The sequence below is a fragment of the Nannobrachium achirus genome (genome assembly GCF_963921795.1).
Source record: "Nannobrachium achirus genome assembly, chromosome: 9".
NCBI lineage: Eukaryota > Metazoa > Chordata > Actinopteri > Myctophiformes > Myctophidae > Nannobrachium > Nannobrachium achirus.
Window position 1 is genome coordinate 33,233,749 of NC_137818.1, and position 71,845 is coordinate 33,305,593.

At 41.7% G+C, this 71,845-nt stretch overlaps 2 protein-coding genes across 4 annotated transcripts; both read right to left on the reverse strand.

Moving 5' to 3' along the window:
* Positions 1 to 1,924: 1,924 nt before the first annotated feature.
* Positions 1,925 to 12,345, reverse strand: znf740b (zinc finger protein 740b). Of its 3 annotated transcripts, XM_080734266.1 has the most exons (7): positions 12,269 to 12,345; positions 10,555 to 10,713; positions 10,164 to 10,391; positions 9,567 to 9,707; positions 9,280 to 9,439; positions 7,200 to 7,318; positions 1,925 to 6,322 (listed from the first exon to the last, which is right to left on the reverse strand). In XM_080734266.1, the coding sequence occupies exons 2-7, from the start codon at positions 10,597 to 10,599 to the stop codon at positions 6,137 to 6,139; spliced, it is 879 nt and encodes a 292-aa protein (XP_080590392.1). In that variant the 5' UTR covers positions 10,600 to 10,713; positions 12,269 to 12,345; the 3' UTR covers positions 1,925 to 6,136. The 3 variants fall into 3 exon arrangements, with proteins under 3 accessions (XP_080590392.1, XP_080590393.1, XP_080590394.1); XM_080734267.1 differs by lacking the exon at positions 10,555 to 10,713 and having other exon boundaries at positions 12,269 to 12,339; XM_080734268.1 differs by lacking the exons at positions 1,925 to 6,322; positions 7,200 to 7,318 and adding an exon at positions 8,005 to 8,243.
* Positions 12,346 to 12,943: 598 nt separating this feature from the next.
* On the reverse strand, positions 12,944 to 30,376 carry csad (cysteine sulfinic acid decarboxylase). The gene is made up of 14 exons (XM_080734259.1): positions 30,000 to 30,376; positions 18,091 to 18,233; positions 17,855 to 17,981; positions 17,145 to 17,235; positions 16,752 to 16,974; positions 16,568 to 16,647; positions 16,428 to 16,482; positions 16,159 to 16,275; positions 16,012 to 16,076; positions 15,572 to 15,653; positions 15,267 to 15,466; positions 14,988 to 15,039; positions 14,556 to 14,645; positions 12,944 to 14,236 (listed from the first exon to the last, which is right to left on the reverse strand). Exons 1-14 carry the CDS (start codon positions 30,022 to 30,024, stop codon positions 14,063 to 14,065), a joined length of 1,524 nt encoding a protein of 507 aa, XP_080590385.1. The 5' UTR covers positions 30,025 to 30,376; the 3' UTR covers positions 12,944 to 14,062.
* Between the last annotated feature and the right edge of the window lie 41,469 nt (positions 30,377 to 71,845).

Genomic DNA, 71,845 nt, shown 5'->3' on the forward strand with positions numbered 1-71,845 from the left:
TCAATTACAGGTGGAATGAGGGTGCAGTGTACTTAGGGATGTGCGTTGTGCGTTCTTCCTTCCCTCAAGGATGTTAAGGGTATCTGTGATTGGAGCGATACAAATACAGCTTTCTACCATATTAACCTGAACAAGACTGGACCTGGCCAGGCATTTGTAGTAGCATTGGGTGTTTGATATCATTCTGTAATTTCACACCAAAATGAACATATATACAAAATGTACAATTTACAAGTTAGGCATTTAGCGGACGCTCTTAATCCAGAGCGCTTAGAATAGCAAGGTATAAATACATCAAATGCATAGAAATAGTAAAATAAGAAAGACATGCAGATCCTTCTCGAAAAATGTGAATATTGTGTAAAAGTAAAATTTCTTGAAACTTTCATACATTTCTTGAAACTTTCATATATTCTAGATACATTGGCTATTCAGTGAATTATTCCAAACCTTTTTTTGTTAACGTTTTGAATTTTTATGGCATACAGCTCATGAATATCAAAAGTCCATATTTCAAAATATTACAATATTACACGAGACCACTCAAAACAAGGATTTATATTAGAGAAATGTCAACCTTCTGAAGTCAGAGTTGCTTGAAGTCCAGTGGGAAGTTTCCGAAGTCGGTTATGATTTGAGGTGCTAGGGCATCTGCAATGCTTTTTCACAAAATATTCTAATTTTTCTAGAAGGATCTGTACAGTAGGTAGACCAAGCACCTATTCAGTAAAAAAAAAAAGAAAAAAAAAAAGATAACTAGAAGCAGTGCTCTTCCGAGCACAGGTCTCCACCAGGCCGTGCGTCCTGGTGGTGCTACTGTATAATAGGCCAATGTAAAAAGGGTGGCATATGTTCTTCACCTTAGATCTTTCATGGCAATCGGACGCTGCATGCATGATTTCAAGCATTGTGTTCCAAAAATGTGTTTTGCTAAAGTCTACCTGCTGGTGGCGCTATAACAGGACAATGTTAAAAAGGTAGCATTTGTTCCTTGACCTAGTGGGAATATGTGTGGCAAATGTCACGGTAATCGCAAGCTGCGTTGATGATTTGAGGCATTTTGTTCAAAAACGGAGCAATCCTGCAAATTTTGGAAGCTAATATTAGCCAATCAGGATGGAATGTGAAATATCAGACGGATCGGACTTGATCACATGACTATAGAGATACTGTGTACCGATTTGCATGATTTTTGGATAAAATCTCAAGGAGTAATCTCCAAAAATGTGTTTTACATAAGTTGGCCCAAAGGTGGCGCTATAAAAGGCTGATGTGGAAAATGCAGGGCAAAGGTTTATCCTTAGCCTCTAGGCCCTAGGGAGTGCGCTTACAAAGTTTGAAACTGATCGGTGGAGTTATAGGTAAAACCACAAATCGGGCTGTTATAGCGCCACCATGAGGCTTATTAAAAAAAATTAAGTGGCATTTCTTCCTCGGCCTAGTGGGAACGTGTGTGCGCGATTTCATGATAATTGCACTTTGCGTTTGTGATTTGAGGCATTTTGTTCAAAACGGCTCAATCCCACAAACTTTGGAAGCCAATCTTAGCCAATCAGGATGGAATATGCAAAATCGGACAGATCCGTGTCGATCACATGACTGTCGAGATATTGCCTACCGATTTGTAGGATTTTTGGACAAAATCTGTAAGAGTAGTGCACAGAAATGTGTTTAGCAAACATCGGCCACTAGTTGGCGCTAGAAAAGGACCATTTGAAAAATTTAGGGCAGAGGTTCTAGATTGGCATCCAGGGAATGTGTGTGCTCACTTTGGCAGCGACCGGGCCAACGGCGACTGAGATTTGGCGCTCACAAACTGCGAGGACGCACGGACGCACGCACGCACGCACGGACGGACGGACGGACGGACACACGGACGGAGGGGAAAACATACTCTCCCTCAGCCTTCGGCTGGTGGAGACAATTACATGTATAGGTATGGTCATTGAGGGTAGGCAAGTGCTACGGTAAGTGCTATGGGCTAAGGTGAAGTCTGAACAAGAGGTGAGTCTTCAGACCACGGTGGAAGCTAGGGAGTCTACTGTTCTAAGTGTTACGGCCGGGGAGTTTATTCCACAGTTTGGGGGCCAGGAGGGTAATGACAATGTGGATCGTTGTCCTGGGGTTTTTAGCCAGGGTTCAATCATCATCCCTGTGTTAGCTGATCTGAGATCTGAGCGGGAGGAGTTGTAGGGTTCGATCAGACTTTGAAGGCTAGCATCAGTGTTTTCTGTTTTGTACACTGTGGGGGCAGCAACTGGGAGCCAGTGGAGGGAACGGAGAAGGCTGGAGACGTGAGAATCTTGTCTGGTTGAAGACCAATCGTGCAGCCGCCTTTTGGATTCATCAAATGGGCACTACATTGTGCCTATATTGGAATAGAAGTAAAAGTGTCCTTTTTTTAAGAAAGAAAAAGAGAAATCATTTTCAGCCTTAGAATCAAGATCTTATCCTTATTGCAGGTTCAATATAATGTGAGCCAGGTCATATAGGGCTAAAGTCCACATTTTCCACTCATCCCAAGTAAAGTCTAAAATCAATAAATGATTCATGAAAAATATGTCTTGTTTATCTCATATGGTGTATTCTGTCTCCGCTATGAAGTACTAACACCCCTCAGGCTTCTGGGGTTTGAAATAAGACAGACCTCTCACGTTAAGTATAATCGGTAAAGTTGTTTTCACCAGGTTTTCACTTCCCTCCTGTGATGCAAGCACTGCTTTTTGTGTGATTATTTTGTGTGAAGCTGATGAGGAAATTAACACATAAGTAAGCTCATGTTATCTTGTATGTGAATTAATAAACAAAAAACTGTATTCTGTGATAACTGTATTCTGCAAAATCAGCAACAAGAAAAACACATTTTAAACTCTGAAACAACACTATGCAACACACATGGTCATGACTGCCATCTGCTGACCCAACCAGTGCATTACAATTTCTAAAAAATGTACTGTCCATCTCTGCAACCCCTTAGAATTTACTTTTATACAATTGACTACACGTGTTAATCAACACAGAGTGCATTTTTAAAAAAAGCTCCTCACATTTAGCTTAATGAATGAGGATCAAATGGAATAACACTTTCCATTGCTTTGACTTGGATTCAGTAACTACAGCTTTCCAAGTCATATACTGTATCTACTATATAAAGTTCAATTTGTTTGTCTGTGGCAGGTGGGTGGACTGAGTGCCCAAACATTTGTTAGGCAACAGTTTCTGTTGTGACTGACAGTGTCCATACAGTAACGGAGATCCCTGCTGTTAGCACACATTGGCATTGTTAAAGGAGTAGTTCACCCAAATAAATTGCTTATTTTCAGAAGTGTTTTATTTTTTAGGTTTGTGTTTAATTGCAGAGTAGTGCTAGTGTTCTTGTTGGGAGTTTTAAATTTATTTTTGAGTCCTGTACACAGTTGTTAGTTTTGAGTGTGAAATTAACTGTTGGGCAAAGCAGCAGAGAACTGTTACGTTTAGAAACATTGCTCTCAGTATTGAGAAATGCTCGTTACCAATTTTATGGGAAATTAAAGCTGTAATAATAGCTGCAATCCAAAAGCAACAGACTCAAGATCCAAAAGGAGATCTTAGAAATAAGCGTTACAAAGAAATAAAAACATGTATATTTTGAAAATATGAGTTCCTGTAACAAGCTTGAAAAAGGAAATGCATCATGCACTTGTTTAAAAAGAGACACATCTTTATTCAAGCTCGAGGCCCTAACTCTTAAATCACTACATCGTGACTTACTGGGTCAAAATGGACTTCCGATAACCTGTGAAATGACACTGACAATAAAGTCGCTTTTACAAAAACTGGAACTGATTTCTTTTTATGAAAAACATTACTTTCTTAAAAAATGAAATGGATACAACATCCCCCAATTATGATCACAAATGCATGCAAAATAAAGAAAAACGAAAGAATAAATTGACTAATTGTGGCTGCTACACTAGAGTTTTACTAGTGGCAGCTATCCCCAATACAGTTTCAAATGTATATATTAACTTCGTAAGCAGTAGAATGGGCTCCAACCTCCAAACAGTCTGATAGAAATTATGTACTGGTCTACAATAAAACTCTAAGCATGTAACAACTGTTAAAACCGACATCTCCTCTACGCTTGAACTAGCTTCTTAAATCCAGTGTTTACAAGTCTATTTATCAATGGCACTGTCAGGGCCTAAATATAGAGTGAGAAGACACTATGGGGCCTTTTCCACCGGCAACCAGTGCCGGTCCAACTTTCTTGGAACCTTGGTTCGTTCTTGCGAACTGGCTTGCGTTTCCACCAGATTGAACCATGATTGAACCAGAGGAACCAAGGATTTTGTGGTTCCCGTTCGGAACCAACTCCGGTTCTCGGTGGAAAAGCTCACCTCTGGTTCATCCCATAGGCGGGAGAAAGAACCAGAACCCATGTCCACGAGTACATTTATCTTCCCTGAAGTGGCTAGATGTTCAATCAGAAATGTAGAAATAAAAATACTCAGTGTACCAGTTAAAATGGGTCTGAATTGAAATATGGTTGAGTGTCTGCTCTTATCCTCTTCAGATGGTCCATTAAAAATCATTCAAATTACATGAGCTTGTCTCTGATTAAAATGAGTTGTAACCACTTGGAATGACCCCAGAACCAGAAGGGGTTTAAAAGGGACCCCCTTTAAACCCTACAGTATATACAGTAGTTAGTGGACCGGGGTCCCCCAGGGCTAGTTCCACTAGTATCTCTCTCTACACCAAATCTCATCACCAAAAATAGTCGATCTACAAGCTCACAACGCGCTGTCCGCCCCCATAATAGGGACACTAGGGTACAAGTGGTTTATGCACTTGATACGTGTGCGTGAAAATGGCCCAAAATAATCTGCATGTTTGGGCTGGAGTCTATAAGCAAATTATTCCAGTCACAGGTAAAAAAGAATTTCATATGCCTTATTGACATTTTGACCCAGGTCTGTGTGTGGAAACATGGCTGATAGCTCATTTATCTTTCCCACACTGGAAACACATTTGACAGGTGGACGTGATACTAAATAGGGGAACCTACTAATACTGAGACAGAAACAAATAAGAGAAACAAGAACAAATGTTGTATAATCAAGGGGTTATTACAGAAGCAACCTGCCAGTAAAATCTCTTCAAAAAACTGCCATGACTAAATGGATCTCTAATCTAAATGTATTTTTTTTTTACAACATTAAAACAAGCCAATATTTCTCGGGGTATTCATCTATTCTAACATCACTGACATCATTTACTGATTTAAAGTGAGGCAGAATAATAGATTTAAGATTACAAAAAAGAAAAAAAGATTGGGTATTTGCCTCAATATTAGCAAAATGCAATTCCTTTCGGACTGGAAAGTTCATTCTGTAATAGTCCCCACTAAACATGTTTACACCAGTGTTATCTAGTAAAAGCATATTTAAAAAAAAATAATCTTAGATATATTAAGCACAAAAGACTTACTATATAAGTGTTGACTGCTGCCCTCGAGGCAGTATAGACCCAAAACCGTATCTGTCCCAGCCATTCAATCACTAACTAAACAGCACTAGCTTGGTACACACTATTAGTGGGCTGAGGAAACCATAATGAGCAGGACTTGAACACTGGAAGGCCATGATGGGTCTGTGCATTCAACAATATCCTTCAGATGAAGTTCTTTTCCATGAGATGCTGGGGGTGTGCAGTTTGCCTCGTGGGTACTGCCGTGTGGTGATCTGCCTCAGAATGCTTGAACGGTAAAAGAAATTAAACAGGACGCATAGTGGACCGAAAACACACTGGGCTGTATGATATGTCCACAGCTTGTAGTAAAAATTAATTCCCTGCAACTTGTCCGGAAAAAGCTAGATGTGTGCGTTGCAATTATTGCCATAGTAACACAATCCGTTGTCACAAGATCCCACCCACCTTGTATTGGTCCCTCCACTTCTTGCCTGTACAATGAATGTAACGAGAAAAACAAATATAAAAAGAAAAAAGAGGAACAGCAAAACTAATGTTTGGTTTGTCTCTGGGCCAGGCTCCACTGACTGCTGCAGTACCGTTGGAACTCCAGTATGTGGCGTTATTGCGCTCAGGACTGTCTGTGGGGTTTCTCTGCAGAGGGCCAGCAGCGGGCGGCGGGTCAGACAGTCAGGCGGTTGTTGGCAGGCTGTAGGGGGCTCCAGGAGGCTGTGTGGGCGGGGGGGTCCTGGGAGTACCCCGACGCTCGACTGTCACAGCACGACTGCTGGTTCTGATTCTCCTCCTTGGCCATGCCGACCGTACACAGCCGACGGTGCCTCAGCAGCCTGTCAGTCCGCGAGAAGTTCTGGAAATGGAAGGAAATTTGCGGTTTGTTTTGGTAGCCATAAAAATGTACGAAATTCTGTAACCCAGGGGTCTTCGTGTGATAGCAACTTTTTTATATTAACCACTTGAACCCTAGCGTCCACATTCTGAGAACTTTGGCTATTTTCGTCAAAGAGCTTTGGTGTAGAGGGGAAAAAGAGCAGACTAAGTACATAGTGAAAGGTCAGGTTTATTAAGTAGCGTCCATATTCTGAGAACTTTGGCTATTACATAGTACATAGTGAAAGGTCAGGTTTATTAAGTATTGACGGTTCAAGTGGTTAAATATCTGAAAACACCAATTTACTTGAATCCAAAATACACTGATGATTGCAGGGGTTAAAGCCAACAAAAAAATCCTAAGACTGACATTTTTTTTCAGACCATGTCCCAATATGTGATTTCTGAAACACGCCGCACACAGTGCACACCAATATGTGGGGTTTATTCCTGAAGTTCTGAACTGCCTTCACTGAATCTGTGTGTGCCAATCCATCATTTTATAGAGGTAATGCCAGGACTGAGAACTTTAACCCCTGTGATTGTGCTGTCAAACAATGAAACTATATGGAATCTATGAAAAGGTTGTGGGGGTCCCTGCTTCATCTCTCTCTCAAAAAAGGGGTCCTTGGTCTGAAAACGTTGCAAACCCCTGCTGTAACCCATTGACCCATAAGTCTGATTGTACAAATGCCTTTTCAAAAATCTTCAAAATCAGCAGAGCTATGTACAAGCTTGTAAGTCTGCTATTTTTGAATAGCCAACGCTAAAATAATCTAAAATGACAGATGCTTTCCCACTTTTAATGGTTTTAAAAGTATGAGGTTTTAGTAAGACAGGCAGAACAGGTGACTCACTTGATGACAGCGATCACACTGGTAGGGTTTCTCTCCGCTATGAACTCTCTTGTGTCTGTCCAGGTGGTAGCGCTGAATAAACCGCATGTCACAGGCGTCACAAGCAAATGGTTTCTCCCCTGGGGACAATCACAATAGAATTATTGATCGTTAAAAAGAAAAGTCATCTGGATTTTTTTAAACACTTGCGATACCTGATGTTCAGAAAGTCACGGTCATAGAAATAACTCCCTAAATAATAAAGCTGCAATCCGTAACTTATTTGTGTGAATAAAATGCCATTTTAACCAATCTGTTTCGTAGAGCAGGGGTTTTCAAAGTGGGTGACGGGGCACTCTGGGGTGCCGTGACAGCAGTCCAGGGGTGCCGCGAGATCATTTGATAATATTTGGAATTTATTTGGACAAAATATTATTTTAGTATCATTTTAAACTTGAAGTACAAAGTTATTTTCAGTAATTTCTAACCAAAATGGCTATTATCTCAACGTTTTCCTCGCAACATAATCACTAAAATAGTCACTGACGGGCAGAAACCTCGTATCTCCAAGTTTCAAATGTGTACGTCTTTTGCCCTGCTTCATCATACAAGACCGTCGCACAAAACTAGTGAAAACAGCCAATCTACAAGCACACGCGAGGCGTTGTGTGCTTGTAGATCTGCTGTTTTCACTAGTTTAGTACATTTTATAGATGATAAATACTTATACAAAACGAATGACATACAAGGTTTCCACCTGACGACGACGATATGCTATAAATATAAGGTGCTGGGAGTGAAAATTATTATGTAGGGGTGCCTCGGATTAAAAAAATATTCATGGGGTGCCGGGAGACAAAAAAGTTTGGGAACCCCTGATATAAATGACACATCTGCAGTGGCTGGATGAGATATCATATTTATAGAGCTAATCTGGTGGAATCAAGTGGAATCCTAGGTCACCCTGGCAAGACTGACCCTGGCTATGAACATTCTTGTGTCTGTCCAGGTGGTAGCGCTGAATAAACCGCATGTCACACGCGTCACAAGCGAATGGTTTCTCCCCTGGGGACAATCACAATAGAATTATTGATCGTTAAAGGTATATTCAATGATTGTATTTCATTCAAATAAAAATATAATTGGTACATTTTCCAATCATTCTCTTCACTAGAATGTGTGCTGACCATCTAAGGACTTCCACCATGGCCCGTGTTGCAAGCATAGCTAGATTCCGTTTTCAGTGGTGGCCAGCCAGTTCTCGACCAATCAGGCTGTAGTTATGTTATGATGTTTAGTTATGATAGTCAAAATAAAAGTTTTGAGAACCACAGTCGCTCTGAATTAAGAACGTCTGCTAAATGCCTAGATTGTAAACCACTGAACTCATAAAATGCCACAGTCTCGTAGTAAATCAGTATCATACATATCCTGGAGACGTAGGCCTACCGATATTCAGTGATTGGGTCTAATGATCAAAACGAGAACATTATAATGGTGTAAAAGAATCTATAAAAAACTAAAAATTTCCACGCTGTAAGGCCAGTAAGAGACAAGATGACCCCCGGCCACTTTTTTATTATCACTGAATACACCTTTAAAAAGAAAAAATCAGCTGGATTTTGTAAATACTTGCGATATCTGATGTTCAGAGAGGCATGGTCATAGAAATAACTCCCTAATAATAAATCTGCAACTCACTAATAATAAAGCAGAATCTGTAACTTATTTGTTGTGAATAAAATGCTATTTTAACCAATCTGTTCCGTAGAGTATTATATAAATAACACATCTGCAGTGTTTGGAGGTGGTATCGTATTTAGATTACAGTACTGCTGTGTGTCTCTTCAAATGTAAAGGTTTACTGGGAAAGGGCTCTTTCAGTGTTATCCTTGTTAGGTAACTGTAGGTTAATGCTTTTCTAATAAACTAAACACTGCTCTTCTACTGAGAAATGTCTACCCTGTATTCAAGTTCAGGAACACTACTGGTTGACAAGTGGTATTGCCTGAAGCTCAATTTCGAATCCTAGGAAGGCCATAAATCTTACGGATTGCAGCTGTGATAAATAGAGTGGTACATTATAATAATATATATATACCTGTATGGGTGAGTATATGTCGCTTGAGGTGATAGCTGCTTCGGAAGGCAACGTAGCAGTGATCGCAGATGAAATTCTTCTGCACTTTCAGTGAGTTGTCATCATCCATGTCCATCTGAGGGTGAGGGTGTGGGTGTGGGTGTGGGTGTGGAATCATCGGCTAAAAAGAATTTAGTGTTAGAACTAAGTTGTATTGTTATTTTCAGTAACCTATTGTGTGACAAAATACAAATTATGCTTTATGCATTGTGCATTTTCCTTTTCATGGCATTACAAACGCTCCTTACCTCGACCTTCTCTTTGACCTTGTTCATATTAGGGATCCCTGATTTCTTGTGCTTTTTCTTAGGTTGCATATTCTGGTTGGCCTGCATGTCCTTTTGATCCATCAGCCTTGAGGAGTGGTAATCGCCATCCTTTCGGATTAGCTGTTGGGTGAAAGAGTAGTGCAGTGTCAGAGAGTTGAGCCTGATTTATACTTGGATGCCAACAGGCGATTCATGTCACAAATAGCTGATTTACAAGCATACAACACATCGTGATTTGTGAAGCATGTAGATCGGCTATTTTAGGTGCACGACACGGCATGTAACCAAGTATTACTCAGTCATTAGTGTTTATATCAATGGGACTGTTGTTTCACGATTCATTTCAAAGCAAAGACAAGCAAGTAACAAAGTCATTCTGTATTCAGTTATGCAAGTTATGCCTAACTTCATGTTAATTTAAGTTAGGCTGCCTTAATTTGTCTATTCTCGTGTTAATGAATACAAAGGAATGTGAAATGACATGTTATTGATTGAGCCGGCAAAATCTCCCACATGCAGAATAAAGAGTCACTTGTGGCATGCATGCAAGTATGGTGCTCTGGGTCTCTCTCTCACCAACGGAGGACAGCTCCCTGCTGGGGGATGGCCCATGTGGCTGTGGTGGGGCTGATGGCTGTGGTGACCTTGGTGACCGTGGCTGTGTTGAGGGTGAGACTGGTGGTTATCAGGGCTGTCCCTCTGCCCCTGGCCCAAAGATGACATCATCTTCTTCTGGCCTGGTATGTTGTTGGCCTGCATCAGTGCCATGCTGGACAGCACTGCTTCACAGCCCAGCAACCCAGCCTAGCGGCACACAAACACAAAAATGGTCAGACCAGGGACAGGGCTGGGGTTGTCATTGGGGTTGCTCTCAGTGAAAAGGAGTCAGGGCAATCTGGCTCAGGACTGAAACCACAAAGACTAAAACTATGAAGGCGATTCTAGAGATGAAGATAGTTCCACTGACCCATTTCATATGGTCTCGAACATTGCTGTTGGAATGGTGGGTCATCGCCGTGGTTTGAATGCGTGTGTGTTTGAGGGGGAACAGAGGGGGCTTCACTCAGGATCAGGGAGTGACACAAGAGACGTCACGACACCCAACCAAATCATCAGGGGCCAAAGCCTGAAAGTAGAGGTATGACAATGTGAAGACTATCATTTTCTACATGTTGGCATCACTTACTGGGATGCCAGAACATTTTGTTTAGTTATAATAAGTCATCAATTGTATTATTTGAATAGAATTGTAAATTTAGGGATTAACACGTGCTACAGTTTATCAGGCTTGTATAGAGCCCCAATGGTTTGGTGCATGCCAACTGTTCCCATAGTTTGACAGAAACCACAAGAGTCAGGAAAGAATGCTAACAAAAAAATTGACAAAATAAAGTAGATGGAGAGGATGAACCATAAACAAGAATGCACACGTTGTGAGTGATTAGTGTTGGGATCCTTTAGGAGTTTTACAATTCCGCTTCCTAATTCCTTAACAGTTCCCTTTAATCATTCCTTTACGAGATTCCAAATGGACCCTTGGAATTGGTTCCATTTTATGGTGGTCCTTGAAATTAAAAAGTTTGAGAACCACTGGTATTGTAATTGTATAGCAGATGTGAAGCCCACATGACCATCTCTGACAGTGTGATAAAAACCAACGTGAACAAGTCTCGCACAACATTTGGTAGTTATAAGTAAGAGACAAAACTAACTTGATAACAAAAAAATGGCATTGTAATAAAATAAAGCTATATTAATGCAACTTCAAAGGCTAAAGGCAGGTTTCATGAGTCTAAAAAGCAGTATGGTAATGGTCTGTAAGATTCTTGGTGGTGGAATCAGGGTGGAGATGAAAATGTCATGAAGAAGCATTATAAACATACAGTTCACATTTCACAATATATGGCCAAGGCAGGCCTACACATGCCTGTGTAGAAATTAGGAAAAGAATAAAAAGCATGTTTACTTTACACTAGATTGTATCAATCAAATACGTTACATATAAAAACACCACTGCGGGTATTTCGAATGTGAGAACAACACTAGGTTTGTGTGAACTGTTTACAACTGAATTCAACACAACTGGTGCGGACCAAAGCAATGAAAGCATATTGTTGTGTTACTGTTATGTTTGAAGAAAATCAACGACACTGATCCGTGCCTCCGATCATCCCAAAACAAGTTCCACCATTGAAGAATTGGAATGATTTGCATCCTAAGCGTCAGCTACTACAGATGACAAACGTGGCTGAATGGTTGTGCCCTGTTGGCACAATTTAGCATCTCTGGCCAAGTTAGCTTTATTGACTAAAACGGAGCCATGTGAGCAGAGCGATTACAATGGCCGTGTATATCGAGCTGTGTACGATAGATATATCGCGATTTGGCTCTTCAGCGGATGGTCTTATTGGGGAAGGAGTCACTGTACTTTGAGTTTGAACATAAAAAGCTAACGGCTAGCTAGCTAGTGGAGCTTGGTAAAGTCTCCTGGGTGTCCTGAACCCCCACCCCCCGCCCCAGACAACACAACAACAGCCATGCAGGGCGTGCGCTTTGAGCGCCGACGACAAAACACCACTACTCCCGTTGCGTTAAAAAGTCTAAACAAACAGTTCTAATCCACACACCGCGTCGCACGAAAAGCGTCACAAGAGGCTGCACTGAAAAAAATGTCCGTTTACCTTTCGATCGTTTGAGTTCCGAAGATTAATATTTCTTGTCGCAGTTCCAATTTTTTCCTCAGTTTACAAACACTGACAGGAAACGCTACCGGAAGTGCTCCCCGGGGAGTGTGTGATTGGTCATTGGCGTGATGCGAGGGCCTTGACTTGCGTTTTCCGCCATGTTGGTGAGGGAGTTTTATTTTTTATGTTTGGGGGGGGGGGGCGTCATGAGAGATGAGAAGAAGAAACATTTTCAAGTCGAGGGGGCGTGTATCTATTCTGCATCTAGCATGAGTCAAGTCCCATGTCAAGGACCCCCAAAATGATATGTATTTGGCCCTTTTTCCAGGGACCCCCAGAAGCAAAGATTTGAGTTAAAAATGTTCACTCCGAATTTGGGTCTTGCCTCATGCAAGATGCAGAATAGATACATGCGTCAAGGGGACCCCCAAATTGACATGTATTTAGCTGAGGAGCAGCTTTAAAATATTAAAAATAAAAAAATAAATAAAAATAAAGATTTTATTTTTTGATAATACCTTTATAATACCTCTCATTTTGTTGGGACCCCCCCCCCCACTCCAGGATTAGCAGCAGCAGCAGCAGCAGCAGAAAAGGAGTACAGAAATCTCCAGTGACTACATAGCCTAAATCTCCAGAATAATACAAAGGAGAAGTTTCATAGTCTATAATATTACAGTTTTATTTTTACACAGTGCATTTACAGGTGGATTTGGCTGAAAATACAATTTAGCCATTTAGCAGATGCTCTTATCCAGAGTGACTTTAGTGCAAGATCAGAGTGATGGCAGGAACCCTAAATCAACAACTACAGGGTAAATACTAGTCAGTGTAGTCACATAAGTAGAGTGCAAAGAAAAACAGTTAAAGGGACTACACCATGAATTTTCATTTTTCCAATTTTTATGTATTTTCTTGGTGTCCCACCAGCAACTTCTATCCTCACAAAGTCCTATTTCTGACCATTGTGTCTTTCTCAGTTTATGGGCAGATCTATGTTAGCATGTCTCAGAACGGTCCTGATTGTGAAATGTCAGATTTGTGATGTCACAAGGCCTGAGAAGGAGGCAGGAGGAGCTGGGAGAGGGTTGGGGAGGGGTGGGCAGGCCTGAGAAGGAGGCAGGAGGAGCTGGGAGAGGGTTGGGGAGGGGTGGGCAGGCCTGCTGAGCAGGAGGTGGGGAGGAGTGTGGGTCCAAAACTGGCTCAATAGCGCAGTCCTCCCACTCAGGACAAGGTGATACTGCAGCTGAAAATGCTCTGAAAGCCAGGCAGAAATGACAGGGGCTCTGTATTCAGGAGTGGTAATTTAGCCTCAAACCTTTTCAAAAACGTTTTTGGGACACAAACAGTGTTATATAAATTATTTTTAAATGCATGGTGTAGGACCTTTAAGTGCTACAACTAGAATACCAGATAAACATCAAAACCTAGCATCTAAATAATATTCTCATTCTTTGAGGTAAAGTAAATGATAGCCTATTATTGATGTAAATCTGAATAACATAACATTATGTGAACAAGTAACCAACTCCATGATCTGGTCAACAAGGTACAACATTATGCTAAAAGTTCCATGTTCATATGCAATTATACAGGTTAATCACATTCACAATTCATCAATTTGCTAATTCTCTAATTCACAAAACATTCACTATTAATGAATATCAATAGATTTTTGCATATCTCTTGGAAAGCAGACTGTAAAGATGTGATATACAGGGCCAATGGTGCTCCAAAAGAAAACAATGACAGAGATAGATGAACAGGATGAAGGCCTGGTAATGTGATTGCTCACAGATCCTTTCCTAGTCTTTCAATTTCATCAAGGAAGAAGTCCATATCTTTTTGTGAAACTAGAGGCGAGAACACCACTAGACGGAAAAAGTTGACTCTGTTTACCAGAGGCTGATAACCAACCATCATGGTGCCTTGCTTCATCATTCTCTCCTTGATGACTGGGGCAACCTTTGAATCAAAAGAACCAAACACATAATTTATACTCTGTAGCATGATGGTGTTGTTGCAAAAAGGAACCAATCTATAAGATAGTGCAATGGTGTATACATTAAGCCTAAAAGGAGTTTAATTTATACTTGCTTGCTTAAGATAACTTTTCAAGATAAAGCAACAGTGCCACATGGTCAAACAATTGACCTTTAAAGGCAAAAATGCTCGGTGCATGTTGCTTTATTAATACAGGCGAAGGGCAGACCAGATTATGTCAAAGTTGAAAGTCAGCTTTGAGTGTGTTCTTGGCTCACTGAAAAATATGATGTAAACTTACTGCTGCCAGTCTGTCCTCGTAATCTGCATTTCCCTCTTTTCCCCTCAGACTGGGTGGAATGAACCAGAAGCATACATTGACAAACTCCGGCTGTTCAATGGGACAAATACAGGCTCCGTAAGTAAAAGTTGAAACGTGATTGGATTCATATCTTTGAGCAGCTGATGTTAATTATGTTAACATGTCGGTGGGAAAGGGTCTATATCGGATGAATGTGGTGTTGTGTATTGTCAAATATGTTTGAGTAAACTTACTCTATTTTGTATTATGTATGAGCGTATTCACAGTATGTACTGTATGTATGCATCTTTCTTTTTGCTCCTTGGTGAAGTTATCAAGTATGTGTCAATTCATAGAGACCATTGGGGACTGTTTATTAATTTCTGCCTGTTATTTTTGTTTATGGTATGTAAAAAAGAAAAAAATACATACCTCTTCCACCAGTCGAAACCCTTCTCTTTTCTTCAACTGTTCAAGCACATATCTGCAGGGAAAATTTTAAACTTCAACATAGTACATAGAAAAGAGAGTAGCTACAGTAGAGATGCATGTTGTGATGCAATGCGTTCTGAACTCTGTAGCCAATATGCAAGCTCGCAACATGTGAGCTTGTAGATCTGCTGTTTTTCCCAGAACTTTCCTACTAATGACATTCCCAGAATAAGGAATGGGATTCATATGCTTGGATATAAAGGAACAGACTTGGTTTACCTTGCATGGACAAAAGCTTTGTCAACACGCTTTGCCAAGCCATCAGAGCCCACAGCTTTCCACATGAGCCATAACTTCAGGCAGTCAACCTTGCGGCTGCACTGCAGTGTCTTGTCCCCTATGTCCAGATTCATGTCGTAGAATTTGTCTTGCTGGAAGAGATATGTTGCACCTGCACTGTGACAGTGCTTCATCATGTTCTGGGGACAAGTGGGGGTACAGTAAGTGATTATCAGCTCAGCATAAGGTCTTAATGTCACGATTTGCTTATATATTTTATGTAGTCACCAAAAGGGACGTCTTACTGTGGTATCCTTAAGCAGAAAGGCAGAACACTGCAACCCAGCCACCAGCATCTTGTGTGGATTCCAAGACAATGAATTTGCTCTAATTGCGCATGTACACACACACGCACGCACGCACGCACGCACGCACGCACGCACGCACGCACGCACGCACGCACGCACGCACGCACGCACGCACGCACGCACGCACGCACGCACGCACGCACGCACGCACACACACACACACACACACACACACACACACACACACACACACACACACACACACACACACACACACACACACACACACACACGTATACACACAATTAACTTATATAGTACGTATATGTATATATCAAATTTGCAATATATATCAACTATCTACATTTTATCCTTCTGCATTCAGAAAATGTAGCTTCTTTACCTACTTGGCATAATACAATAGTTTCAAATGGTACCTGTCAACCCCTTTCATGAGATGTCTATGTTGTTTGGAGAATAGCACACTCCCTCCCCAGCAAGCCTATGCCAAAAACATGAGTTAAAATGTGTATGTTCGTTCATAAAAGTGTATAAAATGATGTAAAACCACAGAGCATACACACATCTATGTGCATCCAGATCTTGTGTTTTTCACAGATATCGGCAATGCGGTCCAATGGGTCAAATGCACCCTGTACAGTGGTCCCAGCCATGCAGTTGACCAGAAGTGGCACACTCCCCTGGGAGAAACACAGAGTTGCTGGAAAGTTAAACTCATAAACCCTAAAGATCTACGTGTATTATTGCATAGCTAAAATAAATGAATCAAATGAGTGATTCCAAAACCATAGAGCCTTATGTCTGAATGTTTCTTATACAACAGTGAACTTGCTTCAGATTTTGCCAGCTGAATCTTTTCCTCCAGGTCCTCTGGAATCATCCGTCCTCTGTAAGACAGTAGATGGTGAAAGATGCAGACAAAGGAAAGAAGCTAATTTGAAAGGTTGTACAACACAAGGAAAAATGCGATACCTGCTGTCCACTTTAACCACAATGACATTGTCCATCCCAATTCCAAGAAATGCTGCCCCCTTTTTCACGGAGTAATGACTCTGTTGAAAGATGAGAAATACTACTTAAAGAGTCATGCTTCAGCTTGTCTTGTGGTATAGTCGAATTCGAACCTAATTTGTGATGCAACCGTTGTCTTCCCTACCTCTTGCGATGTAAAGACAACTAGCTGAGGGACACCTCTCAGTCCCTTGCATTTGACCTCTGGAAAGGCTCGGTAACGTGCCAGGTTCATGCCATACATGTTAGAGAGAGATCCACCCGGGCAGAAGATACCATCTCCCTCTGTCCAGCCAATCAGCAGACGCAGCATTCTCAGGACCTCATTCTCCATCAGCACCATGGCAGGGGCTACCTCATAGGTGAAGCTGAATTTGGCACATACATACATAATGTGTCATCATGAATAAACAAAGAAAAATAAAGCACAGCACTATATGCTATATGCATATTACATAAAAGGTTTATGTTGAACAACGCTGTAGCCGATGCTCAAACTTAAAAAAATTGATTGTCTACGGTTAGTATTGTCACTTACAGGTTGGTATTGAGAGTCTCAGTAAGGAATCGACCTGCCAAGGAATGGTAGTCCACACCACCATATTGCTGATTTAGAAATCGTGGGTGACCTGAAATAAACAGGAAAATGTATTGTCACAGATAATGACCCAAAACAATTGTTTGTCCTCCAATAAAGATACCAAGTACAGGACAGTGACATCACAATAACCGGAAGTGTGAAGCCTGTAGTTTCATGTGACCCTGACATAAACCGCTTAATTTCATACTTTTTCCCCACATCCCAATGTTGCTCAATAAAAACAACATATTCTCAACTTAAAAGTGATGACTCGACTCAGGGTCACGCAAAAAAGTAGCCAATTATTTCTTACCCCCTTGTTCTCCCCAAGTTAGTTGGTATGCCAATTAATTCCTCCCCACACAGATTTCTACGTTGTCACTGCTGTTGTATCCTACTGACTTAAATGCCAGTGAGGAGCCCCCACCGGGAGGACGTAGGGCCTTTACTCTTCCTGCCCAAGACTCCCTGCTTACAGATGCTGCCCCAGCACATACTGTAGGAGTACGTGTAATGACCAATAACCCCCTCCCCGCCCAGCTTCACGCCTGACAAAACCGGATGCACCATGATGGATCCGAACCACCTCCGTGGTGGTGGGCAGGGACCGAGCGTCCAATCCTTGGTATCTTTATTTCAGCCTCTGCCCAGGTCACCGTCAGTCTTACTGGTCTTGACGCTGTACTTGGCTACGTCTCGTACTCTCTGCAATAGCCTGTCCGCAGGTTCCCCCGTGTCTCTCAGCTCCAGGTCCAGAAGAGCAGCTAGCTCCTCTGGCTCCCGCCACTCACACACCTGCAAGAAGAAATGTATGGATCCCAATTGTGTACAGAAACAACGTATTCTGTATGCTGTATGTCACAAGCTTTTTAGTGTGACTTTTAGGTTAGATGGGAGACCCGACCTTCTCTTTGACGTCTGTGCCCTTGCAGAGCAACTCATCCACGATGATTTTAAAAGCTTCAGTCAAGAAGAGCTGTCCCTCTGGATGGTCAATGATTGGCTCGTTCAGGTCACATTCTTGAACTGGTCTGTTCTTCTGTCGACCTGTTGTTTAGAAAGAAAAGCATACTATGTGATTTAATGAAAGTCTTTCAAAGCTAAAACTAAAGATTTTGCTGATTGTCTGTCTGTTGATTGTTGAGAGATCTGAGACTAGCTCTGAAGTATTCCATAGTTTTTAGCTGGTCAGCAGGACCAGCTCTTTAAACAGATTACATTGTCCTGAGACATTCAGGGGACCTAGGGGACCTATTTGCCCATTGGCTGTCCATGTCACATGGTCACCGAGCTCATGATCCATTGGCCAGGCCCTCCAGACCTATACTGCTGTAATGAAATATTTTGTCCAGCAGGGAGCACCATTCCTTCACACTGAGGCGGTGCCTGTGGCCAGCCTGCTTGTGATAAATGAAACAGAAGAAAAGAGAGGTCTATACTTGAGTAAAAGTACAAAAGTATTGGCATCAAAGTACAAAATGTTTGTATGATTGCTTGTAGATCGGCTATCATTCTTTGATTTTCACAAGTCATTGTTGACATCATCATCCATTTAAGCTTTATAATTAGCTTCATACTAACATTAACATTATTTTTCTTCTTTCAATTCTAAACGTAGAGATTAGGTTATGAAAGGAAGGTGATTAGGTGATGAAAACTAGCAAAACTATAGCAGCCATTCACTTTAATCAACGTGATGCATCCAATGTAATTGTGATGAGGATGTCAAACAAACGTTAATCACGTCGTATTTAATTATACTTCATCTGTTACAGATGATTGTCCAAATAAACCGTACGTTATTTAAACTGTGAGCCATTTATAGACAATATGCAGTGTTGCCCTGGGCATCGTTGTAGGCTGTAGTAGGTGATGTGTCACACCATCTGCATACCATCTGCATTAACATATGAACTGAACGAGTATGCAAGTTGTTAATGATTTAACTCTATGACCATGATATGGGCTTTGGTGTGAAGTCATGAAAATATCGTACCCTACACAATTTACAAAAGCAACACAAAGTACATTCATTGATGAGCTGCTTCTTTCTGTCATCTGATCAGTGTCCACACAGTAGATTAATTCGAGTTGCATTTTAATATCAAATGAAACAGAGCGAAAACGATGTAATGAATGAACCAATGCGAGTCTTTGAGAATTACAGTTAGTATCTTCACAAATAATGAGCACATTTCTAGAGACACGGTAACACATTCATTGTACTAAATGACAAGAAAGCATATATTTAGAACGATATGTAGCAGTGAAATACCACAAGATTTTGGAAAATGCCTACAATCAATACACTTATTTGAACACCTTGGTTACATTAAGTTCTGCATAATGCGTACTTTCTGCTTTTGGTACCTTTTAATACAAATACTTTTTATACTTGTACTCAAGTATCCTACATTTTGAATACAAGACTTCCACTGACATTGCAGTATTGCATGATACTTAAGTAAAGAATGCGAGTACTTTTCCCACTACTGCCTAATAAGCATGCTAGTTTTAGTACAATCAGACATCACAGATAGATGTATAGAGTAATAGGCTCTAAGGCAACTTCAAACTTGCTACAGGCGTCTTTTGTCATGTTAAAAAGATGAAAACATGACTGCCGCATGCTAACACGCTAGCTTACTGCAGTTAGCCAAGCAATTGTACACTATCATAACATCCCATATTGATTGAATTAGTCCACTGTTTTGCAACACACCATTACATCCGAGGCTATAAAAACGTCTGGCATCATTGAGCGTTAAGGTGTGTAGTCTTTCTATAGGCAGAGTAATTTGTCATTGTCAGACAACATTAAAAGAACCAAGACGGTGTGTGATGGTCGAGTTCCATCGGAGGTCCGTTCGGCCCGTCATGTCGCAGCAGGACGATTATAACCACTGTCCAATGCTGATGTGCTTGTACCCACGGAAGACGGAGATGGGCGGGCGGTCATATAACAGCAGGACTCCTCACGGTGGTTGTGGCGGACGCGCATCTTCTGTGGCGTTCATGTTTTAGTTAAATGTGATGAAGCAATGTTAATGTAGGACCCCTTACATAAGGGGAAAATGTAAATAATATAAGGAATAGACAGGACATTCACAGGCGTCTACTGCAGATTACATCCCACAATAGTCAGTCAGTTATATGTTCACTTTGTCACGTTCATTCAAAGCATTATGGGAACATTGAGCAGTCATCATCATCGTCATCTCAATATACTTTTCCAAATACAAATGTGTTTAAAAGCATTACGTTAGCGAAAAACATCCGAAAACACCATACATGGCTGGCTTTTGTTGTTGTGAGGGCTGACCGGGGCTGACTATGCGGCCAAATGAGAAACTACGTCAACTGTATAATCACTCAGTCCTAACGTCTTTTGCATTTTATACCGAGGCTATGTATAGCTAGGTGTTTGGTAACATACAGATGTTAACAAGTTGTGATGACAAAGAACCAATACGAAATCATTATGAAACAGACTATTATACGAGACAATGCACAGTGAAAAAAGGGCAAACATGACCACAGATACAATACATTTACGACTCAGCTTTCCAAATGAAGTCCAATTGCCGGAGGAGAAAGATTAATTTTAACCGTGTATCTGCTTTTTTTGTTGTTGTGGCAAACGGTTTAGCCATGTATGGGTGCTAGGTGCTAGCAAAGAACAAACCAACTAAAGCGATCGCCTGGTCTTCCTGGTTGCTGCTTCTTCTTTTCTTTGGGGTTTATTGGTGGTTGGTGTAACCTTAAAGGGGCATTACCGCCACCAACTGGACTGAACAGTACGCCAGCCAGTTAATGTCCAATTTTCTTAATATTAGGGTTGTTTTGTAGGTTTTAAAACATTGAGTTCATTTATTACACTTTTGAAGCAGCCAGAATAAGCTTTCTATACTTAAAGTACCAAAAGTAAAAGTACAGATGCGACACAAAAGTAAAAGTACAGATGCGACACGTTGTGAGCTTAGTATGCACTAGTAGGTTAGCATACATTTAGGGCTTGCAGATTTGTCTCTGGTAATATCTGTATGCCCATGATAAAAATGGACATGCTGGCATAAGTTACGGAAGTATAGATTGTGTAGTTAAGTGCCTGAGTGTCGTAAATAGTAGCCATCATGGACGTTTTCATTGCAAGATCCAGCTATTAGACCAAGCCCAATCGGGCCATCTGTTGCTTGCTTACATGCATAGCTTGTCAAATGCTAACAACAATGCACTTGTGTGATTTCTAATTGCACTTCTGGGACAGTCTAATTCATGCTTTGTATCAAAACGTCGCTTTGTGCCGAAAATAGCAGACCTACAAGCTCAGAGCATGTCGCAGATTCTAGACAGCAAAGTTCGAAAATCATTTACAGTAGCAGAATGTTAAATAATGCACAGCACGTTTTCTAAAAGTGTAGTCCAGACTATACTCTAATGACAATGAAACATGACAGTATGTTCGTAGAAATAAAGAGTAATGCATGAGTTTGAGAAGTTGTGTTTTATTATTATTACAATGTTGAGTCGACAACGCAGCCCATCGATCTGCCAAGTGGACGTGAGGTGGGGAAAGAAGAAACATGCACAGACGTTGGATAAAGTGCTACTATACATATGTATATAGACATATATTTGGCTAAAAGTTGCAATAGTACAGAACACTATGACAGCAGAGAAAACAAACATGAATCACCTTGGCGAAATGACAAGCACAAAACTATTGCGGTCGTAATGAAATGGTTTCTCTGGCTGGAGCGGCTCCGTCTATTTCCTGGTGGCTGAAATAAACGTCCATATAACATTTGCATTCGGTAGTTTACTGGTCCGAGTAGCTGCTGCATGTCAAGTTACTCTTATCAGGCTCGTACAACGACGTAATCCGAAGTCTTGTATTTATTAAACAAATGAGCAGCAACAACACAGCAGTGTAACTCAGCAGTGTGAAGCAACAGGCTAGTCAATACTGCGGTAGAGCACAACCTCCCAGGTCCATCTCCCGCGTCCTGTGTACGTCGTCACATCCGGTTACTACAAAATAAAGGCACTCCTTACATCTCCCTTTCTTTGAGAACAGAGGGTGGACCACATAAATGCAACAAGTTAACTTTAGGGTTTAAACCATATGGCTAACAATCATCAAAGAAAAGGAAACTTTTGTGTCACAAGACAAGATTTTGGAAAATAGCGTACAATCAATACACTTATTTGAACACCTTGGTTGCATTCTGCATAATGCGTACTTTCTGCTTTTGGTACATTTCAATACAAATACTTTTTATACTTGTACTCAAGTAAATTTTGAATACAAGTCTTCCACTTGTATGATACTTAAGTAAAGAATGCGAGTACTTTTCCCACTACTGCCTAATAAGCATGCTAGTTTTAGTAAAATCAGACATCACAGATAGATTTATAGAGTAATAGGCTATATGGCAACTGCAAACTTAGCAGGAGTCCTCCAGGCTATGGGGGAAAGTAGCTGTTGGAAAAAGTACTCAAATGTTTTACACTTGTTTTTTTAAAAGTATCTTAAAAGTATCAATACTGCACTGTAGATGTACTCAGTTATAAGTAAAAGTCACACACACACACACACACACACACACACACACACACACACACACACACACACACACACACACACACACACACACACACACACACATACACGGGGGGGGGGAGTGACAAAATTCATAGATCTAGAACACAGACTTCATAGATATAGAACACAGAATATGTACAGTACAGTACAGTGAGGTACAGTATACAGTACAGTAAAGTACAGTAAGGTAATACGCAGTTATTACTGTTGTTTGAGCACGCCCGAGTTTTTTCAAAACTTTTTTTTTTCTCCAAAAAACATTTTTTTCCAAAACTTTTTTTTTTCAAAAAACATTTTTTTTTTTTTTCAAAAAACATTTTTTTTTTCATCTGACCAGCTTATATATTGACTGTGTCAATTCTTGTTTGCCTATCATTAGTCTCCAAGTGAGGATGCTGCTTTGATGGCTTCATTCATAGATTCGTTTAACATAGTTAGTTTGTTTACACATTATCTTAACTAATTTTGGATTCACATTAACACTTTCCATGCCAAGGGGGTAGATTGACGTAAGTCACTGATTATGCAACCAGGCCACAGACGTAGATTGACGTAGAAAGCACTTAACAGCAGGTACCCCTAGCTGACACTCTTCCGCACCCTGTGACAAATTTTTGTGCTTCTGTGATGAAAATAAAGCAAAAAAAAAAAATCTATGTTCATAGAAAGCCAAAACACACAACACCAAACATGTGATCTAATGAAATGCAGCCAAAAAAACAGGTCAAAATCAGGTCACCAGCCACGTGGCCACAACAAAGCCTCTAAACACGCCTGAGATCAAGAAAAAAAAAAGAAAAAAAAAGGGGACGCCACACTGTGTGTGTGTGTGTGTGTGTGTGTGTGTGTGTGTGTGTGTGTGTGTGTGTGTGTGTGTGTGTGTGGTGGAAATAGCCGGGGGGGATAAAAGGAAAGATCAGAGGAAGCCGAAATCACAACACCAACCATGTGACCATGTTCCCATAACAAAAAATGAGAAACCCGCGAAAATGGTTCAGTGTAATGAGCACATTTGAAGAGAAAGCATCAGAGAGAGAGATTGAATTGAATTGAGAGAGAAAGAAACACATCCATTTAGTATAGGCCTAGTACTAACTAGAAACTAGTGCAACAGTTGGCCTAGCCTACCAGCAAAATGCCTAAATCTGTTCGGAAGACGAAGCATGGGCCAGGCGGCCAGGTGGCTCCCTTACCTGAGGGTGGATCGCGCCAGCTTACAATCCATGACTGCATGCGGTTCAGTAGCCGTGGACCTGTGCTGCCCGGGACCCAGTCTGGAAAGGGTCCTCCTGTTCAGGCCGCCGAGGAGGAGGAGGAGTGTTCCCGACCGAAGCAGTGTCGTAGCGGTGAAACTGTGGGTCCCCCGCCTGCGAGCGAGATGAGGCACGCAAAACAGCTCTCCGCGGCCGAGATAAAGCCCGAAAAGAAGCCACCTACGAGCGAGAAAAGGCCCGTAAAGCAGCTGTCCGCGACCGCGGCAAAGTCAGAAAAAAAGCCGCCTGTGAGCGAGATGAGCCCCGCAAAGAAACTGTCCACGAAGCCTCGAAAGAAGCAGTCTGCGAGCGAGATAAGCCCCGCAAAGAAGCGGTCCGCGACCGCGGTAAAGCCAGCAAAGAAGATGTCCACGAGCAAGCCCGTAAAGAAGCCGCCTGCGAGCGATATGAGGCCCGCAAAGAAGAGTAATCCAGGTTCCCGGTCGACGCGCTCCGGTTCCCCCCGTGATCGCAGTCAGCGCACCGCGACGACATCCGATCACCCCCCGGAGGAGGAGGATGATGACGGCGGCGGCCATGCAGCAGAGAGTTCCCGTGAGCCGGCCATGGAATCGACCATCCAGGACGAGGGTCCCCCTGAGAGGTCTAACCGTGATTCCGAGACTGAATCAGATGTCTCAGATTCTGATGATGAAGTGGGAAACCCTGCTACAATCAATAATCCCGGGACACCAAATGTGCGTCGCAGTAACAGAGTGGCAACTCGTCGACGAAATGTGTTGGATGAGTTGGAAAGTCCCTACAATTCTCAACTATCTCAATCTGAGCCTTCCCAAACCGACCTGGACAGCGAGGAGGAATGGATACCACAACGCGATGGTAAGTGTTTTGTACTTTTAGTCCTGTTTGAAATGTTTTTATGGTTTTGTGGTAAAAAACGTTACCACACAAACAGTGGCGTGCTGTGTGTGTGTGTGTGTGTGTGTGTGTGTGTGTGTGTGTGTGCTCGCGCGCGCGCGCGTGTGTGTGCGTGACTGTTTGATGGTGGAAATGGCCATACAAAAGCTGACGTGAAAATAGCTGATCTACAAGCACACAAGGCGTCGAGTTGCGAGCTTGTGGATAGGCTATTTTCACTGCACACACACACAAAGTGTGGCGCCCCCACTTGTTTGTGAATGTTTAGTGGAAATGGCTGATAACAAGCTGAAGTGAAAATAGCAGATCTACAAGCACACAAGGCGTCGAGTTGCGATCAGCGTGTGGATGGGCACACACACACACACACACACACACACACACACACACACACACACACACACACACACACACACACACACACACACACACACACAGTGTGGCGTCCCCACTTGTGTGTGACAGTTTAGTGGAAATGCCTGATACAAGTGAAATAGCAGATCTAAAAGCTCACAAGGCATCAAATGTTTTGCGCTGTAGTTTTTTCACTGTATTATATTCAATCTATATTCTCTCATTCATGTCATGTATGTATACATAGTAGGCTACTGTACTGTAGTTGTTTTTTCACTGTATTATATTCAATCTATATTCTCTCATTCATGTCATGTATGTATACATAGTAGGCTACTGTACTGTAGTTGTTTTTTCACTGTATTATATTCAATCTATATTCTCTCATTCATGTCATGTATGTATACATAGTAGGCTACTGTACTGTAGTTGTTTTTTCACTGTATTATATTCAATCTATATTCTCTCATTCATGTCATGTATGTATACATAGTAGGCTACTGTACTGTAGTTGTGTGTGACACTGAGTGAGAGTGCACTGAAAGCTGCACTTGAATGCAAACAATACTGAGAAAGTCATTTTTTTGTAGAAGAAAATAGTAGACCTACAAGCACACAAGGCATCGAGTTGCAAGCTTGTGGATCGACTAGTAAACATCACATGAACGAGAGAATATAGAAGTTGAATAATAAGATGTGGCCAATATTTTACTGTCACTCTGGATAAGAATGTCTGCTAAATGCCTCTTTGTTTTCTTTTTTTTTTACACAGAGGATGATGAGGGTGAACAGCCAACATGTGGTCCCACATCTTCATGTGTAAACAGTAACACTGGAGGTAAGATTTTCTCTCTCTAGTTTCACAACAGAAGCTCATGCATTGTATACAGTAAGTCATACAATAAGTCAATGAATGAAGTTCATTTTTATCTTCTCTGTTTGAAACCTGTTCATGTCATGTATGCATACATAGTAGGCTACTGTACTGTAGTTGTTGTTTTGCGCTGTAGTTTCTTCACTGTATTATATTCAATCTATATTCTCTCATTCATGTCATGTATGTATACATAGTAGGCTACTGTACTGTAATTGTGTGTGACACTGAGTGAGAGTGCACTGAAAGCTGCACTTGAATGCTATGCATTGTATACAGTAAGTCATACAAGTCAATGAATGGAGTTCATTTGTATCTTATCTGTTTGAAACCTGTTTGTTCATTGCTTTTATCATTTACAAATCTAAAATCCCACAGGACAACTGTAAAAGTCTTCTCTCAGGTGTCATAAAGTCATGGAGGATGTAAATAATAATTATATATTTTACTGTGATTTCACTTCAGATGCAGAGGCGAGCAACGCAGAGGCGAGCAACACAGAGGCGAGCGACGCATCGGCGAGCGATGCATCTATTCCCAGCCACCAACCTGTTGCTGGGAAAACTCGAGGTGACAATACAAAAGTAGTTTTTTTCTGTACATGACACTTACCAAAGTCAGTCTGTAGTTCTGCCAGGAGGCACAAGTCAGAAGGCTGAATCATAACAACATGGGCTATCAGGCCTAGTGGAGACATTTAGATTGAAACGTGCTTGCTTGGCTGATACATTTCACAATACTTTTTCACAAGGTAGTCTAATACTGGGCTTATTTTGTACATCCTGTCTGTACAGTTGTTTTCCTCACTGTTATCAACCGTGTAGTGCAGAAATCACAGTATAATCAGTCTTCTTGAAATGTAGTGTAGCCACCACCTCATATGTAGACTAGTAAAGCTCCAGTTCTGGCTTTTTTACAATGGAGATAAGAAAATGGAGGCCTAATAACCTTTTTAGTTCGTAGGCTGAGCTCTTTCCATGAAGAAAGTCTGAAAATATAAATATTAGATACAATTAGTCATGTCATTTCTTACTCACCACACAAATAAAAGAAATATGTATTTTATGGTAATCTATTTTTATAATTTACAGGTCAACCACGTAGCAGAGGTGGTGGGTCCAAACCGTCCAGTGGGCCTAGAGGTCAACTTCCAGCTGACCTTGATCCAGATTGGTTCGAGCTAGAGGATTGGGACCCAGAGGAGTTTGACTTTACTGCAGAACCTGGACTTATCGGTGATGCCGCTTTGCTGGACTGTGACCAGCCAGTCGCTTACCTGGAGTTGTATTTGACAGATGACCTGCTTGAAGAGGTAGTTGTACAGACTAACCTTTATGCAAAGAAATCCATCGATGCAGCTGATCTGACTAAAGCACCACAGTCCAGAATGTATGCATGGAAAGAGGTGAACCTAGATGAACTCAAAAAGTTTTTTGGCCTCCTTTTTCTTACATCCATTATAAAAAAGCCAGATTTGTCACTTTACTGGTCTACTGATGAGGTTGTGGCTACACCATATTTCAATAAAACTATGTCACGCAACAGGTTCCAAATTATTCTGCGATTTCTGCACTACAGGGTTGATAATAAAGAGGTAAATGACGGTACAGACAGGATGTTCAAAATTCGCACAGTATTGGACTACCTTGTCAAGAAGTTCAGGGAATTGTACCAGCCAAGTGAGAATATTTCAATTGATGAGGGTACACTTCTGTGGCGGGGAAAGCTCAGCTTCAAAGTGTACAATCCCCAAAAACCAGTGCGCTACGGCATCAAGTCGTACATTCTATGTGACTCACAGACTGGTTACTGCCACAACATGCAGCCATACTGTGGCCAGTACAGTTCCCTGGCAGACACGGTTGTCAATCTGCTTGGGGGCCTTGCAGGGAGTGGGTACAAACTATTTATGGATAATTTTTACATGAGCACCAAGCTCTCTGAACAGCTCCTGAACCTGAAAACACATAGCTGTGGGACCCTCCGTAAAAACAGGGGAGCAGCCCCAGCCGTCAATTATGTGACCAATTCCAACCTACCGAGCGGGGAGAAACTAGTCAGATACAATGGCAGGCTGATGACCCTGGCCTGGAGAGACAAGAATATTGTCCGCATGCTCTCTACGTTCCACTGGGACACGGTTGAAACCGTCTGGGTATGGAAGAGAGGTGAGAAAAAGCAGAACGGTAGGAGAGAGCCAGGCAAGCTAATTGAAATGGAGAAGCCTACCTGTATTGTTGAGTACAACAAATACATGTGTGGCGTTGATAAATTAGACCAACGGCAGAGTTATTATTTCTTTGCGAGGAAAACCACCAAGTGGACAAATAAGTTTGTATTTTATCTTTTTCAGCTCTGCATATTCAATTCATTTGTTTTGTACCAGGCTAAGAATCCCAAGGGAGCATGTCAAACTCACTTGTCATACATTCAAAGCCTTGTGAAGGCATGGACCCGCCCACGGCCTGTACGCCGCCCCAGCAGGCCCTACTATGACCCTCAGACCCGGCTGGTTACCAACATGGCTGCGGGCCATGAGCTTGTTGCACTTGAGAGTACTAAAGCCAAGACCTACCCAGCTAGGCGCTGCACAATATGTGCTGGGAAAAAAATGCGCAAAGAGACGAGGTACGTCTGTAAGGGCTGTAATGTCGCCCTGTGCAAGGGAGAATGTTTTGTGCTTTACCACAAACAGATCAATCTGAGCTAAGAAGTGTCCACATGATAGTGTAGCGTCCTCACTTGTGTGTGTGACTGTTTAGTAGAAATGGCTGAAGTGAAAATAGCAGATCTACAAGCACACAAGGCGTTGAATGTTTTGAGCTGTATTTCCTTTTGTGTATTCAACTTCAATATCGTTACATGTCATGTATATGTATACTGTACATACTGTACATAGTGTACATGTGTACTGTACACACTGTACATGTGTACTGTACACACTGTACACACTGTACATGTGTACTGTACATACTGTACACATAAGTAATGTAACTGTACATACTGTACATGTACTGTACATACTGTACATGTACTGTACATACTGTACATGTACTGTACTGTACATCTACTGTACATACTGTACATCAACTGTACATACTGTATATAGTGTACACATAGTGTAACTCATGTCATGTATATGAATACATAGTACTACATTCAGTGCAACTAAAGGGTGCTACTGAGTTGTGCCATGGAGCACTGGAATCGGGGGAAAAAAATGAATTTTTTTTTTTTTTATCGGGAAAAACAATTGAAAATTTTATTTTTTTTATCGGGAAATTTTTTTTTATTTTTTATTTTTTATTTTTTTTATTTTATTGACAACAAGTACTGTAAACATCTATGATGTCAAAGAACCCAAAAATAAAAGGTTGAAGTGAGATTTATGCTTGAGAGAGTTTCATTCACTAAAACGCATTTTTCTCAGGATTTTGTTCTCAGGGGGCTCTTTTTGGCAAGAGCGAGGTATATTCAGCTATTGATAACTAAATAACCGAACATGATGAATACTCAATTTATTTTTTTGGTGAAAGTAGAAGGGTTGCCCTTTCTTCTAGTGTTGGTTGTGAAATTCTAGTGGTAGCAGATAATTTACAAATATTCATAAGAGATGAGTGAAAATGCTAAAAATGCTGGCATGGGCTAGTGCAGGCCAGTTAAACAGTGGCATTGAAAGTGTTAATGTGTATTTTCAAACATTTAAGTTTTATTATAAGATAAAACTTTGGAAGCACTGTGTAGTACATTGTATAATAGTAACCAGTAACCACACCTATTTCAACAAGACAATATCACGTTTACACCCCATACAAAAGCTTCTGAACAAATAAAAATGCAGCACTCACATGATTCGTTGCCTTGACTGTCCATATTCACTCCTTTAAAGTAATCCAACCACTTTATGAAATGAAAAAAGAAAACGAAAAAAGTAATCCAACCACTTTATCAGTCAATACAAGGAACAGGCTGGCACTGGCAGTGCCACCAAGACGGTTGTGTGGCAAAGGAGTGGCAGGCTGGCAGCTATGTCCCGAGGCAACCTTTGTCCCACCAATCACCAGCCACCAAGTTAATCAACACCTGCTGCCTGTTGCACCCGGTCCTGCCCAGGCCAGCCCAGCTGCAGTACAGTAAGTTCTCACTTGGGTGCAAACTGCAAAGTCTAAACTCTACAATAAATGATACGTTGAACAGTGTCGATGTTTAGCTGCAGCACGGAGTCGTAAGGTTCATTTGAGCTACAGTAGCGTACGTCTGTGAATGGATGTAGGTCAAGTCCGCGTGATTTGTCCACATGAGACTACATGAACCAAAACATTGTCGCGTAAAATGACGTTTTGACGTTGTGTGGCCAATGGGTGAAAAGCACAAAACACAATGAAAACAGTCATGTCATGTGTGTGACATAATCGGCTGTTAAAACTGGAATTAATTCGCCTAGCAGTAGCAGGCTGCTAATCCGGTCTCCGTCTAGAGCGGATACGGAACCAGTGCGTGCATAAATGTGTGCTTCTAAATGACCGGATACAGTAAATGTGCTCTTGACCGGACCACACTGGTTCTTTCTGAATAGAAACCAGGCTTTTCCCATACCCGGCGTTAATTAACCGGCTTTTTACTGTACAGTACAGCTGTGGCGCGCGAGCAGCATTCTTCATTTAAAAACAAAACAAAAAAAACAAAACAATTAAGAGCTGGTTGAATCTGGCTACACATTATTGTTATCGCCTAACAACCAAAAGGTGAGTAAACTATTAAAGTGAAATGCTTAAGTTGACAGCTTTGCTGCTATGTTGAAAAACTTGATATTAGTTTTAGGCCTACTTTGTGTGTCTGAATTTGACCAGGCTTGGCTTAGAGCCTTAGACCTTAGAGTAGACCGAGGGTGAAGACATGTAGTAGCCTACACATGAAGAAACAGTATGTCAAAAATATAAACAAAATACCTAAGAATTACTGGAATAGAAATGTAACAACTTTGCAACCAAAAGATGACAAATATGGCGGGATAATATCCTCCCAATATAAATTGAAATGCAAAATAAGCATAGCACAGGGTGATAGAGATGAGAGGAACAGCAATGAGTTGCAGAAGAGTCAAGAGCAATCAAGACTGTGGACCAAAGCCATGGGGTCCTACTCATCACTCTGGAACAGGACTCTCCCTCACCCTCAGACAGTGACTGACATTTCATATGGGGTTGAGAGAGACTGAGTGGAACAGCAGATGCCCCAGCTGTCTCTCCCACCAGCACCACCCACCACTCATAGAGCAGAACATCTCCAATGCAGAAGCATGTCTGCTTCATCTCCAATGCAGAAGCATGTCTGCTTGAACCAGATGTGTAAACAGTCAGCCTACCTACACACTACACAGTCTCACCATCAGGAAAGGTCCAGCAGCCACCCACCACCATCTAAGCATGCTTAAAAAAATGCCTCCTGCTCAAAGAGAACACACCAAGATGACAACTCTTTACAGCTGAAATTGAGAAGCTCAAACAGGAAACACAAATGTTAACTTGGTGTACATTCTGATTTTTTTCCCAAACTACTTTTAACTTACAGGCTTTATACAGATGTTAACCAACAGCTGGACTGAGTGATTTTGTTTTGTGATTTTTTTCTTAAATAGTTCACTTATATATATTTTTATTGTTCATATAATTCAATGCAGTTTCATTTGTAACAAACCATTAAAAAGCAAGTAAAATTATCTGATGAAGGTCTAACAGACTGAAACATCATTTCCTGAAACCTTTTTATTGCATTTGTAACAAAAGTTCATTTTATTAAAATAGCCCAGATGGCTTGCATTTCTTTTCATTGTCTTCAGTATTAGGCAAAAAGGTCTTATGCACACCTGATATAGGCTTAGAGATTGGTGTGTAGGCAGGGATCAACGTCTATTCAAACATGCACAAGTTGTACATATGACCCGCACACCATCTTACACTTTGCCAAAACAGCTCTTTTTTATTAATGTCTCATTGTCTTCAGTATTGACATGTACATGAGAAGTTTTTTTGTTTGTTTGAGAACAATAAAGTTTGCAGCATTGTGGACTGTACCACATAATTCATATGAAAAAGATTTATACCAAATACAATATATTATGAATTAACCACCTAAGACCTTTTTCAAATGGTGAATTGAGCAGATCTACAAGCTCACAGTGTGTTGTAGATTCACGAGTTGACTCAATCTCAAGTTCTAATGTGTGATTTGTGAAACAGTGTGAAAGTAGCCCCCCACAGCCCCACACTAGCGCTGCGAACCAGAGGAAGAAAACACAGATTGAGGCTTTATTCCGCTTTTATGAAATATCCGAGAACTTTAGGATTTATTGAAGATGCTTATAGTTTGACCACTTCAAATGCTCTAATCTTAAAATAATCACCGGAAATAGCCTCAACGCATTTAGAGCTTGTAGATCGGCTATATCGGCTGCACAACAGGCTTCCATAGAAGTCAGACCTGCTGATCTATTCTGGAACCCAGATGACTGAAGTCGTAGCGACTGAGAACTGTAATCCATGTGAGAGTTAGATTATTTTAATTATTTTGAGGACGTTTAAAAAAATTAAAAAATACCTAAAAACAGGATATTTACTCGCAAGACACAGATCATAAAAAACATTCTGTGACCCAAAATGGGTCACTACCCTGAGCGAGAGCTGTTTCCACCCAAATTGGGGAATGAAGTATATCTGGAAAGCATGTTTTGTCCAAAAGCCATGATATAAATCCTTATCCGACAGAGAGGGCTTCAGACATCCTCCAGTAGGAATTCAATATCATCAGGTACCAGGTCTGCGTCTAACTTCTCTGTAAGTTTGTAGTGTAAGTAGGCAGCAGTGGCATCTTTCCTCTGGCATTTGCTCCAGTGGAGCAGCATATGATAAACTCTCTCCACATGGTCCCGTGGATAGTCCTCCTCAATCTGCTGCAGCCTAACCTCAGTGATATCCAGCGCTATTGTGCCAATCTTCCTCCATGTTTTTCCAATTTTAGTAGCCACTCGCATCAGCTGCCTCTGAGTGACAGTAGAGACTGTGAAAGTGAGGGAGAGTTTCTAGTTAGTTTAGTTTAGTTTATTGACACAATTGTATAATCGAAAATCCATGAATAAAAACTTTAAAAAATCACAATACATTAATGTACATCAAGTCACATCCAAGAGGATTTGACTGTGATAGGAATAATTCATAGTATGAGAACCCACCAGCCTTCTTTTTACATGGGACAATCTCTTCTGACTTGGGAGCTTCTTCTCTTTTTCTTGATGTTGCTTTTCCCAGTGTGAAGAAAAACAAAAAAATCAGTTTAATTTACTGTATATATTATAGACGGATGTGAGAAGAGTGGATGAGAAACAACATACAGGCTTGCTGTTCATAGTATACCTGTAGATGTCGGTGGCAGCTCTTTGAGAAAAGCCAGCCGGGGGAAGGTACTCTGCAGGTTCTCTTCCTTCAGCAGTTCCAGTAGACCCTTTACTTTCTCATCTCCCCCTGCTTTGACAGAGTCCAGGAGAAGTGTCACCTGTTCTCTGCGTGTGTTCTGATCTCCCACATTATCGTAGGCAACATCAGACAGCAGCAAGCGAGAGTACGCGTGTTGCCGTACATAGTCAGCATCGGCAGAAAGGATGTCGATCAGCGTGGCCTGGTGCTTTTTCAGTAGCTGCATAGTGTCTTCTGGTTGTTGGGCCATGGCTAAATGTCAATCACGTCAGAATCTGAAATAACACATGCAGTTATTCCTCTTTATACAATAGTTATAAAACCATATCTATAGTGTGGCATCTTTGAGGGCCCCTGAATATACATTAATGAAATCAATGCAAACAATTTACTGATGCAACGAGTAGCAACAGAAAGAATGCTGAAAATGCTACTGTAGATTACAGATTGCATTCAAAATAACTATTGAATGAACAATTTAAAATGTTCTAAACTTAATCTGACAAATAGTTGAATTGACTATACTGATCTAAAATAGATAGGGTCTAAGTATTATACATTTTCAAGTCTACATCATGTTCAACTTCTCTAAGCTACTGTGTTTATCGAAGACAGCATCCCCTCGACGCGTTCAACTTTAATAGGTGCCATAAAGGTTTCAATGTGTGTTTGCTTCAGATTATGAGCCTCTTTTTAGCCGCTAATGTGTGAAGCTCTCTCAATAAAACTGTCACTGCTTCTTGCCATTACATTTACTTTTCTGCTGTTCAAGACACCTCAGGCTTCAAGGCAACACAAGTACTTTTGATGAGCTCTTGTGTTCCTTGGAAGAACAGAACGGTGATATCAAATACACCTTTATTGATCCCTGGAGGGGAAATCCAGGTGTCATAGCAGCAACATCAGCTATATATTTATTACAATATATTCATAGATGTGGGTTCTGCATGCACCTGCAGCAATGCAATGGAATTCAGTGGTGTGTATAAATGATCAGGGTCAGTAAGTGTAAACATCATTAGGCTGTGTTACAGAATACTGCAGCATAGTGATGGTTGAATGAATTAATTGATTTTATTTTGACAGTGAATTGTGTTTGGTGCCTCTATCTGATTATTGCGAACTGGTTTGGTTTCTACACCATAATACAACTGGACCAAGGACAGACAGACAGACAGACAGACAGACAGACAGACAGACAGACAGACAGAGACACACACACGCACGCACGCACGCACGCACGCACACAAACACACACTTATGCATGTTATAAATGATACATTACCATCTCACTCTGAGACTAATTTGTTTTCATGATAACAAATGAATATGTTTAAAGGAGTATGCATTGTATAAAGGAGTGTGCATAGATTTCCAGGGTTTATCTGTATTAGGCTATATCAAGTACTGTAGGCTACATACAATGTCATTAGTATTCACCCACATAAAGTCTACCAATTCCAATAATGTTTATTATGTTTTGTTTAACAAAATAAACACATTAAACTTGCTTGTAGTAGGATAATAGGATTATTATTATTCTCATTAAATAATAATAATAGTAGCTTAATCGACTTGCATTCTTGAGGGAGCAGAAAGAAACGTTAAAGACATGGATCACGATGATGATGACTCTTGCTTTTTGTTTCATTTCAACAGAATGTTGTATGAGTCTGTATACAAGAAGTTAAACCCCAATCTTGGAGGACGTAGACCTACATCCAGAGAACGTCCGCACGCCACGGCAGTATTACGGGTATGTAAACGATGTCTGCGCCTTGTGTTGTTGTTCCATATCCCGTTGCCATGTCGTTGCCATAGATTGGCAATCTATGGGCTATGCTATGGCCCTCTTTTATGGAGAGAACATCGCTTGTGAGTGAACCCAAGTCACACATATTCATATATATAATCTATTCTAAATAATACCTCAACGAGTATAATGTATATCATTATTGTTTTGAAAAAGTATCTTACCGAAACAAAACCTTGCAGTCAGCAGCAGCGCCCTTTCTCTTGAATACTTTCTCTTTCCCTCCAATTCTGCTGTTTACTTTTCTTGTTTTCCATCCAGTGTATACTGACATCCATCGGGGGGAGGATTTTATTGCACCTCAGACTTCTAAAACATGGGATTAGTGACATCTAGTGGAATACTCTATAAATTGCAATTGTCAAGTCGTGGCAAAGATTCATTTTCCATGACTTTACAGGGTGAAATTATACATTTATAATGTAACCAGAATATTATGTGCACAAGAAACATTGAAAATAGGACTCACCTGTGAGTGGATAGGCTTTATCTATACAAGTATAGAAATGTAACTTTCTACAATCTGCATGTTTCACACTTGTAATAACATCCTAATATGATGTTAGTGCAAGTATGATTCAAATTGTAATGCTTCTTTAAGTCATTTACCACAAAGCAACAGAGAACTGTTCAAATTCCAGAGACTCAATGATCATTTGTCTCAGTTGACTGATGAAATTGTGAATACATGTCTTCCCAAGTGATCAAATGCTTTGAATGTACATTATAAATCCATCCATCTTCAACCGCTTTGTACATTATGAATGGGAATCTATACTTCCCAGTTCCCACTGCTCCTTGTGATGAAAATCTGAATGTGTTATAGATGTGGACTGGATTCGATGGTATGGTACAGTATGTAGGCCAAATATCTAGCTATTTCTGCCTATATAACAGGGAAGAAAAGGTGTCTGCACAGCCATTTGCACATCTATAAACAGATACATGGTGGTAAATATATACATTGACTATAAGCATATAAACACTCTCATAGTTGGAATGTCTATTACTATGTTACAAGGATAATGAGTTGAGAAAATAGTGAGCAGGGAAATTGTGTTTTTCAGCAACAATAGACAAGACCTGGCAGAGCTTGCATTCGACAGCTGTAAATCTACTTAAATACCTACAAAATGCCTTTATCATGAAATATGCTTTTAGCCAGTGCTGCCCCAATTTTAAATTGTTGACCAAGGCCTTCTAGTTCTAACACAGAGCTCTATTTATAAGTTACGTTGTTTTAAAGATTAAAGTTTCATGGGTCACCTATAAAAAGCAAGGCAGGTTTATTTGTATAATACATTTCAACAACTTTGACATTAAGACACAGAGCATTAAGAATGATTTTTTTTATTTTTTTTACAAAAGGTGGGGAAAAAAGGAAAACAGAAAGCAGACCTGTCCCAGATGACCTGAGAGGTCTTAATGGCCCATGATGTAGTTTCAAGTACAAGATCAGAATGCATTTTGGCCCTGAACCATTCAATGCTTTATAAACCAACTGCAGTATTTATCAGACAGGGAGCCAGTGTAAAGGATTTGAGAACTGAAAATAACAAAAAAAACTAAAGTATATCAAGCCCACAATGTGCATTATCAATCGAACGTTTCAGTGTGAGAGCCAGGAGGAAGCAACACATGCAGGGTTATATTCTATCTGAACTAAACGGTTTCTCTGTCACAAGGGGGCTCTTTAACCTAAAAACAAGAAGTTCAAAAAATTAATATGCTGTAGGCTACGCGTACATGAGTAACACCAATGAAGCTAAATGTAAAAGGTTCCCAAACATTTTCAGCTCAAGAACACAAAGAGAAATTTGGTGTCTCTGCAGGACCCAACCTTCCAAAAATGCATTATGAATTAACCACCTGAGATCTATTTCAAATAGTGAAATTAGCCGATCTACAAGCTCACAGCGTGTTCTATCGCTATTCGACGCATGTGAGCTCATGGATAAATGCAAAATAAAATCCCATGACTGGAAAAAATAGGATGGCCAAGTTCTAATGTGTGATTTGCAACAAAAAAAGCGCTAGTGTGAAAAGGACCACACTAGCGCTGTTTCCTAAACTATTAAAACAACATGCAAAATTATTATGTTTTTATTCATAATATTGTTTCATATTGTACCTACTCTTCCGCCAGCAGTAGGTAGAAGGGCTCCTCTGTGCTCAACAGGGACAACTTGCATCAAAGAGAACAATGCACAATACCTGAGCACTTCAGGAGACTACCCAAATAAAGCTACTGGAGCACTTGACTGGCCTGCACGTTCTGTTTTTGCAGGGGTGACTCATGAAGTATCTCTGGAATGCATGCTTTTGTGCTGTCCAAAAGTTTTGTTTAAAATATCACTGAACTGACATAATGTCAACCCTTTCATTCCATATTCGACAAAGCCATGATTTATATCAATGATGAGCTGGTATTCGGCAGTGAGAGCTTCAGTCTTCCTCGAGTAGGAGCTTAAAATAAAGAAAAAACTAACATTTCTGTTCAATATACTGTATATTATTTCAGATGTGAGAAGAGAAACAACATACAGGCTGATGTTCATAGTATACCTGTACTACTGTAGATGTCTGTGGCAGCTCTTTGAGAAAAGCCAGCCGAGGGAAGGTACTCTGCAGATCCTCTTCCTTTAGCAGTTCCAGTAGACCCTTTACTTTCTCATCTCCCCCTGCTATGACAGCGTCCAGGAGAAATGTAATTTTTTTTTAGTGTGAAGTTCCTCTTCAAACAAATTTAAAACATTTATGAAACAATATCTATAGTGTGGCATCTTTTCTAAACTTAATCTGACACAAATAGTTGAATTGACTATCCAGTTACTGATCTAATACTGGATAGAGGCAAAATATTATACATTTTCAAGTCTACATCATGTTCAACTTCTCTAAGCTACTGTGTTTATCGAAGACAGCATCCCCTCGACGCGTTCAACTTTAATAGGAGCCATAAAGGTTTCAATGTGCGTTTGCTTCAGATTATGAGCCTCTTTTTAGCCGCTAATGTGTGAAGCTCTCTCAATAAAACTGTCACTGCTTCTTGCCATTACATTTACTTTTTTGCTGTTCAAGACACCTCAGGCTTCAAGGCAACACAAGTACTTTTGATGAGCTCTTGTGTTCCTTGGAAGAACAGTACGGTGATAAGATCAAATAAACCTTTATTGATCCCTGGAGGGAAATTCAGGTGTCATAGCAGCAACATCAGCAATACATGTATTATTACTAGTAAGGCGCCTAAGGGCGAAAAGCAACCTGGTCACGCCATCTGTCTTGGCCATATGGGAGAACAGGAGATTTACTACCAATCCGGGCGATGTAGAGTTATTGATGTCTGTGTTGGTCAGCTCCATATATGGAGATCCATGACATCAGGTATCGGTCAGCCATAAACATTGAGGTCAGCTATAGACATTGAGGCGTCTGTAGAACCAATCGTGTGCTGTGAGATCCAAGACATGCTTACTCCGTTACTCATTATGTGAAAGTCCTATGAGGTCTGACATCATACAATACATATAATCCCTTTTATGCCCATACAGTATATGGAGATCCCTGTCTGTAGATCCAACCATGTGCTGTGAGACCCCAGACATGGGTCTGTGTGTGTCAGTATCTGTCTCTCAGTCCTTGTCCCCTTTTATGGGCATAAAAGGGATTCTATTATTGTGGTTGCAGGGCAACAGGGCATCATCTGGGAATCAGATGTAGAGGTCAGCTCCATATGGAGATATAGGTGACGATCCAGTCATCTCCATGTATGGATATCCAGGGGTTGATCTTTGATGAGGCGATGTCATGTCAAAATGTCAACAAAATTGAGGCGTTACAGAAGGATAGACAGATGAGATGTGCCACTCTCACAGTTAACTGCGACCTTCGCTCGCAATCATAGTTAACTTTGGTCGCAACAATATATTCATGGGTATGTGGGTTCTGCATGCACCTGCTGCAGCAATGCAATGGAATTCAGTGGTGTGTATAAAATATCAGGGGCAGAGACAAAGAACTGTAAAAAAAATATGTTACAGAGTACTGCAGCATAATGATGGTTGAATGAATGAATTTATCCTATATCTGATTATTGCTAACTGTTTTGGTTCCTACACCATATGTTAGGTAATGCAACTGGACCAAGGACAGACACACACACACAAACAAACAATGATGCATGTTATAAATTATACATTACCATCTCACCCTGAGACTAATTTGTTTTCATGATAACTCTTTTACAAATAAATATGTATAGAGGTGTATGCTGCATGCACATCCTATGCACACTCCTTTATACAGTGCATACAGTATGCACTGTATAAAGGAGTGTGTATAGGATGTGCCCAGATGTCCAGTGTTTATCTGTATTATATACTTTAATATATGCCTAAAGAACTGTATAGTCTACAATTTGTCACCCACAAAGTCTAATACTAATTCCTATAATGTTTATTATGTTTTGTTTTACATGATAAACACATTGAACTAGCTTGTAGTAGGATACTAGGATTATTTTTTATTCTCATTAAATAATAATAGTAATTTAAACTCTTGTTTAGATCACTACACGTGTAATCTGCCTTTACTACATGGTAAATACATATATAGTTTATTAGCCATGGATCACACAAGACGGATATAATAGCTTCTATTCTACGCGGTTCTCAGAGCAAGTATCTCGTTGACTTGCATTCTTTTTGTATTTGTCGCATTCCTAAGAAAACAATATATAAAATGATTATAGTAAATTCACCCCCATTGATTCTGGATGGGGACCCAAATGCATGGGCCTGGATGGGGACCCAAATAAGGCCCTGGATGGGGACCCAAATCCATTTGGGTCAGAATCAATGGGGGTAAATTTAGGGTCAAGGGTCAAGTAAATTTACCCCCTTTGATTCTCACACGAATGCATTTGGGTACCCATCCAGGGCCTCGTATTTGGGTCCCCATCCAGGCCCATGCATTTACCATCCAGATTCCAGAATCAATGGGGGTAAATTTACTATAATATTTTTTTGTCTTAGGAATGCGACGAATACAAAAATATATTATAGAACTCGAGTCTCCATGGTGTGACTAATCAATTTGAAAAAAATTCATTTTGGGGGTGAACTACTCCTTTAAGGGAGCATAAAGAAACTTTAAGACGACATGGATCACGATGACCCTTGCTTTTTGTTTCATTTCAACAGAATGTTGTATGAGTCTGTATACTTCAAGAAGTTAAACCCCAATCTTGGAAGACGTACATCCAGAGAACGTCCGCACGCCACGGCAGTATTACGGGTATGTAACCTATTTCTGCGTCTTGTGTTGCCAATCTATGGCCCTCTTTAATGGAGAGAAAATAGCTTGTGAGTCACACATATAATCTAAATAATACCTGATCACGAGTATAATGATTATTCTTTTTGGAAAAGTACTGAAAGAAAACCCTGCGGTCAGCAGCGCCCTTTTTATTTTGCACCTCAGCAGAGTCTACTTCAGCTGCAAAATATGGGATTAGTGACATCTAGTGGAATACTCTATAAATTGCGATTGTAAGCCATGGTCCAAAGATTAATTTCCATGACTTTGCAGGGTGAAATTATAAATATATAATGTAACCAGAATGTTCCGTGTACAAGAAACATTGAAAATAGGACTCGCCTGTGATTGAATAGGCTTTATCTATACAAGTATACCAGTAAGACTCCCTAATCGGGAGATAAGCGACCGTTGGTCGCTTATCTCCACAAATAGGCCAAAAGTTTGTTTTACACTTACATCCACTTACAATAACATCCACACTTATGATGTTAGTGCAAGTATGATTCATACTTCATATGAATCATCAGCAATGCTGCTTTAAAGGAGTAGTTCACCCCCAAAATATTGATTACTCACGCCGTATTTTATTATTCCGGATAGGGACCCAATTGCATTTGGGTCCCCATCCGGAATCAATGGGGTTACATTTATTATAATCAAAGTATTGTCCTAGAATGCGACAAAAGCTAAAACATATTATTGAACTTAAAGTGATCCCTGACTAATACGACAAATATGCCTTAATACATTATAATTGTCCTCTATAATTGCAATGTAAAATTAAAAACACCTTAAATATTGTATTTCTTCTAGAAATAGCTAATCTTTCACTCAATAGGGGAAATGCCTGTCGCAAGTTGATGATGTCATAAATGTAATTTGTGATCTATCCCTATGGAATTTATGAAATGCATGTGCAAATAAAAACAAACGTAATACTTCCTATGGTTAATATGAGCATCAAATCAATATTTCAAATGTGTTTGTGGTTTATTTTGCACATGCATGCCATAAATTAGACCACACATAACATTTATGACATCATCAACTTGCGACAGGCATTTCCCCTATTGACTGAAAGATTAGCTATTTCTAGAAGAAATAAAATATTTGAGATGTTTTTAATTTTACATTGTAGTTATAGAGGACAATTATAATGTATTAACTCATTTAGTGCCACCCCTTTCACCACTAGAGGGCGCCCAGTGGCCATAGAAAATCCCATAGAGATATGCTGGTATATGCAGAAGCCCTGCAGCCATGACTTGCCTGAACACTTTCCTTTGTGCATGTACAGGAAGAGGATGAAGTTAGCTTGAAGTTAGCTATTGGCTACCAAGCATTTTAGAAGCCTTATTTTCGTCAACTTAGCCATGATTAAACCTTGCACACCTCATGCATGGGAAAAAAACAGAGAAGAATGAGCTCTAAAAAATCCAATGCAATCCTGGATTGCATTGGAGTGGATTTGTGCAGTTTGTTCACAGCTTTCAAACAAAAAAATCCGATTGGAAATCCGTTCAGGCATTCTTGAGATAATCGCCATTATGTTTTACATGTTATGTAAACAAACATGGCTGCCCTGTATGTTAGATGGGGTTGTATGGGGGTGGAACATGCAAAATCGCGATTGAAATCATGTTCACCAGATTTGATGGGGTCCAAAAAAGAAAAAAAAAAAAAATCAAAAAAAAATTTTTCAATTTTTTTTTTTTTTTTTTTTTTTAAAAGCCGAACTTGTTCGGGATCGGCACTCTGCGATACGATAATAAAGCCGAACTAGTTCGGGATTGGCACTCAATGAGTTAAAGCTATACTGTGTAAGTTCAACTAGTGGTCAGTAGCGGTATTGCTTTTTTCAGCCGTTTTTCGGCCGGAGTCGTCGCGGACCACCGCCGCGGACCACTAGAGCGGCGCCGCAAACTACCGCGACCGATAGTAATCCGTGGAGGGGTAGAACGCATGGTAGAACGTAATTTTCTGGCCAGGATTTGTGGATTAAGAGGTTAAAATCCTTCACCATGGTAAACACTGTAGCCAAGCGGAGGCGCTTCCTGGAGACCAGAGCAGATAAGCTGTGATTGGCCGGTAGTGTACCATGTGTGCATGATCGGCGATGTGATTGGGCAACGTATCAACGTATACACAACGTATACAGATGATGCAGATTACGTCATTTTGGCGCGAAATCCGGTCCACGGCCAGGATCATAGAAAACATATAAAGAGAAGGCTTCAGAAGCTGAAAATAACGGAGTGGGTGTTCTAAAACTTTAGCGATTTAACAGTTAGGACAATTTTAAGATTTGTTTTATAAAAAAAGTTACATGGTACAACTTTAAGGCATATTTGTCGTATTAGCCAGGGATCACTTTAAGTCTTCATGGCGTAATCAATAGAAAAAAGTAATTTGGGGGGTGAACTACTCCTTTAAATCATTGGGTGAAAGGCCTTACCTTTACCACAAAGCAACAGAGAACTGTTCAAATTCCAGAGACTCATTGATCATTTGTCTCAGTTGACTGATGAAATTGTGAATACATGTCTTCCCAAGTGATCAAATGCTTTGAATGTACATTATAAATCCATCCATCTTCAACCGCTTTGTACATTATGAATGGGAATCTATACTTCCCAGTTCCCACTGCTCCTGCGGTGAAAAAGATGTTAAGATTGCAAAAAAAAAGAAAAGAAAGAAAAGTAAAGTAGAAAGCAGACCTGTCCCAGTCGTCCTGAGAGGTCTGGATGGCTCATGACGTACAGTAGTTCAAGTACAAGATCAGAAATGCATTTGGCCCTGAACCATTCAATGTTTTATAAACCAAATGCAGTATTTTGAAATCAATTCTTGAACAGACAGGGAGCTAGTATAAAGATTTGAGAACTAAAAATAACTTTAAAAAAGTGTATCGAGCCCACGATGTACGTCATCAAACACCACGATCGACCGTTTCACTGTGAGAGCCAGGAGAAGGCAACACAGGGTTATGTTCTATCTGAACTAAACAGTTTCTCTGTCACAAGGGGGCTCTTTAACCTAAAAGAAATATCATGTATTCGTACATGAGTAACCTCAATGAAGCTAAAAGTATAATGAAAAAATTATAATATCATGTATGCCTACATGAGTAACCTCAATGAAGCTAAAAGTATAATGAAAAAATTATAATATCATGTATGCCTACATGAGTAACCTCAATGAAGCTAAAAGTATAATGAAAAAATTATAATATCATGTATGCCTACATGAGTAACCTCAATGAAGCTAAAAGTATAAAGTTGGGGTTCGTTCACAAACCTTTTCAGCTCGAGACCACAAAGAGAAATTTGGTGTTTCCGCAGGACCCAACCTTCCAAAATGCATTATGAATTAACCACCTAAGACCTTTCTGAAGTCGTGAAATTAGCCGATCTACAAGCTCTCAGTTTGTTGTATCGCAAGTCCACGCATGTGAGCTCATGGATTAAAGCAAAATAAAATCCCATGGCTGGAAAAAATAGGATAGCTAAGTTCTAATGTGTGATTTGCTAAAAACAGTGTGAAAAGGAGGCAAGGAGCCAACCACACAACGCTATATGTAAAATTATGATGTTTTTGTCGTAATATTGTTTTTGCTTTTCTACATACTGCCAACCAGATGAAGAAAACATAGATTGAGGCTTTAACCTTTGCTTTATGATACACCTTTAGAGTTTATTGAAGATGCTTCTTAAAGGTGATACACCATGCATTTAAAAAGTATTTATGTCATATTGTTTATGTCCCAAAAACGTTTTTCAAAAGGTTTGAGGCTAAATTACCACTCCTGAATAGAGAGCCTCTCTCATTTTTGAATGGCTTTCAGCTGCAGTACCACCTTTGGCCTGAACTGCGCCACCCCCCCCCCCCCCTCATTCACAAACCTTTTCAGCTCGAGACCACAAAGAGAAATTTGGTGTTTCCGCAGGACCCAACCTTCCAAAATGCATTATGAATTAACCACCTAAGACCTTTCTGAAGTCGTGAAATTAGCCGATCTACAAGCTCTATGCTGTTGGTACAACATAAGTTCAGGAGGAATAAGACCACACCGGAGAACTATCTCCCCACTATGTTATTGCCTCCAATCTGGCTGACTTCTACTCCTCCCAAGCTCACCTGCTCGTGATCCCATTGATAACAACTCCTCCCTTATCTCCTCCCCGAAACCAATCAAGGGTTGTATTTATACATGACCACCTCCACCTGCCATCCCCTGATCCGTTTCTCGCATGGACACACACAAGCTCAGGCTCACCAACGTGTCCTTGGGTCAACTCAACCGAACCGATTAAATAATATTAATTACAAAATGTAGGCCTACAATTCCTCCTCCTACAACCGACAAGATGCCAGGTCGTACTCCAGCGATGCCATCACTTGTATCCAGCACCAGGCAGCAAGCGAGATCAAACACCAACCACACAGTCTGTGGCCACTAACTTTAACATGTTTCGCCAGCGGCCCGGTTTCACACGGCGTCTCGCGGCAGTCCCGGTTCGGCGCATTACAACGCCACCACCGTCCTATCCTCACACAACCAGTCAATCCAGTCCCGACCGCCACGGTGTTTCGAGTCACCTCCGCGGCTAGCAAATAGCCTTTTTCTCCCACGCCGCCATTCAAAGCCGGCTCGCTCCACGGGACTCCGCCACAACTCTCAGCGATGACGTCACTCCCAGATCCAGAGTTGCTCAGCCGTGCCTATGATTTTCTGTCCAACACTCAAAGCTAAGTATCTTTCCACACACCCGACTCTTATACCCACAGCACATCCTCACCTACTCACTCGTCAACCTCCACCATTCTACATTGATTCATTGAATACTATCAGTCCAACAACAATTCAGGCTAGAGCAATGGTATCTTACAATGATCATTTCCATTGCAGCCCTACATTAACCGGAAAAAAAAAAAAAAAAAAAAAAAGTAGCCAGTATTCATTTCAAGCCAGTATTCATTTCAAGCCAGTATTCATTTCAAGCCAGTATTCATTCATTTCAAGCCAGTATTCATTCATTTCAAGCCAGTATTCATTCATTTCAAGCCAGTATTCATTCATTCCAAGCCAGTATTCATTCCAAGCCAGTATTCATTTCAAGCCAGTATTCATTTCAAGCCAGTATTCATTTCAAGCCAGTATTCATTTCAAGCCAGTATTCATTCATTTCAAGCCAGTATTCATTCATTTCAAGCCAGTATTCATTCATTCCAAGCCAGTATTCATTCCAAGCCAGTATTCATTTCAAGCCAGTATTCATTTCAAGCCAGTATTCATTTCAAGCCAGTATTCATTTCAAGCCAGTATTCATTCATTTCAAGCAAGTATTCATTCATTTCAAGCAAGTATTCATTCATTTCAAGCCAGTATTCATTCCAAGCCAGCATTCATTCCAAGCCAGTATTCATTTCAAGCCAGTATTCATTTCAAGCCAGTATTCATTCATTTCAAGCCAGTATTCATTCATTTCAAGCCAGTATTCATTCATTTCAAGCAAGTATTCATTCATTCCAAGCCAGTATTCATTTCAAGCCAGTATTCATTTCAAGCCAGTATTCATTCATTTCAAGCAAGTATTCATTCATTTCAAGCCAGTATTCATTCATTTCAAGCAAGTATTCATTCATTTCAAGCCAGTATTCATTCCAAGCCAGCATTCATTCCAAGCCAGCATTCATTCCAAGCCAGTATTCATTTCAAGCCAGTATTCATTTCAAGCCAGTATTCATTCATTTCAAGCCAGTATTCATTCATTTCAAGCCAGTATTCATTCATTTCAAGCCAGTATTCATTCATTTCAAGCCAGTATTCATTCATTCCAAGCCAGTATTCATTCCAAGCCAGTATTCATTTCAAGCCAGTATTCATTTCAAGCCAGTATTCATTTCAAGCCAGTATTCATTTCAAGCCAGTATTCATTCATTTCAAGCAAGTATTCATTCATTTCAAGCAAGTATTCATTCATTTCAAGCCAGTATTCATTCCAAGCCAGCATTCATTCCAAGCCAGTATTCATTTCAAGCCAGTATTCATTTCAAGCCAGTATTCATTCATTTCAAGCCAGTATTCATTCATTTCAAGCCAGTATTCATCCATTTCAAGCAAGTATTCATTCATTCCAAGCCAGTATTCATTTCAAGCCAGTATTCATTTCAAGCCAGTATTCATTTCAAGCCAGTATTCATTCATTTCAAGCCAGTATTCATTCATTTCAAGCAAGTATTCATTCATTTCAAGCCAGTATCCATTCCAAGCCAGTATCCATTCCAAGCCAGTATCCATTCGCCATCTGAGATCCACCAGATCTTGTCGCGGCTTCTTTTGGGCTCCCGTACTGTCCAGCCGCTCCGTCCTCATCCACTCAGACTCCAGTATTCACTCCAGTATTCACTGCCACGATTACCCTAACCCATTCCTGTCCAGCCACTCCTTCCTCATACACTCCTCACCATTCCAGCATTCACCCATACCAGTATTCAGGCATACCAGTATTCAGGCATACCAGTGTTCACCCATACCAGTATTCACCCATACCAGTATTCACCCATACTGTCCAGCCGCTCCTTCCTCATACACTCCTCACCATTCCAGCATTCACCCATACCAATGTTCAGGCATACCAGTATTCAGGCATACCAGTATTCAGGCATACCAGTATTCACCCATACCAGTATTCACCCATTCCAGTATTCACCCATTCCAGTATTCCCCCATACCAGTATTCACCCATTCCAGTATTCACCCATTCCAGTATTCACCCATACCAGTATTCACCCATTCCAGTATTCACCCATTCCAGTATTCACTCCAGCATCCAATCCAGTATTCGCTCCAGTATTCGCTCCAGTATTCACTCCAGTATTCGCTCCAGTATTCATTCCAGTATTCACTCCAGTATTGTCCAACCCTGCCCATGCCATGTGTTCGTGGCAAACAAAGCACCACTTTTGGGGCCTTAAAGCGTAAACTCGGCGCCACTCCAGATCCATGGACCTCGGCGCCACTCCAGATCCATGGACCTCGGCGCCACTCCAGATCCAAGGACCCCAAAGCCAAACACCCAGGGTCCATCGCCCCCTGGAACCACTAACCGCCACCTGCTAGCACCCAGACCAACAAGCACCCATACCTATTCAGCCCATATCCACCACACAACTCATCTACACCACATAACTCATCTACACCACACCATCCCCAGTACTCCATCCCTCAATCAGTCTCCATTCATACACACTGTATCCATTCAATAAATACAACCCAACTGATATCGTTTGATGGTGTGGTCTTTACTAGTGAAATGCTGTTGGTACAACATAAGTTCAGGAGGAATAAGACCACACCGGAGAACTATCTCCCCACTATGTTATTGCCTCCAATCTGGCTGACTTCTACTCCTCCCAAGCTCACCTGCTCGTGATCCCATTGATAACAACTCCTCCCTTATCTCCTCCCCGAAACCAATCAAGGGTTGTATTTATACATGACCACCTCCACCTGCCATCCCCTGATCCGTTTCTCGCATCCCTCCACCACCCCAATCTCCACACTTTTCTCATGCGCTCCACTAACATTTCCTCATCCTTTACTTCAGGTTCCAGATGGGGCCTTAAAGCGTAAACTCGGCGCCACTCCAGATCCATGGACCTCGGCGCCACTCCAGATCCATGGACCTCGGCGCCACTCCAGATCCAAGGACCCCAAAGCCAAACACCCAGGGTCCATCGCCCCCTGGAACCACTAACCGCCACCTGCTAGCACCCAGACCAACAAGCACCCATACCTATTCAGCCCATCTCCACCGCACAACTCATCTACACCACATAACTCATCTACACCACACCATCCCCAGTACTCCATCCCTCAATCAGTCTCCATTCATACACACTGTATCCATTCAATAAATACAACCCAACTGATATCGTTTGATGGTGTGGTCTTTACTAGTGAACAGTTTGTTGTATCGCAAGTCCACGCATGTGAGCTCATGGATTAAAGCAAAATAAAATCCCATGGCTGGAAAAAATAGGATAGCTAAGTTCTAATGTGTGATTTGCTAAAAACAGTGTGAAAAGGAGGCAAGGAGCCAACCACACAACGCTATATGTAAAATTATGATGTTTTTGTCGTAATATTGTTTTTGCTTTTCTACACACTGCCAACCAGATGAAGAAAACATAGATTGAGGCTTTAACCTTTGCTTTATGATACACCTTTAGAGTTTATTGAAGATGCTTCTTAAAGGTGATACACCATGCATTTAAAAAGTATTTATGTCATATTGTTTATGTCCCAAAAACGTTTTTCAAAAGGTTTGAGGCTAAATTACCACTCCTGAATAGAGAGCCTCTCTCATTTTTGAATGGCTTTCAGCTGCAGTACCACCTTTGGCCTGAACTGCGCCACCCCCCCCCCCCCAAAAAAAAAATCTTTTTGAAAACAATTTTTTTTTTGAAAAAGATTTTTTTTGGGGAAAAAAAATGTTTTTTTTTTTTTTTTTTTTTTTTGATGACGTCACAATCGGCAGATGACGTCACAATCGGCAGCAAATCTGGACAGCCTGTTTTGAGAACCTGTGAGATACTTTTAACCTTCGCCTTCTCAAAACCAGAGAAAGACACAACGGTCAGAAATGGGACTTTGTGAGGATAGAAGGTGCTAGTGGGACCCCAAAAAAAGGTTTTAAAATAGGAAAAGTGAAATTTCATGGTGTATCACCTTTAATATATTTGTCTAGTTTGACCATTTCAAATGCTTTAATCTTAAAATAATTACAGAAAATCCTCGAGTAGGAGCTTAAAGTAAAGAAAAACAAACATTTCGGTTCAATATACTGTATATATTATCTCAGATGAGAAACAACATGCTGATGTTCATAGTATACCATTACCTGTAGATGTCGGTGGCAGTTCTTTGAGAAAAGCCAGCTTGGGGATTGTTCTCTGCAGGTCCTCTTCCTTCAGCAGTTCCAGGAGACCCTTTACTTTCTCATCTCCCCCTGCTATGACAGAGTCCAGGAGAAATGTCACCTGTTCTGCTGGTGTCCCACTGTCCTCTAATCAGCCATATTATTGTAGTCAACATCAGACAGCAGAAAGAGAGAGTGTGCATGTTGTCGTAATGTACATGGTCAAAGTTGAAAGAAAGGATGTCGATCAGCGTGGCCTTGTACTTTTTCAGTAGCTGCGTAGCTTCTTCTGGTTGTTGGGACATGGCTAAATGTCAGTCACATCAGAATCTGAGGGGGGTACAAAACGGCACTATGAATTAGTATGATATTCCTCTTTAAACTATATTTGTAAAACAATGTAGTGCGGGATCTTTGAGGGCCCCTGAATTGTATGAATTAAGTACTTGTGTGAATTGAGTACAAAGGGAGTAAGGGACCTCAATGCAAACAAGCCTAAGAGCTTTCTTGTGGTCTTTATCCTTTTAGTTGACCTTGCATCAGTGAACTGTACTGTCCTGTACCTTTCCCTATGCAAAATTACTAGCCATTGCATTCAAAATGACCATTGAATTTAAAATCTTCTATAGGCCTACTTAATCTGACACAAATAGTTGAATTGACTATCCAGTTACTGGTCTAATACTGGATGGCCTAAATATTATACATTTTCAAGTCTACATCATTTTCAACTTTTCTAAGCTACTGTGTGTAAAATTGTTTATCGAAGACAGCATCCCCTCGACGCGTTCAACTTTAATATGGTGCCATAAAGGTTTTGCCATAAAAGTCCCCACATAACAGTCCTGTCTACCAATTCTAATAACTCCTGTTTATTATGTTTTGTATTACATGATAAACACAACATTAAACTTGCTTGTAGTAGGATACTAGGATTATTGTTATCCGTGTGAACTGAGCGGGGGTAAACCACCGCTCAGTTCACACGGGTGTGATTTTTTCAAGTATGGGTAACTGGAGGCAAAGATGGCACCGGAGGCGTGGTGTGGTCTGAACAGGGACAGATTTGCACGGAGATAGATCGGACAGATAGTGGTTTTTAGTTTTTTCCTTGTGCACAAGTTGTAAAGGTATTTATAAAAAGAAGTGAGTCCATGACGGGACAGGGACTCCTGGGGCGGGTAAAGGGGACCTACGGGCCGCCCGGAACTGAAAGGCGAGCCAGAGACCCCTGTGAGAGGGGTGAGGCGACATCGCTACGGACTGCGCCACCGTGCCCCTTTTACGGGTCAGTGTAAAGATTTGAGAACTGAAAAAAACAAAAAAGGGGCGCGGTGGCGCAGTGGTTAGCGCTTCGCCTCACAGCTGGAAGGTCCTGGGTTCAATTCCCGCCGTGGGCGCTGGGGGCGTATTCCTCCCTCCGCGTCATCAGCGCCCACACCCTAGGTGGGGTTGGCGAAAGGGCCTTTCTGTGTGGAGTTTGCATGTTCTCCCCGTGTCTCCTAGGGTAGATGCCCTCACAAAAACATGCATTAGTCCTGGTTTCTAATTCTATACTACCTCCCCCTAGCCAGCCAGGTGCTCCCCAATTCCCCTGGCGCGGCAGGGGGAGAGCGGAAACCAGGACTACAGGTTAGGTAGTTGGCACTGGGTGAGAAAATGGGTTGCAAAAGGCCACGATGTGCATCATCAAACACCATGATCGACCGTTTCACTGTAAGAGCCAGGAGGAGGCAACACAGGGATATGTTCTAAATTAAATGGTTTCTCTGTCACAAGGGGGCTCTTTAACCTAAAAACAAGAAGTTCAAAAATTAATGCAGACTCTCTGAGATGGGTTATGGTTTATGGTGGAGGATTGGAGGAAACAGAGGACTGTAAACACAGGAATAAATAATTGATTGTTTAGTTTAGCACATAAACAAGCCACTGTATGAATATCAAATGGAATTTGTGTGAATATCCATGGCATATACACTGTAAAATCCATAGAATAAATATAACTGAGAGTGTAAAAGTGTAACATTTAGACTACACTCTCAGAGTTACAAATGGATAAATGAACACTACTGCGTATGTGCAGCCGAGGTGATTCAAGTGATGCACACACACAGACACATCATTCTGAGTTGAGTTGATGATTTTAGCGACCTCCGACAATTATCTTATGCCTGATTTGTATGTGGTAGTGCTTTGGTATTTTGCACCGAAAATAGCAGTACAAGCTCACAAACAGTGTGGCGCTCGCGCTGTGATCAGCTATATATTTTCGGTTTGTGACACATGCACGATTATCAAAGACCACTGACAACATGACTGACATGCCCGCTGTTTACTCAGCTTCCGATGTGGGAATATTGCAACTCAATCTCTTATTCCTGGATGAATGTTTGCACTGGGAGAGGAAAAGCCACTGCATTCTGTTTCAGCCACACAGTGTGTACACTCTGAGTCATTGTGTATTAGCTGTCTGAATAGAAATCTAATTCTGTCTCGGAGAAACACTATAGTGGGATAGTATTATAAGACAGAACCAAAGAAATTGTTGCACATTCATGGACATTTAAATTAATGTTGGGCTGCGAGGGTATTGCAAGTGTCCCCCTTGTAGCCTTACAGCGAGTTGTGGGTTCAAGACCCGTTCCCGACGACCTATGCTGAGTGTTTCTCCCCGTCTCTGTCCATCCTCACTGAAAACTATCAATAAATAAATAAAAAATCATAAATACAATTTCTGATTATATATTAAAAAGGCATTTAACAGTCTGGGATACTCCAGCACCTCATTCCTTTATTCTACCATTTCTGATGACTTCTTGTTGCGTTTAAGACTATGGCCGGCTACTAGGACACTGCAGCGTTCATTTTGTGCAGCAGGTTCCGCATAGACAATCAATGTAATGACGCCGACAGAGGCGTTGCCAGAAAGATTTCTGAAAATCAATGTTACACCGTATGTCTTTAATATAATGTATATTAGAATGTAAATTGTGCATGTCACTGTCACACAAGCAGATTCTATTTGGTATGGATATGAATTAACACTTAAAGGCTCGCTTACTTCACAGTCGAGCAACCGTGCACTCTCTCTCTCTCTCTCTCTTAGCCTTGCACTTTCCAGCCCCTCACCTTCCTCTGTTGAGTGGTGGCATCTATTTGTGTGTGCATGCACGTGTGCTTGAGGTAAACGGTATAATAGCACAGTCTCTTGACAGTTCTGATGGAGAACATAGTGGTTTCCTCTTGAGTGGCTCTGACTCTATTCTACAAACCTCTGCACCCGGAAAATTGGGATTTTGCAGATGAGGAGTGTGTGTGAGTGCGTGCATGCACGCAGGGGCGTCACACGGGGGGAGTAAAGTGGGACTGAGTTACTAGGGCCCAAGGTGGAAGGGCCTTAATTATTTTATACTTTAGCTATTGAAAAATAGCAGATCTACAAGCTTATAGATCTGCTATTTTTGAAAAGCCGTGAAAATGTGTGCAAATCTTTGAATATACTGTATGTATTTTTTACGTGAACATTTGTAACTCAAATGTTGCACCATGGGGGGTCCTTGGAACTAAATATTTTGAGATAGGGGTCCGTGGCCAAATACATATCATTTTGGGGGATCTTCACATGAAAAGGTTTGAGCACCACTGTCATAGAAACATAGGTTTTTCAAAAAACCTTAGAAGGATTTGAAATATTCAAGACTTGCACAAATGTTCATGATTTTTCTAAAAATAGCAGATCTACAAGCTCGCACTGTGAGCTTGTATATCTGCTATTATTCAATAGTCAAAGCAAAACATAATGCTTAATAATGCATTCCCAGTCTAAATGGATTAAACGCCCTCCCCCTATGAAGAACATTCATGAGGGGCCCGCATTGAATCCTTGTAGGCTTGTACCCAGAATTTGGTGTGACACCCCTGCATGTACGAATGTGTATTCTTGCTTGCGTATGTAATCTACCCTGATTCTGTGTGTTACTGTGTATACAGTTCAAGAGCAAGCGACAGATCATCCCCCTCGTGCTGTAACAGAGGTTGGCGTGCTCGTGGCATTATGCAACATATACCATCATATCTATGTATAATCACACCCATCCTGAGTCCTTACACACACACACGCTCGCACGCATGCGCGCGCACACACACACACACACACACACACACACACACACACACACACACACACACACACACACACACACACACACACACACACACACACACATTTTGGAGATGTAGTAAAACCTTTAATCAGGCGTCTTTGTTCCTCCCGGAAGGCTCCTTGTGACAAACTGTTTGAGATATGAATCTTATTTGATAATATCTTCCAACCACTCAGGTAGACATAAAAGAAGCATTGGAGCTTCTGAAGGGCTCTAAGCACGTTTTCTAAACAAGAATTTCAAAGATAAGGATAAAAAAATGTGTGTAACTGAAGTCATTAAATTCTTTTCCTATTATGCAGGTTTTGTTTGACTGTAGATGAGCATGGTTTAGCTGACTACAGCTGTGCTGTGCACTAGAATCATACATCTATCTATTTATTTATTCACAAAACCTGTGTGTGTGGCTGAATTTACCAGGCATAACTCGGGCAACGTCCGACCGAGCTGGCCTCAAACGTGTGTGTCGCTAGCCGTGTGTGTCGGTGTCCCATAGGCCGCGGGGATGTGCAGTGTCAAGTGGTAATTTGGTCCAACGGTTTCTGAGAACTAAAAGCCACGAATGTCTGTACGGTATATATCTGATTGTCTGTCTGTCAGCCCACAGAGGATGCACCTAATCTCGGCTTCCCTGATTGGCTTATTTGTGCTGCTTATCCAATATAAGTGGCAATGTGTACAATGGAGGGAAAAAAATAAATAAACGTGATGCGCATGGAGAAGACAACAGGGTCTAGAATATACTTAATATATAGCTTTGTTTCTTATTTGTGTAAGCACGTACAGTATGTATTGTATATAATAAGCATTGTTTGATGATAGTCAAATAATGATTTATATGCTGCTTATGCCCCTTTGCGCTACTGTCTTGACTTTCTCAATAGGGAGATCTTGAATGTAATGTATTTTAGGAATTGTATTTTTATTTTTAACACCACCCCCACCCCCAATGTGGTATTTGTGGTTCCAGCATCTTAAAAAAATGCATTTCCACACACTACAGTGTGTACTGTCTGCAAACATTCAAGCAGCTCAATGTTTGCAAAACGTGTGTGCGTGCGTGCGTGCGTGCGTGCGTGCGTGCGTGCGACATGCGTGCGTGCGTGTTTGCGTGGCCATGGACAGAGTGTGGACAAAGTGGACCCGTTCACGGTAGACTGAACATACTGTACTGTAGTATGTTTGAAAGGTATAGAAAGCTTGAGGCTCAGGGCCATAACAAACATCATAAAAGGGGTTTGACCAAGGATGTTACAGTGAAGGTTAGCTGGAGTACAGAGCACAGGTAAGACTGTAGAGAAGAGCTGTAAGAGAGACAGAGAGGCAGAGTAATACCAACCGAGTTTAAAGATGGAAAGCAAAAAGCTATTATCACTTTACCATTGCTCTTCCTCGTACAGTGCAATGTAGAAGACTGATCGCGCCGCTGTTCCAACTCTGAGATGTATGCAGGGTATAATAACATTAGAATAAAATATTTTTCTTCTTGTTCAGCAGGGTGGGACACATTCTGCAAGACATGATAAATGTAAAGCAATCTATGATATTATTTTGACATTACACTTACTAAAACGCTGAGAATCTATTTTTACTTGTTAAGAATGGAGAGAAGTGGCCGTGGATCACATAATGTAACCGATGGGCTCATTAAGCGCTGGTAAAAGCACTCTGTGTTCAAGTTAGGCAGTTTCTTGTGTGTGCGTGTGCGCGTGCCTGTGCGTGCGTGTGTGCGTGCTCACGTAATGCCCGACTCACTCGCCCAGAAAATTAAGTGAAAAGTGACAAATGCATGCATTACACAGACATGACCCTTGGACGAACAGGCAGTGACTCTGACAGACATAGTGGAGTCAGGATAGGTGGGTGAGACAACAGATGACTGGAGGAGATGTGGGGGAGGGGACATGACAGACGGACTCGGCGAGGGAGCACAGAGCCAGTGTTGTCAATTTTGCCATGTTCACTTATTTTGCTTGTAAATATTGGTAGTTGCGGGTGGCGGTTCTTTGGGCATGTTTCTTTTTTTTTAAGATTTGTTTTTGGGGCTTTTCATGCCTTTATTTGATAGGACAGTAGACAGACAGGAAATGGGGAGAGAGATGGGGAATGACATGTGGCAAAGGTCGTCCGGATCGGGAATCGAACCGGCGACGCCAGCAGGCATCATAGCCTAGTATGTGGTATGCGCCATGACCACCAGGCCAGCGGGTGCTCCATCTTTGGGCATGTTTCTGAAATGCAGTTGCACTTCATAAACTTAGCATGACCAAGTAAATTAACATGTACTTGGCCACAGATCTGAAAATTGTTTGTGCCAGGGAGGGACCTCATTTAAAATGTTTCAGAATACATGTATTTTAAGATTTCTCTTGAGAAGCTCTATTAGTATTTTCAAATAGCTAATGTATATACCGTAGGTTCAAAGTGTTCATGTAACCTATAGTCTCTACTTTTGGGCTTGTTTTCATAGACCTGGTTGCTTATTTCTCTCGCAAAATCTGGCAACGCTGGTCAGAGCCAAGGAACATGGACGGGGGGGTTCAGGAGGTCATAAGGAGCAGAGGACTAAATGGTGTTCTTAAACGTGTTAATTTAAATCATCAGAGCCTCTGCTCTGCCTGTCCTGGTTGAAGTCACTGGACCCGGACGAGACTGGGTATCAACTGATGTCAGCGCGTGATGACTTCATCTGACTTGATGAAGTCACCGATCGATGCATGTTAAAGGAATAGTTCACCCAAAAAACATATTTCCTATCGATTACTCACCCCGTGGAGACTTGAATTCATGGATATATAATATTTGTTGTTTTTGTTGCTAATAATTTGATGCATGAGGTAACCCTGACCCTAACCGGGTAGAAAAAAAGTCATTTTGGGGGTGAACTATCCCTTTAAGCCCTATAGACATTGTACAACAAATTTTGCAAGTAGCCGATCTACAAGCTGTGCCGAAGATTGTCTACTTTTTTTAATTTAAAAAACATAAAATAAATGTATATATCTTTCCTAAAAATTTGCAAAATAAGGAGAGTCAGAGAGACATTAGAGTAAGAGTTATTTTTTGATTAAATACAAAAAGTTAGTTACAAAAATGAAAGCTCTATATATGATGATAGTAACCATTGCTACACAGTAGGGGTCTCCCTGTCTCTCCAGCTCTTTATTAAACACAAATTACATTTTGAAGTGGGTTACAGATTTCATCCAATCAGGAGAGAGATCCCCACAAAGACTATTTAGTTCCAGGTCTGCTCATTTATTTGTTTAATCACTTCCAACAACAATCCTGAGATACTGTGTTGTAGGTGAAAGGAGTGGAGGTGCTCCATGTACTGTGCTGTGAGTTGACCTCTAGAGGGAGCTGTTCTCATTCATAAGTCAATATGCTGTAAATCCTCTAGAGCTAGGCTCTCCTTACACAATCAAATCTATACCTGGTTGTGCTATGAGTGATATTATGAGTCTGACTGCAAAGAATTAAGACTAACTTAATTCTAAGCCCCCCCTCACACACTTGTACATACAGACAGACGCACGCACGCACGCACGCACACACACACACAGACACACACAAATGAATGCCACATTCCAGTCGATTTGGAGACATTTCATGTTATTTTGGGAACGAAATGAAAAAGTTTCGATGTTATCTCAAAGTCTCAGTGGGTGAAATTGCAGGCAGCAGTGCTGATTCTATTTACGCTGTGTACACTATATCCTATTTTAGATGCTCATAAAGTGGCGATGGAGACAGAGTGGATATAGAGGAATGATCACAGAACCCGTCGTTAACAACGCGCTGGGCCATATTTCCCTGTGTTTCATCAAGTCAAGGCCATTGATTTTAATGATGCCCTAAAATAACCTGAATGTTGTTCACCAAACTGTCTGCCACAAACCCATCAACTTTATTGATCCAATCAATACAGAAGAAACGTCCCTGGTTGTTGTTGGGAAAAATATGTCTGTCTCTGTTGATTCCACTGCCATCATAAAAAAAAAAGATACCCTATACATCCACAGACTTTAGCACCAACCACCACCACCACAACGGCCCCAACCCCCCTCCCCAGTCAACGCTCCAGTTCCCTTCCCTTCACCACATTCTAAACATACCCGTTGGTGCTGCTGGGCAAACAACAAATGGCTGAGTGAAAGAAGCCCTTTGGATATATAGTCTGTCTGCTGCTTTATGACATCCTCTTCTGCACCGCGCACAAAGCTAATTATGATGCGTTTGGCAAAACAAGGTGTGTGTGTGTGTGTGTGTGTGTGTGTGTGTGTGTGTGTGTGTGTGTGTGTGTACGTGCGTGCACAAAGCAAACAAAGCTGCACGGTGGTGGTGAGCAGCCTCTGTTGATGTTAAGGGTTTGTGACAGCAATCACTCACTTGTGCTGCTGCTTCTGCTTTGTATTTATGTCTATATGCATCTTTGTGTGTATGTCTATATGCATCTTTGTGTGTGTGTGTGTGTGTGTGTGTGTGTGTGTGTGTGTGTGTGTGTGTGTGTGTGTGTGTGTGTGTGTGTGTGTGTGTGTGTGTGTGTGTGTGTGTGTGTGTGCGTGCGTGCGTGCGTGCGTGCGTGTTTAATTGATGCTATATGTGTGTGCCATCACGCTCCTCACATTCCCACTGGGAGGAAGTCTCTTCTTTACACATTCATTTGAAGAGAGATCTTTGCACAGGGACTGAGTGAAAAGGGATTGGGGAAAAAACAACGCTATAGGCTGTGTTTAATTTGCACTTTTCCTATAGTACCCAGTAGGGATGTTCCTTATTTTGTCCAAAGGGTTACATAAATTGAGACTAATAGAATGTAGAACGTGTCATGAACTAAAAACCTGCCATGCCCATACTGAATATGGACATACTGTGTCAGTCTCATGTGGTCTATGATTTCAGACATCTATGATGTCATAGATGATCTACATATTTGGGAAACATTAATTACATTTTTAATTAAGATCAATGGAGAAAAAGTATTCATGAATATATTTCATGAATATATTTGCCCTCACATAATGCATTATAAATGTGGGCTTCATGGAAAGTGTTACCAATGAAACTATATACAGTATAACGCAGGAGTCTTCAACGTTTTCAGGCCAAGGACCCTTTAGTTGAGAGAGAGATGAAGCAGGGACCACAACCTGTTCATAGATTCCATATAGTTTGACAGCACAATCATCATGAGTGTATTTTGGATTCATGTCAATTTGTGTTTTCAGATATTTAACCACTTGAACCGTCAATACTTAATAAACTTGACCTTTCACTCTGTACTTAGTCTTCTCTTTTTCCTCTCTATACCAAACCTCTTTGCCGAAAATAGCCGATCTACAAGCTCACAAGCTTGTAGATCTGCTATTTGTTGCTAAAGTTCTCAGAATATGGACGCTAGGGTTCAACGCTGGTGGTTAATTCCCTGCCAGGCCCGATAGTCCCGAGATTATTCCAATGTCTTTCCCCGCCAGGCCCGATAGTCCCGAGAATTAAAAAAAAAAAAAAAAAAAAAAAAAAAAAAAAAAATCAATTTTTTTTTTTGACCCCCAAAAATGGAGTAGGCATGATAGCAATCGCAAAATTGCATGTTTAACCCCCATAGCAACCCCATCTTTCAAGCATGGCAGCCATTTTGGCAGCCATCTTTGTTAAACATAGTGGCTGTTATCTCATGAATGCCTGAACGGATTTCCATTCGGATTTTTTTGTTTGAAAGCTGTGAGCAATGTGGACACACGTGGTGCATTATCTAGGCATGGGTGTGCATGATCCGTGCACACCCAATTACATGGAAGTCTATGGAGACGAATGGCAGGTGGGAGTACGGAGGTATGTTAAAATGGCGGTCAATGTGTTAATATAAAAAGGAGAAAAAAAGCTTCTATCACACAAAGATTTGGAGGACCCCCTGTAGTAACTCTGAGGACCCCCTTGGGGTCCCGGACCCCCTGTTGAAGACCCCTGGTATAACGTATCTCGTAAAATGCACCCCTACGTGTCCCGATGAAGCCAGTCGATTTGACATATGGCCCAAGTGCGTGCCACCAAAAGTGGGAGGAGAAGCACGGCAAAATAAAGTTTATCTAGAAAGATGGAAGGAAATAAAGTCGGACAAGTACTAACTATAGTCTGGTTGTCCTGCAGGGGCAACCACACTAATAATCAATATCGCAGCGCTAGTATATCTGCCTATGATGTGTTCAGAGATTGTGTGTGTAGAGAGAGCCAACACGCATCTCTGTCTGATTGAAACACAGTGTCTGCTCTAACCCTGCAGACGTTGTGTGGATGCAGCCAGACAATCAGTTTGCAGCTATTGCTGCTGTCCACAGACTGCCCTGCTCCTCCCACGGCCATGAGAACGGATCGCTATGCAGCGAATGGCCTGTACCTCGGGTCATTAAGACAGCCTCTGTCAGCAAGGCTGGCACATCTGCATGTGCTGATCAGGCCAGCCCAGTGGTTGGTGGGGGGATGATAACTGCGCGCTAATTAAAAAGCCATTCATTGGAGTGAAAGGCCAATTAAAGGCCTAATATTTGATAAGGCTCTCGGTTCACTCAGCGGCAGGCCCCACCTGGGAAGTATTTATTAAATGTTAATGGAGAGTGTAATTAATATCCAGGGCGGATTAACAGCCTGACGAATATCATTCACGAAGCCGGTTAGGGAAGAGGGAGAGAAAGTGAAGGTGGGATGCAGACAGAGGCATATATGTTATATACTGTATTCTCTAAAATAGACTGTTGTACAGACTTTCAGAACATTATAATTGTGGAGCTGCGGATTCCTTCTTAAGAGACTGGGAGAAGTGGTAGCAAAAATATGTGCACGCTTTGTCGCAGTTCACAGTTGTCTAAATATAGCATCCAACAGTCGTATCTTGTTGATTCGGCATGTATATCTCTGTCTATTGCTGTTCACATTGCTGTTCACATTGGGCCACGTGCATATGTGTGTCTGCACGGTGTCTATGATGTGTGTGCATAAACAAGCTGTTTGTGTGTTGTTCTGTTCTGTTTCTGTCCCCATGCCTGGCTGGCAGTGTGTGTGTGACTGTCGGCGTGTTCTGTCGGAGTGACTGTCCTTGCTTTGTCCCTCAGAAGCTGGCCTCTATTTATAAGTGTACTTTTTAAAACTGCGTCCTCCTGGTAATTGAGCAGTAACAAAGCCTTGGAGAGAGACACGCCGCGCGGCGCAGCCCCTCGACAACAGAGGACAGGCCAAGTTGAACTGTAGATAACGTACCTGCAGCTCGGGTGGAATGATTTCCCCCTAGGAAAGGCCTCTTCTGGCCTTTTTCATTTTCACAAATAACTTTGTTTGGTGCGACTGCTACATTGGACAGAGGCACTGTCTGGTCAACCCAATAAAACTTATTTCCACATTCTAGGCATTGTCACTGGAGCCCGAACCGCTACAGGCTATTTTCTTAAAATGTATTTCTCCCCTTTTCACCCCAATTTAGTCGTTATTCCGATGAATTCCTCCCCACACACTGTAGCGACTTTAAGCTAGATGATTTTCAGGGCGTTGCTTAAGGTCGCTATTTATGTGTTGTGTCACTGCTGTTATATCGTACTGACTCACCTGCCAGTGAGGAGCCCCCACCAGGAGGACGTAGAGCCTCCTTCGTCCTACTCCTCCCGCCCAACACTCCATGCCGCTCCAGCCAGTATGGTTATGTGCAGTGACACTTTTTTGGTCCATTGGGTTCATGTAGAGTAGACGCTTGACAAAGTCGGATGCCCCGTGGTGGATTTGATCCCACAACCTCCGCGGTGGTGGGCAGGGACTTCACCACTGCGCCATCTGTCGCTATCGGAAATTATAATATGTAGAAAGTTCAGTTCATGTGTGTTTTTGTATAGGCCTACTTGTTTTCTTGTTCATTTTATAATTACATATTCTTTGATTCTTTCTGTTTATTTGTTTGCTTATACGTTTTATGTTTTCAAATAGAAATATTTTAACGTTTTATTTGCTCTTTTTTGGGGGGGCATTGGCATCAGACACTAGTCTGGCATTGGTCGAGCTCTATAGCTATCACTTTGCGCTCTAACTATGCTGTTGTTGGCCTTGTTTACATCTCCGCCTATTGTCATTAGGGACCATGTGGTGTGTCTTCATTACAGAAGGCTGGTCCATTACCTTAGACTAATAGACATGGTCACAGAGGATGGACACGCCAATAGCAGCAAATACGCTAAACATAACAATCTATTGGTTTGGGTAGCCTGGTTCAGGCCAAGGCTAAAGGTTGAGGATGGGGTTAGAACTTACCTCTGGTTAATGGGAATGGGTAGTGATTGCCTTTCGGTGACTCTCATCAGAGTGTAAATTGGCAGTGGTGACAACAGTTCTGAGTGAGAGCTGTGAGACCAATGGCAAATACTGCTTTGCAGGCGGGGAGGAAATCCGATAATGCAGAACACCCAAACATGTTCTTGGAATACAATCAATGCTATCACACACAGTCGCAGGCATGCACATGCATGCAGGTACAGTATACACACAATCTGTGATACTTAATCGATACTATCTGTTTGGTAAACATAGGCACACATGGATAATTATAGTGTAATTATATATGTGTGTGTGTGTGTATCGTGTCCATGCGCATGTGTGTTTGTTGGCAGTCATGTTGGCATTGGCAAGAGTCAGTGTGTGGGGTGTGAACGGACATGAATACTATGAATAATATATGATATACTACCTGTTTTATTAAAATGCTCAATTAATGATGCAGCAAGGCTTGTGTACAGTACACACGCACACACACACACACACACACACACACACACACACACACACACACACACACACACACACACACACACACACACACACATCTGCGTTAGAGATGCACAATCATGAAAATATGGCCGATATCCGATAACCGATATTTTACAAGCTCATATCTGTCGATACCGATTCCGATACCGATATGTATTACATTATTATATTATAATGCAATATATCTTACAGAATCGGTATCGACAGATATGACAATATCTACAAATACTAAATATCTAAATTCTATATGTTTATTTTAAGTTGAAAAGCTTTCCAGAAAACCCTGATTGAATCTTCAGCCTTCATCATTACAAAGGGCTTTTTCAGCTTCACATTCAAATGTGAATATTATAAAACAAAATAACGGCTAAACCGATCAGTTATTTTGATATTGGTTTCATGGCCGATATTGACAATACCGATATGATGGCCCGATTTATCGTGCATCCCTACTCTGCGTGTCTCTCCGTCCGTCCGTCCGTCCGTCCATTTGAATATGTACATTCAGTCACATACATTTTTCAGTGCTCCACAGCGAAAATGTCTGATCACAAATGCCATTGTATATTATTCATGTAGCAGAAAACAATTAGCCAATATATAAACTGTCTCTGCAAATCCCCTGAAATCAAAAGTCACTCTAGCTAAGCTTGCATGTAGCTGCAGCCTGAGTGTTGCATGCATGCATGGGCAGAGAGCCACAGAGCTCTACAGTACCTAGTGGTCATTTCAATAATGGATGAAGAGAGAGGAGATATTATTGTTTCTGTGTGTGTGTGTGTGTGTGTGTGTGTGTGTGTGTGTGTGTGTGTGTGTGTGTGTGTGTGTGTGTGTGTGTGTGTGTGTGTGTGCGTGCGTGCGTGCGTGCGTGTGTGTGTGTTTGTACTGTACGTATGTGGGCAGTTTTGAAGATATTGTTCAATAAACCACAGTCTTCATTAGTCTTGTGAGAGAAGCGTAACTTATTGTTTCGGTGGCTAGTCTAATGCGTGTGTGTGTGTGTGTGTGTGTGTGTGTGTGTGTGTGTGTGTGTGTGTGTGTGTGTGTGTGTGTGTGTGTGTGTGTGTGTGTGTGTGTGTGTGTGTGTGTGTGTTTGCAGCATTGAGGCAATGTGCTGTAAATCAGCCCGACACAGCAGTCAAACCACCATGTAAAAGCTTGGTTGCAGGAGGAGGGATGGATGGAATCGAGGGGGGGTTCGGGTGGTTGTTAAAGGATATAAAGTGCGAAAGGGGAGGGGGGGGGGGGACTAAACGAGAGGAAATCAGCAGGAAACGGCTGTTGAATGGCCCTCGGATCAATACTAATAACCAAACAGAGAGAATGACTTCCTCTCATCCCTAATAACTCACATAGAAGAGTGTGTGTGTGTGTGTGTGTGTGTGTGTGTGTGTGTGTGTGTGTGTGTGTGTGTGTGTGTGTGTGTGTGTGTGTGAGAGGGGGGATTATGGCAGCCCGTTCTCACCCCCACGACGTACTTCGGACTTGCTTTCGGCGTCATCCCCCTGACGCACTTCGGACTCGCTTTCGGCGTCACCCGTGCAGACGCGTTGGGACGCTTTCAGCGTCATCCCGGGACACGCGGAGGGAGAGTCTTAGTGTGCATGCACTGACACATATTTACTCGAACATGTATCTAACGTCAGTGGGAAGCGAATGCCTTTGTGATCATGAGCCATGCAGCCCTACCGATTGAGCTAGCGAAACCTGGCTGACAAATCCACTTCTAACACAGCGTGGTGGATTCTAACGCAACGTGGAGGTAACGTGTCCGACCACCTAAACTATGCCTAAACCTAACCCTAAACCTAACCTCAGTAAAACTATGCCTAACCCTAACCCAAACCCTAAACCTAACCTCAGTAAAACTATGCCTAAAACTAACCCAAACCCTAACCCTAACTAACTAAAACTAACTCGCCTCCGTCGTGGATAGTGGCGTGATAGGGAACGTCAGGTGCCTGGTAAACCTTACACAGTGGTTTCGAATCCCACTTCGGGAATTACTTTTATTTAAATTTTTTCTTAGACCACTGGGCTTACCCAAAGCGTCCCCAACTTGAAGCAGTAGGCATACCCAAAGCGTCCCCTCTTGTGACGCAGTAGGGTACTTGACAGGGCGTTAGGTGTTTGACTACTTGGGGGTGAGAATGTGTTGATTATGGAAGGAAGACAAGAGTCAAGAGATGGAGAACTAGGAAGGTAGAGAATGAGTGTAATGCAAATTACGCGAACATTGGACCATACGAGTAGTGTGTGTCGCATGTTAACAATTTTGCTGCCATTTAAAACATAGCTGTACTAAGCAGCTGCCAAATTGTCCTTACCTTTTAACGTGGCCACGCGCACGCATCGTGCACGATCTGTGCGCGACTCATCTAGTAGACGTGTAGACTCGGTGACAGCTTTCGAATAAAAAAACCCCCATTGAAATAGACATATCCTTTGCCACGCTGTATCCCTGCTTATCCGCCAGTGTTTACATAAAAAACATTGGAAACAGCCAGCTGTGCGCTATGGTAACACATGGACACGTTCGCGCACATAGCAGACGATATGTGCGCGGATATATGCCAGGCGGGCACAAGAATCAAACAGCTACAAAATAAATAAAAAACCCGCGTGAAAAACTACCATTCTATGGCTGAGCAGTCAGCTCACTTGTTAACAATGAAAAGCTATGCAAACGGAGCTGCGATTGGCTCTCAGACCGGATATGGAAACCTAGATCCGGTCCAAACGGGAAATACGACCGGATACAGTTAGGAGTCTCCGAAGCGGCTATATACAGTGACCATACTTTTAATCGTTTAATAATGATTAAAGCTAATTAAATCTTCTGGCTCCTCGGGCATCGCAGAGTGGTACAGCGGGAAATCTCCGGTTTCGACGGGGATCGCAGGAAATGAGATAAGACCACTGACTGTGGCTCTCTTTACCATTTCCCAAAGCATGGCGTGGTTTGTTACGTAGATGTGCCCCCACCTGCAGCTGATTAGCAACTGATTACAGCACAAACAGGACCGCGATGCCACTTAAAAAGACAATAACATGGCATAAAGGCAGCAGGAAATCAGTAATAAGGGAGCAATGCAGTAGGCTGTCAGTAATAAGGAAGCATACCACCGTAGAGGCTCACTAATAAGGCAGCATAACGCAGTGCAGAGTTGGCAATGAGGAAGCAAAATAAACTCAGCTTCTCACACTGCACTGGCTGTGGTTTTTGTATAATTGACAGACCTTTTAAAAGGTCTCTGTCTTTAAATATATGTTTATCATTGTGTTTAATGGAAGGGCAGGGGGAGCAGGTGGCCATGTTTTAGGTGCCACTTAATCACCATGGAAACGCTGTGCCCCCATGATGACTTGTATCTTCTCAGCCCTTACTGTGCCCGCCACTGTCATATTTAGGAGATTAGATAAGTATACTGTGTGTGTGTGTGTGTGTGTGTGTGTGTGGTGTGTGTGTGTGTGTGTGTGTGTGTGTGTGTGTGTGTGTGTGTGTGTGTGTGTGTGTGTGTGTGTGTGTGTGTGTGTGTGTGTGTGTGTGTGTGTGTGTGAGAGAGAAAGTGTGGGTGAAATGCCATACGATTTGTGGTGAATTAGATTGTTCTAAAAGCATCTCTCAATAAGAGGGTAGCAAATGCGTTTGCCCTAATGGCCTGCCATTTTATATTTCTCTAATGAAGTTACAGAGGAGAGGAAAATGGTCGACCCTGCCCTGCTCCCATCCTAGTCTCTCTCTCACACACACACACACACACACACACACACACACACACACACACACACACACACACACACACACACACACACACACACACACACACACACGCACACACACACACACACACGTATCCTCAGAACTTTCCTCTGTTTCTTTTCTAAACTAAAGTGCATGCATTAACCTCAGCTAACCTTGTTAGACTGAGACAAGTTGGAACTATAAACTCTCACATTCACACAGTGTGCGGCACACAGGGATCCTTTTTCGACGTGTGATATCTTTAGCTCCATATTCCATCTATCAAAACACCTTGGACCTCTCCTCTAGCAGTAAAAAGGAAAATTATCGGTGTATGCGACTGAGTATGACTGTTGAATGCCCCAAGGCCAGCGGCATCAAAGCACAGGAGCGTGATCTCGCCTGGCTTTAGAGTGAAAATCTCATACCACACACTCTCCTAGCACCACCGAAAATCCCAACACCACTGCTCTGATTCAGAGTCAGACCTCTGCTTTGAAATTCCCCCTTGAGAGAGAGAAGGAGAGAGAGAGGAGAGAAACAGAGGAGAGAGAGGAGAGACAGAGAGAGACAGACAGACAGACAGACAGACAGACATACAGACAGTTAGAGGGGCTATTGGGGGGGGGGGGGGGGGGGGGCAGATCTTGGATGACAACTATATAGTATACACAACATGGATTCAACCATTTAAATGTTGCACTTAGCCTGTCAACTGTCTGGTGCAGCGCTGTAAGCTGGCATCAGTGTTTTTGTTTTGTTCCCAGGGACAATGGAACTGTCCAAAGCACATTGCTTACACAATGTGTTGCAGGCTCGTTTGAAGAGCCTCTCCAGATCTCACAACACAGCCTCTCCATCTCCCGTGGTGAGCCCCATCCTAAAAGCGGCGAGTGTGTGGCGCGTTGGAAGGCAGGCAGACAGACTTGTTGCCGGTTCCAGATGGCGGTTGCCCTTATTGTCTATGGCTATGAGATCAGTGCCAAAAACTGGGGGACAGCTCTTTCATAGACCTGTCATATTTTGGAGAAACTCCCCAAGAGCAGATGGCATAACAAAACTCTGTCTGAATTATGCTCCCTACATCTACAATAACAACATATTGTTTGTGTTTTTTTTGTTTTTTTTTTCATGTAGGCTAGTACTTTGCTTTTGGGCTGGAGACAACAAAACGGATTGCATAAGTTCTCACTTAAAAAGCAATATGGAGCATTCAATGCGAGTTTTATTCCATGATCATACATTGATCTTTGTCTTGTAATTGCCCACGTAATTATCCAGACAATTTGCTCACAGAGCCATCTTCTTACTCATCGACTTAAATGTTATATGAAGGTGCCCTTTGCCAGTATGGCACTGAAACGAATCCGAGACAAACTCTAATGCTTATTCTATACTCTGCCGTAAAACAGTTGTTGATGTGTGTTGACAATAGCAGATCTCCAAGCCCTACGCTTGACAAATTGACTATTTCACTATTTATTTTCCTTAGATTGCAGTGTACAATTTCCTATAATTAACAGTACATGATATAGATTGGCACTAAAGCCCATGTTTGATATCCCCATGGTGCCTTTGCACACCATAGCTGTTTCATACTAGAAAAAAACAAATAAGACTATATGGTTTGAAAAAGGCGTCAGCACTTACTCATCAGAAATGCCTATTTTCATATGAAATCATTATTGATGCATCAACAAAGTAGGCTACAGTGTATATTAGCCTTTACATTCTACAAGCATGCAACAAAGATTATAATCAAATCGATTTTAGGCTTCATGTTCATTTCATCCCGAATAAGCCAGATGCCACCCACAATCTAAGGTGCAAGACTTTTATTGGATATGATCTAATCAATAGTTTGCCTTCACCAACAGACTTTCTCAGAGACATACAGTAGCCTATATGTTATCAAACACTAATAATACATATATCCATCGAACAGTTATATTCAGTGTCAGCCGTCAGACATACTATACCTCTTTGGACCACAATGAAAACAAGCTCCTGGGGCTTTTTGTGTTATCCTTTAGCATAACCTTTTGACTGTACTACCTGTACTGTCAATACACTTGTAAAGTGTAAAGTATTCAATCAATCAATCAATCAATCAAATAACCTGTATGTCCCAAGTAGGGCTGCAGCTCTTGTTTATTTTCTTAGTGATTATTCTGATGCGTTCCGGTGTCAAAGCCATCGATTCAGTCAGCCAGGGTCTTGTTGAGAGGCCAAGTTTCTGCTCCGTAGAGAAGGATGGAGAGGACCGAGGTGTTGTAAATCCTTAATTTGGTCTCTCTTGATATGGAGTGGTGTCTCCACAGCGGCTTCCAGAGTGTTTTTCATATTAGAGTTATACAGTATAATGACCAGCTAGGGGCAGACCTTAATGCAGTGTGGCTTCACGTACAGTAGCAAAAGCACAGTTCAGTTCCACTTCACTGTTCACTGACATCTTTAATGTTTGAAGAACTATCATATTTCATATTCATATTTTGAAACTTTTAAAGCGATATTTTGATGTGTGATGGCATAAATGTTGTCTTTTCCTAGTTTTAATCATGTAGGCTAAATCCTATTTTATAGTACAAAAAGGCAGTTTAAAAGCACCGAAAATAGCTTATCTATATTCTCATAAGCATTGCATATAGCATAGCTGTTATGAGTTTGTCCATGTCGCCCAGCCCTTAGTGCCATGGGAGACATGATTTTACTGTGTGTGTGTGTGTGTGTGTGTGTGTGTGTGTGTGTGTGTGTGTGTGTGTGTGTGTGTGTGTGTGTGTGTGTGTGTGTGTGTGTGTGTGTGTGTGTGTGTGTGTGTGTGTTTGTGTGTGTGTGTGCAATCTGTATATGCAGATTAGGGTTTGCATGTGACAGTGAGTGTGTGCATTTGCGTGTGTATAGGTACAGTTTATGGCCGGTTGTGTGTGTGTATTTGAAATGGTAGAGCGGGTTGAATGATCTGCGTCCATCTGTGCACAAGCAGGTGTGTGTGTGTGTGTGTGTGTGTGTGTGTGTGTGTGTGTGTGTGTGTGTGTGTGTGTGTGTGTGTGTGTGTGTGTGTGTGTGTGTGTGTGTGTGTGTGTGTGTGTGGATCCATGAGTTAATGGTGACTTATTAACATCATAATTCAGCCGGGCAGGACAACTAATCACAGAGGCCTCAGATAGACCAGCCAGCAGGAGTGATGGATGAGGCCTGTATGTGTATGTGCAAGTGCGCGTGTGTGTGTGTGTGTGTGTGTGTGTGTGTGTGTGTGTGTTTGTGTGTGTGTACACATTTCTGTGTGTAGGTGTGCATTTCTCTGCATGTGTGTGTGTGTGACCCACACAATGTACACATACGTGCGTGCGTGCGTGCGTGCGTGCGTGCGTGTGTGCGTGCGTGCGTGCGTGCGTGCGTGCGTGCGTGCGTGCGTGCGTGTGATTGATAGGCTGGAGGGAGGTTCTTTCACACTGAGATGTCTTCTAATCAGTCTTAATGATTAGGCTCCATTGATGAGCTGTGATGATGAGAATGGGACTCAGGATGCAGGGCGTGGCAGCAGCACTCAGCCAGACAGGAAGTTCTACACCCCAGCAATGTCCAGTATTGCAGGAACTACAGTATAGCAACAGATTACTTCCAGTATATACACAGTCAGTGTATGTGTCTGTGTGTGTGAACGCATGTGTGTTTGCACCATAGAGTATATTTCTACCACTTTTTGTGGTCACATGTTCAAATACTGGATTCTGTTTGGCTAAAAACAGTGGTAATTCAGTCAACAACCTTGAGTTGGCTCATGGACCCCGCTCACTGTTGTGTTGCAGTTGTAACATTTCCAAGATCTTGCAAGTTACAACTGTGTTTTCTTTCGCCTCGTACCACAACCCTGAAACAGTGGTAAATCAGCCAACAACCCACTCCCTCTCATGGTAAATGGCTTACATATATAATAGAGAACGGATAGCCCCCGGATAGCAAGTGCTCAGTGGCGTTTTGAAGCATGCGGAAGTAGCTGAATCCAGGTGCATTGTGGGGGAATTGGATCATATGGATGATCCAATTTTTCTTACGTCGTGGAACGTCTTATGTCACGAACGTCAAACAACGTCCATTGAACCCCATTGTAGACCCCAGCGGCGCGCTCTTTTGCTCGTGCATATATTTTTCACCACGCCTGCAGTTCCAGCTTTGGCCAGTAGGGTTAGGGTTCAATATTTACAAGCCGTTCTGGGGGCTTGGTTTGCACAAGCGTGTAATTAATGCAGTGCTTTCATATTCTCAGCGTTCTCTTCTCTGTTAATTTGTAACCATGACAGTATAACAGGCCCGATTGGTTACATTTGAACACTCTCAGAAAAAATATGTTTTATGTTCCACCCGGGTAACTTCAGGCAAGGCTAGTTGTCAACCAGTAGGTGTCCTATACCCAACATATCAGGGTCTACATTTCTCAATGGAAGAGTAGGGAGACCACCTCCAACCACTGCAGATGGATCTAATTAACATTACTCTACCATACAGTATTTTATTAATTAAAATAATTATTGCAGTTTAACACAGAGGATTTTACTGTGTGTGTGTGTGTGTGTGTGTGTGTGTGTGTGTGTGTGTGTGTGTGTGTGTGTGTGTGTGCGTGTGCGTGTGCGTGTGTGTGATATGTTCTCTATCTGTCCCTTGTGTCTTGCAGAGGGCTGTGACTTGGGGAGGGATGTGGCTTGTGGGCTTTAGGCACCATTTACACTGGCAACCAAATCCAGCCTGAATCCGATCTGTGTCACATCCAGATTGGAATCTGATTGGTTCCATGTGACCATTTAAACCAATCGGATTCCACTCTGGATATGGCACAGATCTGATTCAGGCTGAATTTGGCTGCCAGTGTAAATCCGGCCTTAGTTTCCATTGGGCTGTGGCTTGCAGTGGGCTGTGGCTTGCGTACTTGCAGTGGGATGTGGCTTGCGGAGGGCTGTGGCTTGTGGGGGGCTGTGCTGCGGTCATTCATCACGCTGAGCTTTATAGAGAGGAGTGGGAGAACGTCCCTCTTACGGTCTTCCACTCCTCTGTCTCTGTCTCCATCCATCTCTCGCCCTCCTCCCTCCCGCACGCACCACCATCCATCCGTCTCTGGCCCAGTCAGGGCTGTTTACACTCATTTAGCATCACCTGAGGTGGCCGGATGGGTCCTTATAGGTATTTATAGAGGTGGGGGGAACAAGAGACTGAGCAAGAGACAGTGAGAGCCTGTGTATAGGGAAGGTCAGAAAGAAAGAAGGAAAGAAAGAAAGAAAGAAAGAAAGAAAGAAAGAAAGAAAGAAAGAAAGAAAGAAAGAAAGAAAGACGTATTTCACTTATTCTTTCTTTGGGAGAAAAGCTATATGATGAAAAGGAAAACAACACAATGAAGAACAGCTGTTTATTCTGCAGTTTGGTAGGAAGCCCAGGCTGTGGTGACTGAGGAGAAAATAGTCTGAATT

What these genes read in the sequence shown, in the direction of transcription:
- znf740b (XM_080734266.1), bottom strand. Translation starts at nt 10,599, where the DNA reads ATGACCCACCATTCCAACAGCAATGTTCGAGACCATATGAAATGG. An exon ending in CAGGGAGCTGTCCTCCGTTG is followed by an intron (nt 9,708 to 10,163) that starts GTGAGAGAGAGA and finishes TTCACCCAACAG; the next exon opens with CTAATCCGAAAGGATGGCGA. An exon ending in AGGTCAAAGAGAAGGTCGAG is followed by an intron (nt 9,440 to 9,566) that starts GTAAGGAGCGTT and finishes AATTCTTTTTAG; the next exon opens with CCGATGATTCCACACCCACA.
- csad (XM_080734259.1), bottom strand. Translation starts at nt 30,024, where the DNA reads ATGGACAGTCAAGGCAACGAATCAT. An exon ending in CAGTCAAGGCAACGAATCAT is followed by an intron (nt 18,234 to 29,999) that starts GTGAGTGCTGCA and finishes TCTAAACAACAG; the next exon opens with GTCGACAGAAGAACAGACCA. An exon ending in GTGGTTAAAGTGGACAGCAG is followed by an intron (nt 16,483 to 16,567) that starts GTATCGCATTTT and finishes ACTGTCTTACAG; the next exon opens with AGGACGGATGATTCCAGAGG.